Source organism: Gossypium hirsutum, chromosome A11 (genome assembly GCF_007990345.1).
Source record: "Gossypium hirsutum isolate 1008001.06 chromosome A11, Gossypium_hirsutum_v2.1, whole genome shotgun sequence".
NCBI lineage: Eukaryota > Viridiplantae > Streptophyta > Magnoliopsida > Malvales > Malvaceae > Gossypium > Gossypium hirsutum.
The window spans coordinates 71,649,296-71,721,384 of record NC_053434.1 but is presented as its reverse complement, the minus strand read 5'-3'; positions in this window follow the sequence as shown (position 1 = coordinate 71,721,384).

Genomic DNA, 72,089 nt, shown 5'->3' with positions numbered 1-72,089 from the left:
GAGCGATCTTGCTGTAAAAATTTAAATTAATACGCTCGTAAAATCCCAGCGATGAGGTATGTTTCGTGTGTGCTTTGAATTAGTTGATCCCTTACAAATCTGTATTCGCTCAGTCGATAAATGAGCTACCGGCCTTTGGCTAAGTTGATCTTTTGTGTATGGACATAAGGGTTGGTAATGTGAAGTAAGTATGATATTGAAAATTTGTGCATATGAAATTATCCGTTTAGCTATATGAATGCTATACTTTTGTTGTGCTGGAATCCCTTGCTCAAAACTTACTAAGCATAAATTGCTTACTCCGTTTCTTTGTTTCTCTGTTTTATAGATTTTGGCTCGTCAGCTATCGGACTCGGGATTTTTGGAAGTCGAAGTCTCCCACACTATAAAAGCCCCCTTTTGGTACAATTTTGGTTGAACTTTGAAATGGCATGTATAGGACTACCCTTTTGTTGTTGGTCATGTACCCTTCGGTTTTGTGTAAATTTGGATAGCCATGCGAAAATGGCTTAAATATACTTTGATCATAGCATTATAATCGTTTTGTATGTTGTCCGTCGAGAGGTATGGAAATGTTGGTAACGGTTAGCCATGGGAATGGTTATTCTTGATCACTTTTGGAATATGTATGACAAACTCTAGTTGATCCATGGAGGATCATGAAATAGGTAAAGTTTACCTTAAAAAAACAGATGCTGGCAGCAGCAGTGATGTGGATGTGAAAAATCACTAAAAATAGTAGGAATGGAATTAAATAGTGAATAAATTATGTAAACGAACCTTGATGAATCTATTTTCATAGAAAAGTAACGAAACGATCATATGGACAGTATGTTAAGAGATATTCAGGTTCTCGTGAGACAGGGCCAGAACGGTTTCTGGATTCCCTGTTCCGAATTTGGAAATTCATTATAAATTAACCAGAGATAATTAGAAGTCATGCCATATATTCATAGATTCCTTTTTGAGCCTAGTTTCTACAGAAACAAATGACATCAGTATTGAAGCCCTGTACTGCGAGATATCCAAGTCGTAATGCGCAAAGGTCAGTGTAGTCGATCCCTGTAACATGGGAGACTTTGACTAATAAACTGTACTAATTGGACCGACCAAAAATTCTAGAAAAAATTTTTTAGATGCATATATGAGTCTAGCTTCAGGGAAAAATCACGAAGCTGATTTTCGAGTTGTGAAACTCAAGATATGATTTTTAAGGTGACAGTGACGCAGTTAGCCAGCTTGCCTGGAAAATTTAAAATGGATTATGCAAAGAAGTGATTTAAGTCTACAAACCCCTCGTGTCCGACTCCGGCGACGGACTCGGGTACGGGGTGTTACAATTTTATTGGTATCAGAGCTACGGTTTAGTCGATTCTAGGACTACCGTAATACGTTTGGGTCTAGCTATACATGCCATTTTGTGATTATTTGATAGTGTGGTGATTTTTGACGATTGAAAATGTGTTTATTTATAGTAATGGATCCTGATCCCGACCGAGCGGTAGCTGATGATCTTGAGAGTGTGGCGCCTGCTCCCGCACAAGGGACAGCTCCGGCGGACTCTCAACCGATTGCTAGTAATCCGAATGACGAAGCTAGACAAGCTTTCTATAGCGTAATGAATGATTGGTTCAACCAATACATTCGAACTAATACGGCTGTTCCACAACCTCCATTCCCGACTAATGCCACCCCCGCACCTACAATACCTCCGGCAACTGACCAAATAAGGTCAAATAAGCCCCAGTTGACAGAATCCGAAAACACGGGGCTACTGAATTTAAAGCTACGGACAGCGATGATGCCGAGCAAGCTGAATTTTGGTTGGACAACACTATCCGGGTACTCGACGAGCTATCTTGCACACCCGATGAGTGCCTAAAGTGTACTGTGACAGCCCAAAATTGACCCTAGTCGGGAAGTGGTTTCGGGACCACAAAACCGAGTCATACTAATAATTAGCCATCATATTTGATGCTTATTATATGTATATATGCATGTGTGAAAATTTCATGCTTGAATTTTGTTAATTGTAAGTGAATTTTATTAAATAGGACTTATGTGAGAAAATTTAGAAATGTGCTAGGCAAATGTGAAGTGGCCTATTAATGCATGTTATGAAAATGATGGGTTTGCATGTCAAATTACCCAAAATTTGAGCTAGTGGCTGGCCATGCTATGGGTGGAAACATGTTGGGAACATGTTGGCTTAGTGTGTTATGTTAGAAAGAATAAATAAAAGGGTTAGTAATTAAGTAATGAAAAGGGAGGGGTGATGAAAACAAAGTTGTCTCATCCATCCCCCCTCCATTTTGCCGTAACTAGACAAAGAAAAGAAAAAAAAAGAGAAAGGGTGTTCATCCTTTAACACCTTGGCTGAAAATTTGAAGGAGGAAGGAAGAAGAAAGGTTGAAGAGATTCGGCCATGCATGTAACTAGGCTAAGGTATTTTTGATGATGTTAAGTTCGAATGGACGGAAAAATGTCAGAAAAGTTTTGATCAACTGAAAACTTATTTGACCGAAGCTCCAATTCTAGTGCAGCCCAAATCAGGCAAAGAGTTTGTCATTTATAGTGATGCGTCCCTACTTGGGTTAGGTTGCGTATTGATGCAAGAAGGTCGAGTTGTGGCCTATGCGTCGAGACAATTAAAGCCACATGAGAAAAATTATCTGACCCATGATCTCGAACTAGCTGCCATCGTATTCACTTTAAAAATATGGCGACATTACTTATTTGGTGAAAGGTGCCATGTATTTTCGGATCACAAAAGTCTCAAATATTTGATGACTCAAAGAGACTTAAATCTGCGACAAAGACATTGGCTCGAGTTGTTAAAGGATTATGAGCTTGTCATTGACTATCACCCGGGAAAGGCTAATGTGGTTGCGGACGCCTTAAGCCAGAAATCACTGTTTGCTTTACGAGCGATGAATGTACTCTTTTCTGTTCTACCCGACAGTGTGTTAGTAGCTGAATTAAAGGCCGAACCATTATTGATTCATCAAATTTGTGAAGCTCAAAAAGTCGACGATGAATTGGTTGCGAAACGGGCTGAGTGTGTTCCGAACAAGGAATCGGAGTTTCAAATTGATGATGATGATTGTTTGAGGTTCAGAAGTCGTTTGTGTGTTCCAAGGAATTCGAAACTCATTTCGATGATTCTGAACGAAGCCCATTGTAGCCGAATGTCAATTCACCCGGGGAGTATGAAAATGTACAACGATTTGAAACGTCGGTTTTGGTGGCATGGTATGAAACGAGACATCTCCGACTTTGTTTCAAGATGTTTAATATGTCAACAAGTGAAAGCGGAACATCAAGTGCCTTCAGGATTACTTCAGCCGATCATGATACCCGAGTGGAAATGGGATCGAGTCACAATGGACTTTGTGTTCGGACTGCCATTGTCAGCAAGTAAGAAGGATGCGATTTGGGTTGTTGTTGATAGTTGACTAAGTCGGCTCACTTTATCCCCGTGCGTACGGATTTTTCATTGGATAAACTAGCTGAATTGTACGTTTCTCAGATTGTGAGATTACACGGGGTACCTATTTCTATCGTGTCGATAGAGATCCGAGATTCACCTCACGATTTTGGAAGAAATTGCAAGAAGCTTTGGGTGCCAAGCTGCATTTTAGCACTACTTTTCACCCTCAAACCGATGGTCAAACCGAGCGGATAATTCAGATACTTGAGGATATGTTGAGATGTTGCATCCTCGAGTTCAGTAGTTCATGGGAACAGTATTTACCTTTGATTGAATTCGCTTACAACAATAGTTTTCAATCAAGTATTAAGATGGCACCTTACGAGGCTTTGTACGGTCGTAAATGCCGTACACCATTGTTTTGGACTGAGCTCGGTAAAAGTAAAATTTTCGGAGTTGATTTTATTAAAGATGCCGAACAGAAAGTAAAGGTAATCCGTGAAAGTCTGAAGGCAGCCACAGATCGTCAGAAATCGTATGCGGATTTGAAACGAAAAGACATTGAATATCAGGTGGGAGATAAAGTGTTTCTTAAAGTTTCGTCTTGGAAAAAGGTACTCAGATTTGGCCGTAAGGGCAAGTTGAGTCCGAGATTCATTGGGCCGTACGAAATCTCCAAACGAGTTGGTCCAGTTGCGTATAGATTGATTTTGCCCCCTGAACTTGAAAAGATTCACGACGTCTTTCATGTTTCGATGCTTCGACGTTATAGATCTGATCCGTCACACGTGATTAATCCATCAGAAGTTGAAATTCAATCTGACTTGAGTTATGAAGAAGAACCGATTCGTATCCTAGCTCGTGAAGTGAAAGAGTTGCGAAACAAAAGGGTTCTGTTAGTAAAGGTGTTATGGCTCAAACAGGGAGTCGAAGAAGCTACTTGGGAAACCGAGAATGCCATGAAAGAACGATACCCAAACTTATTTATCGGTAAGATTTTCGGGGACGAAAATTTCTTAAGTGGGGGAGAGTTGTGACAGCCCAAAATTGACCCTAGTCGAGAAGTGGTTTCGGGGCCGCTAAACCGAGTCACCGAAATGTTTGAATGTGATATTTATTGTCTAGAATATGTAATTATGAATGTGTGAAAATTTCAAGCTTCGATTTAGTCGATTGCATGTGAATTCAGTTAGTAGGATTTGTGTGACACTTTTGAAATGTGATAGGCTAATCTATAAGGATCTAATAGTGCATGTAATAAAAAGGGAGGACTTGCATGTAAAATTCCCCCCCTAATTAGTAGTGGCCGGCCATGCTATGAGTGGAAACATGTCACAAACATGTTATGTTAGTGAGGTATGTTAGGAAAAATAAAATAAGGAGTATGGGTAATAAAGAAATGGAAAAAAAAGAAAGAATGTGTGTGAGTGTTCCCCCCCATTGCCGTGAGTTAAAGAAAAGAAAAAAAAATTTGTTCATCCTTTTTCAGTTCTTTTGGCCGAAAATTCTAACGAAGGAGGAATTCATTTCTTTTGGCCGAAAATTCTAAGGAAGGAGGAAGGAGTTCTTGCTCATGTTTGGTTTGGAAGAGGATTAGGAGGAGGTTTGGCCATACTTGTATCTAGATTAAGGTATGTTTGAGGTTGTGCCATGAGATTCATGCATGTTTTTAGTTGCTAGCTTGAGTTCTAATTAGCCCATGGTTCAAATCTTTGCATGTCATGGGGAAGATATTCGGCCTAGGTGGATTTTGTGTTAATGCCATTGCATGCTAAATATGAAGCTTGTTAATGATACATGTGATTGTGGATTGATGACTCTTGGATTTTCTTTTTAGCATTTTTGAGTGAGACATTAAGTTCTTTGTTTAACCATGACCAAAATTGAAATGGTATGGTGTTGTGATGTATTCGGCCATGGTATATCCATAAGTATGATTTATGCTTATTGCATGGTAGGTAAGATTTGTGTTTTGGATTTATGTTCATGTTTTGTTATAATCAACTTTGAGATTCGGCTCTTGCACATATATATATGTTTGCACATGACGTATTGGTATGACATATACAATATCTCAAGGTATATATTTACATATGATGGTGTTTCGGTTATGGAGTACATGTTGGATGCGTATTGAGTTATAATATGTAATGCATTAGTTAGTAAAAGGTATGCCATTTGTGTGTGGTATTGAGTATATAATTGGCCTCAACATAGACATGCATAATCGGCCACATGAATGAGTACATAGGATGATGTGTTGTTCGACCATAGGTAAGCATATTGAAGGCTTTATCTTGACTTAGAAAATTCGGCTAAGGAGAGTATTAACTAATGTGTTGAGTTTGATTCATGATTCTGTACATATGTGACTTTAATGTCTAATGAATATATGTGGGCCAAGTACCTTGAGTTCCTCTTTTCGATGCTCAAATGATTAAATCAATTTATTTGTTAAATTAAGCTCAAGAGCAAAGGGGAACTAAATCCGATAAAGGGAAGGAAAAAGTGGTTGAATAGCCATCGGAATCGTTCGACAACATCCGAGGTAAGTTTTCGAGTAATGGGACTTAAATTATGATTCGATTAGATTATGTCTTAAGTAAATCAAAATCATGGTATTATATGTGGCTATTGAGCCGAAATTGTAAATGTGATAAGTGTCTTGTGTTTGAGCTTTGGTAATGAAAATGAAATATGAATGTGTCATGATTTATTGATATATGTGCATGGTTACTCGAATGATATCCGGGCTAAGTCCCGAAGGCTTTTGTGCTAAGCGACTACATCCGGACTAAGATCCGAAGGCATTTGTGCTAGCGACTATATCCGGGCTAAGTCCCGAAGGCATTTATGCTAGTGACCATATCCGAGTTAAGACCCGAAGGCCTTGTGCGAGTGGTTATATCCGGCTAAACCCCGAAGATGCTTGATTTGGGAACGAGCGATCTTGCTGTAAAAATTTAAATTAATACGCTTGTAAAATCCCAGTGATGAGGTATGTTTCGTGTGTGCTTTGAATTAGTTGATCCCTTACAAATCTGTATTCGCTCAGTCGATAAATGAGCTACCGACCTTTGGCTAAGTTGATCTTTTGTGTATGAACATAAGGGTTGGTAATGTGAAGTAAGTATGATATTGAAAATTTGTGCATATGAAATTATCCGTTTAGCTATATGAATGCTATACTTTTGTTGTGCTGGAATCCCTTGCTCAAAACTTACTAAGCATAAATTGCTTACTCCGTTTCTTTGTTTCTCTGTTTTATAGATTTTGGCTCGTCAGCTATCGGACTCGGGATTTTTGGAAGTCGAAGTCTCCCACACTATAAAAGCCCCCTTTTGGTACAATTTTGGTTGAACTTTGAAATGGCATGTATAGGACTACCCTTTTGTTGTTGGTCATGTACCCTTCGGTTTTGTGTAAATTTGGATAGCCATGCGAAAATGGCTTAAATATACTTTGATCATAGCATTATAATCGTTTTGTATGTTGTCCGTCGAGAGGTATGGAAATGTTGGTAACGGTTAGCCATGGGAAGGGTTATTCTTGATCACTTTTGGAATATGTAAGCAAACTCTAGTTGATCCATGGAGGATCATGAAATAGGTAAAGTTTACCTTAAAAAAACAGATGCTGGCAGCAGCAGTGATGTGGATGTGAAAAATCACTAAAAATAGTAGGAATGGAATTAAATAGTGAATAAATTATATAAACGAACCTTGATGAATCTATTTTCACAGGAAAGTAACGAAACAATCATATGGACAGTATGTGAAGAGATATTCAGGTTCTCGTGAGACAGGGCCAGAACGGTTTCTGGATTCCCTGTTCCGACTTTGGAAATTCATTATAAATTAACCAGAGATAATTAGAAGTCATGCCATATATTCATAGATTCCTTTTTGAGACTAGTTTCTACAAAAACAAACGACATCAGTATTGAAGCCCTGTACAGGGAGATATCCAAGTCGTAATGCGCAAAGGTCAGTGTAGTCGATCCCTGTAACATGGGAGACTTTGACTAATAAACTGTACTAATTGGACCGACCAAAAATTCTAGAAAAAAATTTTTAGATGCATATATGAGTCTAGTTTCAGGGAAAAATCACGAAGCTGATTTTCGTGTTGTGAAACTCAAGATATGATTTTTAAGGTGACAGTGACGCAGTTAGCCAGCTTGCCTGGAAAATTTAAAATGGATTGTGCAAAGAAGTGATTTAAGTCTACAAACCCCTCGTCTCCGACTCCAGCGACGGACTCGGGTACGGGGTGTTACAATTTTATTGGTATCAGAGCTACGGTTTAGTCGATTCTAGGACTACCGTAATACGTTTGGGTCTAGCTATACATGTCATTTTGTGATTATTTGATAGTGTGGTGATTTCTGACGATTGAAAATGTGTTTATTTATAGTAATGGATCCTGATCCCGACCGAGTAGTAGCTGATGATCTTGAGAGTGTGGCGCCTGCTCCCGCACAAGGGACAGCTCCGGCGGACTCTCAACCGAGTGCTAGTAATCCGAATGACGAAGCTAGACAAGCTTTCTATAGCGTAATGAATGATTGGTTCAACCAATACATTCGAACTAATACGGCTGTTCAACAACCTCCATTCTCTACTAATGCCACCCCCGCACCTACAATACCTCCGGCAACTGACCAAATAAGGTCAAATAAGCCCCCAGTTGACAGAATCCGAAAACACGGGGCTACTGAATTTAAAGCTACGGACAGCGATGATGCCGAGCAAGCTGAATTTTAGTTGGACAACACTATCCAGGTACTCGACGAGCTATCTTGCACACCCGATGAGTGCCTAAAGTGTACTGTGATAGCCCAAAATTGACCCTAGTCGGGAAGTGGTTTCGGGACCACAAAACCGAGTCATACTAATAATTAGCCATCATATTTGATGCTTATTATATGTATATATGCATGTGTGAAAATTTCATGCTTGAATTTTGTTAATTGTAAGTGAATTTTATTAAATAGGACTTATGTGAGAAAATTTAGAAATGTGCTAGGCAAATGTGAAGTGGCCTATTAATGCATGTTATGAAAATGATGGGTTTGCATGTCAAATTACCCAAAATTTGAGCTAGTGGCTGGCCATGCTATGGGTGGAAACATGTTGGGAACATGTTGGCTTAGTGTGTTATGTTAGAAAGAATAAATAAAAGGGTTAGTAATTAAGTAATGAAAAGGGAGGGGTGATGAAAACAAAGTTGTCTCATCCATCCCCCCCCTCCATTTTGCCGTAACTAGACAAAGAAAAGAAAAAAAAAAGAGAAAGGGTGTTCATCCTTTAACACCTTGGCTGAAAATTTGAAGGAGGAAGGAAGAAGAAAGGTTGAAGAGATTCGGCCATGCATGTAACTAGGCTAAGGTATTTTTGATGATGTTCCATGAGATGCATGCATGTTTTAGTTGTTAGTTTGAGTTCTACCTAGCCCATGGTCTAAATCTTGCTATGTGATGGAGATGATATTCGGCCATGGGTGTTGTCTTTCTTGGTTGGTGTTTTGATGTTGTGGTGATGAGGCATGAAGATGATTGAGCTTGAGTGTTTAATAAAAAGGTTTGGATGTGAGAGTGTGTGAGGAGTAGAAATGAGGGGTCTTAGCAACTTCATGAAGGTTCGGCCATGGTGCTTCAATATTGCACTTGTGTTTAACCCTAGGATTAATTAGTTATATGGTTAGTATGGGTATGGGTGACCGAATATGAGAGCATGAATAGATGGAGAGTTTGGTGAATTGATATGTGGTAAATGTTAAGTGTTAAATGAAATGGAGATGATAGATTAATGTTGCACATTCGGCTATAGTTAGGCATGTTTATGATCTTATCTTGACTTAGATAATTAGGCATAAAAGGGTGGTAATGAGGTTGAGGTTGTTGAATGGTTAGTTGGGTAACAAATGAAGCATTCGGCCATCACTTGGGAGCTTATGTGATGTTGAGTTTAAAATTAGCAAAGGTGATTACCGAATGTCCAAGTATGCATATGCATGTGTGATTAGATTATTGATAGTATGGTAATTGCATGAGGTTATTAGCCGAATAGCTAAGAACATAAAGTAGCAAGATGAAAATTTTACCATGTCGTTTCGTATGTCATAAAATCATTAAAATGTGGATACCAATATATGTAGCAAAGCGGATAAGTGAGTTAATTTATTTGTTTAAGCTCAAGACTCTAAAGGAGAGGCGTCCAACAAGGGAAAATCGAAGATCATCGAATAGCCGCCGAAATTGATCGACCACATCCGAGGTAAGTTTTAAGCGATTAAACGTTGAGTAAATTCAATTATAATAGGACATGATGAGTTGATTTAATAAGATATGATGTGGCCATGATATGTTCTAAGCTCAAATGGTAAGTTCTTAAGTGTTTGAGCTTGGGAATTCAAGGGTAATTTAAAATAGTCTGCTTAGGACAGCAGCAGTAACGTGACTTTAGAAAATCACCATAAATTTATGGATTTGAATTAGAGACTGAATGAGATATGAAATTAAAGCTTAATGAGTCTAGTTTCTTATAAAAGAAACCGTGTAAGCAAAGGAATTTCCGATAACGAGATATTTAAATTTGTATGAGATGGTGTCAGAATGACTCCGAAATCCCCTGTTCGGTTTTTAGAAAATCATTATAAATTGTACAAAAATGGTTATAAGATAAAATTTATATGCTTAGACTCCTTAATGAGTATAGTTTCAAATGAAATCAAATACAACACATTTTGAATTCTTTAAAATGAGAAATTTGATTCTTAGTGAAGAGTGGTCAGATTAGTCAAACAGTGAAACAGGGGAAACTTTAAGAAAAATCTGGTATTGATTGGAAAAACCTAAAATTCTGGAAATTATATGGATGGAAGATATACGAGTCTATATTCAGGAAAAATTAACGGAAAGTGATTTGGAGTTTTGTAGCTCCAGTTATAAATAATTTAGTGACTATTGCTCAGGAAAAACAGCTTGTGCTGAATTTGAGATTATGTTGTGAACCTTGATAAACTTGTTTTAGTTGCTCATAAGCTATTGATTAAACCCATACTTGAATTCTAAATTGTGATATTGTAAGTTATGAGTATTCGAATATGAAATGATAGTAAGGCCTAATGGCCGATGTGATGAATGTGAAAGTGTATATATGTGATAAGGCCTAATAGCCGACGTGATGAATGTGAAAGTGTATATGTGTGGTAAGGCCTAATGGCCGATGTGATGAATGTGAAAGTGTATATGTGTGATAAGGCCAAATGGTCGATGTGATGAATGTGAAAGTGTATATGTGTGATAAGGTCAAATAGCCGATGTGATGAATGTGAAAGTGTATATGTGTGATAAGGCCTAATAGCCGATGTGATGAATGTGAAAGTGTATGTGTGATAAGGCCTAATAGCCGATGTGATGAATGTGAAAGTGTATATATGTGATAAGGCCTAATAGCCGATGTGATGAATGTGAAAGTGTATATAGGTGATAAGGCCTAATAGCCGATGTGATGAATGTGAAAGTGTATATATGTGATAAGGCCTAATGGCCGATGTGATGAATGTGAAAGTGTATATATGTGATAAGGCCTAATGGCCGATGTGTGAATGTGAAAGTGTATATATGTGACAGGGCCGAGTGGCCAACGTGATGGATGTGAAAGTGCATAAATGTGATAAGTCCCGAAGGGCATTTGTGTCAGCACTATATCCGGGTTAAAACCCCGCAGGCTTTATGCGAGAATATTATCACTGATTAGTGTCCTTAAGCTTCGTGCTTGTACTATATCCGAGCTCTAAAGACCCGATGACTACGTGTGGGGATTATGTCCGGGTAAGACTTCGTAATAAGAATTGCTTATAAATATATTCAATGCGAAAGGTTAAACAGGTATGTACTCCAAGTTTATATGTGAGCTTGATTTGCACTAAATCATAAGGTAGTTATGTGATGCATACGAGAGCAATCTATGAGACTATTCCTATGATTATGTGACATCGGATCAGTGTGAGAGGTGATGTGAAATCATACAATATATCTATGTCACATGAGCTCACTTTTATGTGAAAGTTTATCTGCTTATTGTATATGATGAGATGTGCATATTCGGTAAAGGGATGGTATGCCCGAAGGAAGAGTGAAATAAAAATACGAACAACTATGTTATAATTTGATTGTTATCTGTTGACACTGCTTAAAACTTACTAAGCATTGTAATGCTTACTCCGTTTACTCTGTTTCCTCTGTTTTATAGATCTCATTGTGAAGCTACAGGCTCGGGGATCGTTAGCAACTAGTCACACTATCACTATCCACTGTTTGGTACTGCTACGTTTCGGATTGTCTTATGGCATGTATAAAATAGACTAGTGGCGGAAGAATATTTTGGTTAATGTATATAGCCATGCGAAAATGGCTTATATATATTTGAGCATAATGTTATAATCATTTGGTATGGAATGGTTAATCACTATCATAATTTGTGCTATTTATGCTAAAAGAGCTAGTTGAATCATGGAAACTATGAAATAGGTAAAGTCTACCTTAAAGGCAGATGCTAGCAGCAGCAGTGATGTAGATTTGGAAAATCACTAAAAATAGTAGGATTTGAATTAAATAATTAATAAATTATGTAAACGAACCTTGATGAATCTATTTTCATAGGAAAGTAACGAAACTATCATATGGACAGTATGTTAAGAGATATTCAGGTTCTCGTGAGACAGGGCCAGAACAGTTTCTGGATTCCTTGTTCCGACTTTGGAAATTCATTTTAAATTAACCAGAGATAATTAGGAGTCATTCCATATATGTATAGATTCCTCTCTGAGTCTAGTTTCTATAGAAACAAACGGCATCAGTATTGAAGCTCTGTGCAGGGAGATATCCAAGTCGTAATGCACAAAGGTCAGTGTAGTCGATCCCTGTAACATGGGAGACTTTGACTAATAAACTTTACTAATTGGCCTGACCAAAAATTCTAGAAAAAAATTTTTAGATGCATATATGAGTCTAGTTTCAGGTAAAATTTACGGAACTGGATTTCGAGTTTCAAAACTCAAGATATGATTTTTTAAGCGACTAGTACGCAGACTGGCAGCTTGTCTGGGAAATTTTTTTTTAAGTGGTTTGAAGTCTGTTAACACCTCGTGTTCGACTCCTGCGACGGCCTCGGGTTCGGGGTGTTACATGTACTATCTCCTTGCTACGTGATTCTGCCTACTATTGGTGGAATACGTTGACTTCTGTTGTGCCTAGAGAGCAAGTAACTTGAGAGTTTTTCCAAACCGAGTTTCGGAAAAAGTATATCAGTCAGAGATTCATTGACCAAAAACGGAAGGAATTTCTTGAACTCAAACAAGGTTCCATGTCGGTTACCGACTATGAATGAAAATTTGTGAGGCTTAGCTGATATGCGCGAGAATGCATTTCTTCAGAAGCTGTGATGTGTAAACGTTTCGAGGATGGACTAAATGATGATATAAAGCTGTATGTTGGCATCTTGGAAATCCGAGAATTTGTGGTACTTGTTGAGCGAGCTTGTAAAGCCGAGGAGCTAAGTATGGAGAAAAGAAAAGCTGATATGGGAGTAAAGGAGTTTCGTAAGAGGTCTTCGGGGAAGCCCTTCCCACAGTCATCGAAGAAATTTAGAGATGACTTAGGCTGGTCTAGGGACACTTCGGGTTTCTCTAGACGAGATCGCGATCGACCCCCTGTGAGCACACGAGTCACTTCGGTCGCCAGTGTTGGAAATGATCGTCGGGACAGAACGGAATGTCGATATTGCGGTAAATGGCATTCGGGGAGTTGTAGATTCCATGACCGCTCCTGTTACAAGTGCAGATCAGTTGACCACTTCATTAAAGATTGCCCGAGGTTGTCTGAACAGAATGTAAATCAGAGTGGGAAACCGGGTGCTACCACTGCTCGAGGTAGACCATCTAGAAATACGGGCAATGCTAGTGGTGGTCAGAGAGGATCTAGAGATGCTACGACTAGATCCGAGGCTCACGCTCCTACTAGGGCTTATGCTATACGCGCACGCGAGGATGATTCCTTGCCAGATGTTATTACTGGTACTTTTACTCTCTTTGATACTAATGTGATTGCTTTGATTGACCCTGGTTCTACTCATTCTTATATATGCGAAACCTTAGCATCCAGTAAGACTTTACCTATTGAGTCTACTGAGTTCGTAATTCGGGTGTCAAATCCCTTGGGTCGTTACGTGCTTGTCGACAAATACCGTTCCCATGAACCACTGAACTCGAGGATGCAACATCTCAACATATCCTCAAGTATCTGAATTATCCGCTCAGATTGACCATCGGTTTGGGGATGAAAAGCAGTGCTAAAATGCGGCTTGGTACCCAAAGCTTCTTGCAATTTCCTCCAAAATCGCGAGGTTAATCTCGGATCTCTATCTGACACGATAGAAATAGGTACCCCGTGTAATCTCACAATCTGAGAAACGTACAATTCAACTAGTCTATCCAATGAAAAATCCATACACACGGGGATAAAGTGAGCCGACTTAGTCAGTCTATCGACAACAACCCAAATCGCATCCTTCTTACTTGTTGACAATGGCAGTCCAGACACAAAGTCCATTGTGACTCGATCCCATTCCCACTCGGGTATCATGATCGGCTGAAGTAATCCTGAAGGCACTTGATGTTCCGCTTTCACTTGTTGACATATTAAACATCTCGAAACAAGGTCGGAGATGTCTCGTTTCATACCATGCCACCAAAACCAACGTTTCAAATCGTTGTACATTTTCGTACTCCCCGGGTGACTTGACATTCGGTTACAATGGGCTTCGTTCAGAATCATCGAAATGAGTTCCGAACTCCTTGGAACACACAAACGACTTCTGAACCTCAAACAATCATCATCATCAATTTGAAACTCCGATTCCTTGTTCGGAGCACACTCAGCCCGTTTTGCACCCTATTCATCATCAACTTTCTCGGCTTCATGAATTTGATGAATCAATAATGGTTTGGCTTTTAATTTAGCAACTAACACATTGTCAGGTAGAACAGACAAATGCACATTCATTGCTCGTAAAGCAACCAATGACTTCCGGCTTAAGGCGTCCGCAACCACATACTCATGTACACACAAAATAAGCATAGAATATGGAAATCAATTATTTTTATGACTCGATTTTGTGGTCCCGAAACCACTTCCCGACTAGGGTCAATTTTGGGCTGTCACAGATTCATTGACCAAAAACGGAAGGAATTTCTTGAACTCAAACAAGGTTCCATGTCGGTTACCGACTATGAACGAAAATTTGTGAGGCTTAGCCGATATGCGCGAGAATGCATTTCTTCAGAAGCTGTGATGTGTAAACGTTTCGAGGATGGACTAAATGATGATATAAAGCTGTATGTTGGCATCTTGGAAATCCGAGAATTTGTGGTACTTGTTGAGCGAGCTTGTAAAGCCGAGGAGCTAAGTATGGAGAAAAGAAAAGCTGATATGGGAGCAAAGGAGTTTCGTAAGAGGTCTTCGGGGAAGCCCTTCCCATAGTCATCGAAGAAATTTAGAGATGACTTAGGCCGGTCTAGGGACACTTCGGGTTTCTCTAGACGAGATCGCGATCGACCCCCTGTGAGCACACGAGTCACTTCGGTCGCCAGTGTTGGAAATGATCGTCGGGACAGAACAGAATGTCGATATTGCGGTAAATGGCATTCGAGGAGTTGTAGATTCCATGACCGCTCCTGTTACAAGTGCGGATCAGTTGACCACTTCATTAAAGATTGCCCGAGGTTGTCTGAACAGAATGTAAATCAGAGTGGGAAACCGGGTGCTACCACTACTCGAGGTAGACCATCTAGAAATACGGGCAATGCTAGTGGTGGTCAGAGAAGATCTAGAGATGCTACGACCAGATCCGAGGCTCGCGCTCCTGCTAGGGCTTATGCTATACGCGCACGCGAGGATGCTTCCTCGCCAGATGTTATTACCGGTACTTTTACTCTCTTTGATACTAATGTGATTGCTTTGATTGACCCTGGTTCTACTCATTCTTATATATGCGAAACCTTAGCATCCAGTAAGACTTTACCTATTGAGTCTACTGAGTTCGTAATTCGGGTGTCAAATCCCTTGGGTCGTTACGTGCTTGTCGACAAATTGTGTAAGAAATGTCCCCTAGTAATTCGAGGTTCCTGTTTTCCGGCGGACTTGATGCTTTTGCCGTTTGATGAATTTGATGTTATTCTTGGTTTGGATTGGTTGACCGTGCATGATGCGGTTGTGAATTGCAAAAGCAAGACTATGGATTTGAGGTGCGCAAATAACGAGATGATCCGAGTTGAGTCTACGGACTTGGATGGGTTGCCAGCTGTAATATCCTCAATGTTGGCCCAGAAATATGTAAGAAAAGGGTGCGAAGCATACCTTGCATATGTACTTGATGACAAATAATTAGAAAAGAAACCCGAATCTGTGCCGGTGGTTTGTGAATACCCGGATGTTTTTCCTGAAGAATTACCGGGTTTACCACCTGTTCGGGAGGTAGAGTTTGGTATTGAGCTTGTACCTGGAACTACGCCAATTTCGATATCTCCGTATCGTATGGCACCAACCGAGTTAAAGGAGTTGAAAGCTCAGTTGCAAGAGTTGACTGATAGAGGTTTCGCTCGACCAAGTTTCTCACCTTGGGGTGCACCAGTATTGTTTATGAAGAAGAAGGACGGAACCATGAGGTTGTGCATCGACTATCGTCAGCTGAATAAAGTGACAATAAAGAATAAATATCCGATACCGCGTATTGATGATTTGTTTGATCAACTAAAGGGAGCCTCAGTGTTTTCAAAGATTATCAGTTGCGAATTGGAGATTCGGATATACCCAAACTGCTTTCAGAACGAGATACGGCCAGTACGAGTTCTTAGTGATGCCGTTTGGGCTCACTAATGCCCCTGCGGTATTTATGGACTTGATGCATCGGATCTTCAGACAGTATTTGGATCGGTTCGTAGTTGTGTTTATTGATGACATCTTGGTCTATTCAAGAGATGAGACCGAACATGCTGAGCACCTAAGATTAGTGTTGCAAATTTTACGGGATAAGCAGTTATATGCTAAGTTCAGTAAGTGTGATTCTGGTTAAGAGAGGTTAGCTTCTTGGGCCACGTGGTATCCGCATCGGGTATTCGAGTTGACCCGAACAAAATTTCAGCCATACTTAACTGGAAGCCTCCGAGAAATATTACTGAGGTTCGGAGCTTTTTGGGACTTGCCGGTTACTACCGACAGTTTGTAAAAGGTTTCTCGATGATAGCCACACCGATGACGAAGCTACTTCAAAAAGATGTTAAGTTCGAATGGACGGAAAAATGTCAGAAAAGTTTTGATCAACTGAAAACTTATTTGACCGAAGCTCCAATTCTAGTGCAGCCCAAATCAGGCAAAGAGTTTGTCATTTATAGTGATGCGTCCCTACTTGGGTTAGGTTGCGTATTGATGCAAGAAGGTCGAGTTGTGGCCTATGCGTCGAGACAATTAAAGCCACATGAGAAAAATTATCCGACCCATGATCTCGAACTAGCTGCCATCGTATTCGCTTTAAAAATATGGCGACATTACTTATTTGGTGAAAAGTGCCATGTATTTTCGGATCACAAAAGTCTCAAATATTTGATGACTCAAAGAGACTTAAATCTGCGACAAAGACATTGGCTCGAGTTGTTAAAGGATTATGAGCTTGTCATTGACTATCACCTGGGAAAGGCTAATGTGGTTGCGGACGCCTTAAGCCGGAAATCACAGTTTGCTTTACGAGCGATGAATGTACTCTTGTCTGTTCTACCCGACAATGTGTTAGTAGCTGAATTAAAGGCCGAACCATTATTGATTCATCAAATTTGTGAAGCTCAGAAAGTCGACGATGAATTGGTTGCGAAACGGGCTGAGTGTGTTCCGAACAAGGAATCGGAGTTTCAAATTGATGATGATGATTGTTTGAGGTTCAGAAGTCGTTTGTGTGTTCCAAGGAATTTGAAACTCATTTCGATGATTCTGAACGAAGCCCATTGTAGCCGAATGTCAATTCACCCGGGGAGTATGAAAATGTACAACGATTTGAAACGTCAGTTTTGGTGGCATGGTATGAAACGAGACATCTCCGACTTTGTTTCAAGATGTTTAATATGTCAACAAGTGAAAGCGGAACATCAAGTGCCTTCAGGATTACTTCAGCCGATCATGATACCCGAGTGGAAATGGGATCGAGTCACAATGGACTTTGTGTTCGGACTGCCATTGTCAGCAAGTAAGAAGGATGCGATTTGGGTTGTTGTTGATAGTTGACTAAGTCGGCTCACTTTATCCCCGTGCGTACGGATTTTTCATTAGATAAACTAGCTGAATTGTACGTTTCTCAGATTGTGAGATTACACGGGGTACCTATTTCTATCGTGTCGATAGAGATCCGAGATTCACCTCACGATTTTGGAAGAAATTGCAAGAAGCTTTGGGTACCAAGCTGCATTTTAGCACTGCTTTTCACCCCCAAACCGATGGTCAATCCGAGCGGATAATTCAGATACTTGAGGATATGTTGAGATGTTGCATCCTCGAGTTCAGTAGTTCATGGGAACGGTATTTACCTTTGATTGAATTTGCTTACAACAATAGTTTTCAATCAAGTATTAAGATGGCACCTTACGAGGCTTTGTACGGTCGTAAATGCCGTACACCATTGTTTTGGACCGAGCTCGGTAAAAGTAAAATTTTCGGAGTTGATTTGATTAAAGATGCCGAACAGAAAGTAAAGGTAATCCGTGAAAGTCTGAAGGCAGCCACAGATCGTCAGAAATCGTATACGGATTTGAAACGAAAAGACATTGAATATCAGGTGGGAGATAAAGTGTTTCTTAAAGTTTCGCCTTGGAAAAAGGTACTCAGATTTGGCCGAAGGGCAAGTTGAGTCCGAGATTCATTGGGCCGTACAAAATCTCCAAACGAGTTGGTCCAGTTGCGTATAGATTGATTTTGCCCCCTGAACTTGAAAAGATTCACGACGTCTTTCATGTTTCGATGCTTCGACGTTATAGATCTGATCCGTCACACGTGATTAATCCATCAGAAGTTAAAATTCAATCTGACTTGAGTTATGAAGAAGAACCGATTCGTATCCTAGCTCGTGAAGTGAAAGAGTTGCGAAACAAAAGGGTTCTGTTAGTAAAGGTGTTATGACTCAAACAGGGAGTCGAAGAAGCTACTTGGGAAACCGAGAATGCCATGAAAGAACGATACCCAAACTTATTTACCGGTAAGATTTTCGGGGATGAAAATTTCTTAAGTGGGGGAGAGTTGTGACAGCCCAAAATTGACCCTAGTCGGGAAGTGGTTTCGGGACCGCTAAACCGAGTCACCGAAATGTTTGAATGTGATATTTATTGTCTAGAATATGTAATTATGAATGTGTGAAAATTTCAAGCTTCGATTTAGTCGATTGCATATGAATTCAGTTAGTAGGATTTGTGTGACACTTTTGAAATGTGATAGGCTAATCTATAAGGATCTAATAGTGCATGTAATAAAAAGGGAGGACTTGCATGTCAAATTCCCCCCTAATTAGTAGTGGCCGGCCATGCTATGAGTGGAAACATGTCACAAACATGTTATGTTAGTGAGGTATGTTAGGAAAAATAAAATAAGGAGTATGGGTAATAAAGAAATGGAAAAAAAAGAAAGAATGTGTGTGAGTGTTCCCCCCCCATTGCCGTGAGTTAAAGAAAAGAAAAAAAAATTTGTTCATCCTTTTTCATTTCTTTTGGCCGAAAATTCTAAGGAAGGAGGAAGGAGTTCTTGCTTCATGTTTGGTTTGGAAGAGGATTAGGAGGAGGTTTGGCCATACTTGTATCTAGATTAAGGTATGTTTGAGGTTGTGCCATGAGATTCATGCACGTTTTTAGTTGCTAGCTTGAGTTCTAATTAGCCCGTGGTTCAAATCTTTGCATGTCATGGGGATGATATTCGGCCTAGGTGGATTTTGTGTTAATGCCATTGCATGCTAAATATGAAGCTTGTTAATGATACATGTGATGGTGGATTGATGACTCTTGGATTTTCTTTTTAGCATTTTTGAGTGAGACATTAAGTTCTTTGTTTAACCATGAACAAAATTGAAATGGTATGGTGTTGTGATGTATTCGGCCATGGTATATCCATAAGTATGATTTATGCTTATTGCATGGTAGGTAAGATTTGTGTTTTGGATTTATGTTCATGTTTAGTTATAATCAACTTTGAGATTCGGCTCTTGCACATATATATATGTTTGCACATGACGTATTGGTATGACATATACAATATCTCAAGGTATATATTTACATATGATGGTGTTTCGGTTATGGAGTACATGATGGATGCGCATTGAGTTATAATATGTAATGCATTAGTTAGTAAAAGGTATGCCATTTGTGTGTGGTATTGAGTATATAATTGGCCTCAACATAGACATGCATAATCGGCCACATGAATGAGTACATAGGTTGATGTGTTGTTCGGCCATAGGTAAGCATATTGAAGGCTTTATCTTGACTTAGAAAATTCGGCTAAGGAGAGTATTAACTAAAGTGTTGAGTTTGATTCATGATTCCGTACATATGTGACTTTAATGTCTAATGAATATATGTGGGCCAAGTACCTTGAGTTCCTCTTTTCGATGCTCAAATGATTAAATCAATTTATTTGTTAAATTAAGCTCAAGAGCAAAGGGGAACTAAATCCGATAAAGGGAAGGAAAAAGTGGTCGAATAGCCATTGGAATCGTTCGACAACATCCGAGGTAAGTTTTCGAGTAATGGGACTTAAATTATGATTCGATTAGATTATGTCTTAAGTAAATCAAAATCATGCTCTTATATGTGGCTATTGAGCCGAAATTGTAAATGTGATAAGTGTCTTGTGTTTGAGCTTTGGTAATGAAAATGAAATATGAATGTGTCATGATTTATTGATATATGTGCATGGTTACTCGAATGATATCCGGGCTAAGTCCCGAAGGCTTTTGTGCTAAGCGACTACATCCGGACTAAGATTCGAAGGCATTTGTGCTAGCGACTATATCCGGGCTAAGTCCCGAAGGCATTTATGCTAGTTACCATATCCGGGTTAAGACCCGAAGGCCTTGTGCGAGTGGTTATATCCGGCTAAACCCCAAAGATGCTTGATTTGGGAACGAGCGATCTTGCTGTAAAAATTTAAATTAATACGCTCGTAAAATCCCAGCGATGAGGTATGTTTCGTGTGTGCTTTGAATTAGTTGATCCCTTACAAATCTGTATTCGCTCAGTCGATAAATGAGCTACCGGCCTTTGGCTAAGTTGATCTTTTGTGTATGAACATAAAGGTTGGTAATGTGAAGTAAGTATGATATTGAAAATTTGTGCATATGAAATTATCCGTTTAGCTATATGAATGCTATACTTTTGTTGTGCTGGAATCCCTTGCTCAAAACTTACTAAGCATAAATTGCTTACTCCGTTTCTTTGTTTCTCTGTTTTATAGATTTTGGCTCGTCAGCTATCGGACTCGGGATTTTTGGAAGTCGAAGTCTCCCACACTATCAAAGCCCCCTTTTGGTACAATTTTGGTTGAACTTTGAAATGGCATGTATAGGACTACCCTTTTGTTGTTGGTCATGTACCCTTCGGTTTTGTGTAAATTTGGATAGCCATACGAAAATGGCTTAAATATACTTTGATCATAGCATTATAATCGTTTTGTATGTTGTCCGTCGAGAGGTATGGAAATGTTGGTAACGGTTAGCCATGGGAAGGGTTATTCTTGATCACTTTTGGAATATGTATGACAAACTCTAGTTGATCCATGGAGGATCATGAAATAGGTAAAGTTTACCTTAAAAAAACAGATGCTGGCAGCAGCAGTGATGTGGATGTGAAAAATCACTAAAAATAGTAGGAATGGAATTAAATAGTGAATAAATTATGTAAACGAACCTTGATGAATTTATTTTTATAGGAAAGTAACAAAACGATCATATAGATAGTATGTTAAGAGATATTCAGGTTCTCGTGAGACAGGGCCAGAACGGTTTATGGATTCCCTGTTCCGACTTTGGAAATTTATTATAAATTAACCAGAGATAATTAGAATTCATGCTATATATGCATAGATTCCTTTTTGAGTCTAGTTTCTATAGAAACAAACGACATCAGTATTGAATCCCTGTACAGGGAGATATCCAAGTTGTAATGCGCAAAGGTCAGTGTAGTCGATCCCTGTAACATGGGAGACTTTGACTAATAAACTGTACTAATTGGCCCAACCAAAAATTCTAGAAAAAAAATTTTAGATGTATATATGAGTCTAGTTTCAGGGAAAAATCACGAAGCTGATTTTCGAGTTGTGAAACTCAAGATATGATTTTTAAGGTGACAGTGACGCAGTTAGCCAGCTTGCCTGGAAAATTTAAAATGGATTCTGCAAAGAAGTGATTTAAGTCTGCAAACCCCTCGTGTCCGACTCCGGCCACGGACTCGGGTACGGGGTGTTACACATCCAATCTCAAATAAGCTTAATTCATGCCATTTCAATACCAACATATACAAGGTAGACTTCTAATTATGCCATTCAATTTCACAAATCATCAATTTGGACACTTCTAATTATGCATCATTTTGTCTAAACCCATAAGCATACCAATTCTCAAATATCAACCATTTACCACAATTATTTGTATAGTAATTATCAACACAAGACAAAGCCATTTGCACATACATATACACAACCAAATCAACAAAAATAAGCCAACTATCATGGCTATATACAAAACCAAACCTTAAACATTTACAAGCCAATCCAAATGGTTAAATTCATTACTAACATATACCAAAATGACCATAACTCCCTATACATGCCATATATCCTAAAACATAGATGCAAAAGTACCAAAGTGATAGCTTGATAGTGTGATGAGGTCTCCGACGATTCTTGAATTTGAGCTAGCTTTGATTTCACTATAAAACACAGAAAAAAATAAACAATGAAAGTTGTAAAGCTTAGTAAGCTCGTATGAAATAATAAGCAAAGCTTACCATTTATTTACCAATCAAGAATATGAACATATCATACTACTAAACATTTAATCACAATGTTAACATATATTCAATTACATATTAACCATGAACTCATATCTTTCATAGATTCGATGCTTATATAGTTCCCGTACATACCTCTACTAATACATATATATTTGTCACCATTTCATATCTTTGATATACCTATTGAACCATTCGAAATACTATCGTATACTCAGGAATCTCACACCTTAAGTGCCACATATATAGCCGAAGGTATCTCGATCTCATATCACATATAATACTCACTCTCAAGCTATCAACGGGTTTGCTCACACAAGCTAATGATCATGACAAAACTATACAGTGCTGCTCACAAGCTGACGAGTATCCGCAACACATGCTGGATAACTCAGCCACCAGTAGGACGTATGGTCCAGCACCCAAATCACACAATTCCTAATGAGATGTGATACGAACCACCTCGGGGAGAGTCGAGTCGTATGCGAGTTTGACCGATCGTCTACGAGAAAGTATCGTCGGTTTGTTCAAAAAAGATGTTTCTAAATAAATTATGCGGAAGCTATTCAAGGGGTTCAAATGAAAGGTTTAAAATATGATTATTAAGGTTCAGTTTAAAGTAAATGAAAGAATGGAAAGAAGGAACTCAAAAGCAAGCATGAACCAATATTAAAAAATATCGACCCAAATGCTTATAGGCTTTCAAGGCGAAAATGAAAATGATAGAACCTCGACCCACTACTTAACAAAGTAGGAACCTCGGTATATGGGTGAACGAAACAGGGTTGACGCCACTACTAGGTAGATAAGTCAACAAAGTCTCAAACAAAGTTTAGAGAAGAAAATTCTCACAAGATTAAATTCAATAAAAATTTTGGCAAAAATTTCTTTACAAATGAAAGAAAACAAATATTTATAGACACATAGATGACCATTCAAATCCGGCATCTAGGTGTTCACACAATAATAAAAACGTTCACACTAATGTATTAAAATAGTTCATAAATTCGGTAGATTCATGCACTAGCTGAATGGACACTTTCTTCCCCCTTGGTTTGTGCATGAATGCTTAGTCATAAAGAAAGGCTTCAAGTGACTTGTATGTGCACCAAAAGGTTGCATTCATCTCCTTGGGACGTTCATGCACTTGTATGGAACATGTAAGTTCATAAATGGCAGCATGAACCTAGTATCTTCGTTCTCCCATTTGTGCATGCACTTAATTCAATCAATATGTCGAATTATTGAGTTAATTCCTTCCCTTGGACGTTCTTGAACCCATCCATGCATGTGTAGTAGCCTATAGGTCAATTCAAAGTGTGAACATGTTCAAGGAGCTCTATGGCAACATAGAATTAGTTAGCAGCTACTTCTTGGCCGAATAAGTGCCTTGGAAAGTTAGGAGACAGCCACCATACATGCACTTAAGCCATTCATGCATTCTATCATCCCATGCATTTGATCCATTCATGGACTAGCCTTTAATATCCATACATGCATTCGACATATGCATGAATTTGTAGAAACATTGCATCTAGCCGTACATGCACCAGCATCTAATACTTCTTCATTCATGAGTGTGGAATGCCCAAAAGAGATGTTTCTTCATCCATACATTGTACCGTCCAAAGGAATGTACCTACATGAAATAAACAAGTCATTAAGACATCTCATGAACACTCATAAATTCGGCATGATGTGAACACATTAATGTCATGCATTAATTCGGCTATGTGAACATAATCAATTTATATAATGACAATGACATATTAATAACAAATATTAATATAAGACAAGTTTAATGCTTAAATGAATATGTGCAAATTTTTATTTAATGTATTAAAGACAAAACTGAGTTTAAACTAAAATGAGCTAAGCTTTAGCTCGTGAGCTAAAGTTGAGTTGAGGCTAAACTCCTAAGCTGAAGTTGAGCTAAGGTTTAGCTCGTGAGCTGAATATGAGCTAGGAGTGAGCTCGGTTTAGCTCAGGCAAGTTGGATTGAGCTCGAATAAGCTGGATTTGAGCTGGACGGAGCTCGTGGAGCTGGAAACGAGCTGGGATCAGCTTGCCAACATGTCAATGCTCGGCTTGACAGACTTGTTCGATGAAGTTCGTGGGGCGTGCTAGTATCATTCCCCCCCCTCTTTTAGGCGACTTGTCCTCAAGTCGAGCCGTTTGTCCATGGGAGAACTTTGACTCATGCATGGTTTTCCTCGGTCAAATGGGATGGAAGATGTCACACAAACCTAAAAAATTCTTACCATAGCCAATAAAAAGAAACTCAAAGGAGTCAGATTCGAATGTGTTCGATAGTTCATAAAAAATTCATTCAATCGAACATATGCCAAAAATCTCAATTGGACAAAGCAAGCATACGTAAATTTATCAAAGAGTTTCGTTAGACCATCGTTGCAAACATAAAGACTAAGTTGGATCAAGGGATAATTGGTTGTAAACGATGGTAGGCACTTAAACACATTATTCCTCATCCAAAACATTTCAATATGTTTATTCAAAAATAAGAATTCATGGGAATGTACAGGCAAAGTGTACCATGGCCAATTGGAAACTAAATCACTCTTTCGCTTATTAACAACATGATTTGTGTAATCACTTTCCAACACAAACGGATCACTACTAGGCCAAAGACAACAATCAATCACAACAAGGTACAAACAATTTCCAAACATCAAACCATCAAAAAGATTTTCAACAACATTCGAATAGAGTAAAGGTATTAGAAAATTTCATAAACTTACCTTGTCGATCTTGAAGAGAAGAAAATTTAGGATCGGTTTTACCTTTTTCGAACAAGATAAATCTTCTCTCTTCGGGCAGATAATGTAAAACAAACATTTTACCTCGATCAACTTGGGTTGGTGACGAAGCACCATGACAGCTCGTGCTTTTAAAGGGTTATATTCACAAAAATGTAAAAGGTTAGTTTCAATAGGAGGTATGGACTGAAAAGAAAAAAATAAATCATCGTTGAAATTTGATTCAAGTCCCAAAGCATAAGTCGATCTTACCTTCTCAAAATGGAACGAAAATTTCAGATGTGGCCAAACAAGGTGATTAGTAAACGAATCAAAATTGAAACCCAAATAATTGAACTTCACTTTCTTATCAAAAGTTCGAACATCAAGCAAACATAATTTGAATGCAAATGATGCCAAGTGCTTAATGTTTCCATAAAATGAATTCATGTAGCAAATACCAGGCTTGAACACACGAACTTGATTAGGAATTCCAACAAGCAACATATTAGAAAAAAAATATAATCAACTCACCACACGAATTATATTTCACTAGTTTAAACACACATGTTGATTTGACAAAACCGAGCATACCAAAATGCAAAGGTTCATACTTCAAGAGTATTAATCGGGAATGCAAATCACTACATGGCAATTTCACACAAAAACTCAAAGATTGTTCATGAAGAACACAATTGCACATATCATGTGAAGATCATTTAACATAGATGCCAAACAAAGAATTTTTAGAGAACATGCAACTTTTCAAACAGGCAGATTTATCACAAATCAATTGACCAGGCATATTTAAACATAAAGATTTAACACATGAATTCAAAAAGTTCGCATGGTCAAACACATCAAAATTTTAAGTGACAGACTTTGATCAAACACATTCAAAATTCGCTTAGAGAAAACTAATCCAATGTTGTCAACAAATTTGCCAATGTAGTAATCGTCATAAAAAAAACTGTATATGGCACCTTTTAAAACGAAATCGTTAACAACAGTAAGTGAACAAAAATTAGCCAAATCAAGTGACTTTGATTCGATAAACAAAAAATCCTTACCTTCCTTACCTTCGATCACAAGTGGGTGGTTGTCATTCGTGAACTTACCTTTTTCGAACAACCTAAAACACCTCTCATTTAGAAGGTAGTGTAGATGGAATTGGTCGCACAAACTTCTAGGAACCTGAAAAGTTAATTCACAAGAAGATCGAACAGGTGGGTTAGTAGAAATAATCCTCACTTGCTCACTTGTTTTCTCACTCGATTCTTTTTCTTCTGAATCACTCGTTTCTTTTGTTTCAATTTCTTTTTCATCTTCTTTTTCACTCTCAAATTTCTTTTCGTTCTCTTTTTCAATCTCATTTTCATTTTCATTTTCATTTTGCTTTTCAAAGGCTTTTTCAAAGGCCTTTTCAAGTTCTCTCAAGATTCGCTCATTTTCTCTCTTACTTGCCTCTTGCCTCTTGCCTCTCTTTTCTTTTTATTTCATTTTCTTTTTCTTCTTTTGCTTTTTCTTTTCTTTTCTTTGTTTTCTCTTTACAAGAATGTACAAAAGAACGTTGAGAATGCAAATCTTGTTCGAAAGATGAAGAACTATTTGCATATGATTCACAATCAAAACTTCGTGAAGAATACTCCGAGTAAGATTTCTTTGAAGATCTAGTAGGAGTATGTCTTTCTCTTCGAACGCCATCTTGGAATGAATCAAAATCGTAATCGGCTTCTCGTCTTCTCGAATTTCTTGATGAAAAGGACTTTCGATCGAAGTCACTTCTCGAATTCATTGATGAATATGAGTCATAGTATGAATCTCTTTGCCTCGACGTAGATGGCAAAAAGGAGTCACGATTGGAACTTTTTTTCAGGTAGTAGTCGGGGGTATATCTCCATGGGGTTCTTGGTTCCGTTTTACGACTTGAAGAAACTCGATCACTTTGGTCTTGTTTAGTCGCCATTCTTCGCATTTCTTGCACCAAGTATTGGTATTCCGATTCGGTGTGCTCTTCGCGTGACATGATTTTTGTTGCTAAAAAGAAAATGTTAGATCACAAAACAAAATAAAAAAAAAATTAAGTACCTCACCACAAACCTCACAATTTCACTTGGAAAGAAGAAGAAAAAAAAGGTGTCACTCCCGCTCGTGTTTACACTCATTTGGCTTTTACCTCCACTCGAATGATCTCACTCGCTCATGCCTTTTTCTGATCCTTTCTCCTCTTATAACCTTGTAACAGACTTAGTATGACTTGATCTCTAGTATTGTGGGTCGGTTTCAAATGGTTTTACAAAGGATAACATATGAAGGGTTACGAGTTGGCTAAAAGAAAAGGAAATTGGGTAAAAAAAAGTGTGGGGTGGATGAGATTAGAATAGAAGATGAATCAGGAACGATATCAAACCAAGGGCTTTGACATTCGAACAACAACCGAATTGCATTAAACACTTTTTTTTCAGATTTTTTTTTCTTTTCGATTTTTTTTGAATTTTTTTTTCAAATTTTTTTTGACTTGTATAACTTTATTTTGTACTATATTGACAAACTAAATACAATAAAACACTTTTTGTACACGATTTTTTTTTCTTCGGCTGCGTAGATTTTTTGTTTTTATAGTAACAGCAGCTAACTAATCAAAATGAGAAAACTTCGGTATACGAAAATTATTTTCCTATACACTTTTTTTTTGGATCCTACTTACTTGTGTTCACTTGGACTAGCCCGGGATTAATTTCGTCGCATGATCTTTTCGTTTTAGTAGCTCTGATACCAAATGATACGAACCGCCTCGGGGAGAGTCGATTCGTATGCGAGTTTGACCGATCGTCTACGAGAAAGTATCGTTCGGTTTGTTCAAAAAAGATGTTTCTAAATAAATTATGCGGAAGCTATGCAAGGGGTTCAAATGAAGGGTTTAAAATATGAATATTAACGTTTAGTTTAAAGTAAATGAAAGAATGAAAAGAAAGAACTCAAAAGCAAGCACGAACCAATATTAGAAAATATCGACCCAAATGCTTATAGGCTTTCAAGGCAAAAATGAAAATGATAGAACCTCGACCCACTACTTAACAAAGTAGGAACCTCGGTATATGGGTGAACGAAACAGGGTTGACGCCACTACTAGGTAGATAAGTCAACAAAGTCTCAAACAAAGTTTAGAGAAGAAAATTCTCACAAGATTAAATTCAATAAAAATTTTGGCAAAAAGTTCTTTACAAATGAAAGAAAACAAATATTTATAGGCACATAGATGACCATTCAAATTCGGCATCTAGGTGTTCACACAATAATAAAAAACGTTCACACTAATGTATTAAAATAGTTCATAAATTCGGCAGATTCATGCACTAGCTGAATGGACACTTTCTTCCCCCTTGGTTTGTGCATGAATGCTTAGTCATAAAGAAAGGCTTCAAGTGACTTGTATGTGCACCAAAAGGTTGCATTCATCTCCTTGGGACGTTCATGCACTTGTATGGAACATGTATCTTCATAATTAAACACTTTAATGGCATGTAAGTTCATAAATGGCAGCATGAACCTAGTAAATTCGTTCTCCCCTTTGTGCATGCACTTAATTCAATCAATGTGTTGAATTATTGAGTTAATTCCTTCCCTTGGACGTTCTTGAACCCATCCATGCATGTGTAGTAGCCTATAGGTCAATTCAAAGTGTGAACATGTTCAAGGAGCTCCATGGTCAACATAGAATTAGTTAGCAGCTACTTCTTGGCTGAATAAGTGCCTTGGAAAGTTAGGAGACAGCCACCATACATGCACTTAAGCCATTCATGCATTCTATCATCCCATGCATTTGATCCATTCATGGACTAGCCTTTAATGTCCATACATGCATTCGACACATGCATGAATTTGTAGAAACATTGCATCTAGCCGTACATGCACCAGAATTTAATACTTCTTCATTCATGAGTGTGGAATGCCCAAAAGAGATGTTTCTTCATCCATACATTGTACCGTGCAAAGGAATGTACCTACATGAAATAAACAAGTCATTAAGACATCTCATGAACACTCATAAATTCGGCATGATGTGAACACATTAATGTCATGCATTAATTCGGCTATGTGAACATAATCTATTTATATAATGACAATGACATATTAATAACAAATATTAATATAAGACAAGTTTAATGCTTAAATGAATATGTGCAAATTTTTATTTAATGTATTAAAGATAAAACCGAGTTTAAACTAAAATGAGCTAAGCTTTAGCTCGTGAGCTAAAGTTGAGTTGAGGCTAAACTCCTAAGCTGAAGTTGAGCTAAGGTTTAGCTCGTGAGCTGAATATGAGCTAGGAGTGAGCTCGGTTTAGCTCAGGCAAGTTGGATTGAGCTCAAATAAGCTGGATTTGAGCTGGACGGAGCTCGTGGAGTTGGAAACGAGCTGGGATCAGCTTGCCAACATGTCAACGCTCGGCTTGACAGACTTGTTCGATGAAGTTCGCGGGGCGTGCTCGTATCAAGATGTCACTCGTATCCTAATCTATTACTAAGGTTCAACTGGGATTTCTCATTTTCGAATCGCCATCAAACATATCCAAAATGTCGTATACACAATATATTCAATATTAAATCATTTAAAACACAATTATAATAATGCTTATTAACATACGAACTTATCTCAATTGTAAAAACGATGAAATAAGTCAATTAGTTCGATACTTTGTTTTCCCCCCGATCTAAATCTGAATTTCACTTTACTTGATCTAAATGTAATCAAAATTAACTTATTTAATTATCATTCTATTCAATTTAGTCCAAAATACACATTAAGGCAACTTTACATTTTTGCCCCAAATATTTCAACATTTTTACAATTTAGTCCTTATTCATAAAAATAAAAATTCATGCAATTCAACCTATACCCATGCTAGATGAATTTCAATTAAGTCCCTAGCAGCCCATTTTTTTCATTTATTTCAAATTTAACCACAAAATTTCAACATTTCTCAATTAAATTCCTAAATGACAATTTTGTCAAAAATCACTTTACTAATGTTGTTTATTTAACAACAAGCATACATTTTCTATCATCAAACATTAAAATACACCTATATTCATCAATGGAAAAACCCTAAACCTTTAACATTTTTTCAAATTAGTCCTTGGGCTAGCTAAATTAAGCTGTAACGATCTCAAAAACATAGAAATCATTAAAAACACGACAAAAATGAACTTACATGCACAAGGAGAATAGGAGGAACGCTTCAACCTCTTTAATGGTGTTTCAAATCCTTAATTTCAGTGGTGGAAGCTTAATTGAGAAGATGATACTATGTTTTTATTATTTTACTTAAGTTAATTTATTAATTTACCTATTTAACCTTTGTTATAATTCATTAAAATCACTTAATACAATTCCACTAACTTTATAAATGGGTTAATTACCACATAAGGACCTCTAATTTAAGATTCCATAGCTATTAGACACCTTTAGTTAATAGAACTCAAGTTTTACACTTTATGCAATTTAGTCGTTTTTATCAAATTAAGCATTCAAATGATAAAATTTCTTAACGAAAATTTCACACAATCATACCATCATGCTGTATAAATTAAAATAATAATAAATTAAATATTTTGTTCTCAAATTTTTGGTCCTGAAACCATTATTCTGAATTGACTAAAACCGGGTTGTTACATAAGTACTTAAGTGGAGTTGAAGAACTCAACCAAGAGTGTAACAACATGTTTTCAGTTAAATCGGAACAGTGGTTTTGGGACCATAAATATAAATTCAAAAAAATTATTTTATTATTATTTTATTGCCTACAACATGATAATAATATCGTATATAAATTTTGTGAAGAAATTTTACCGTTTGCATGCTCAATTTGAGAAAAAGGACTAAATCACGTAAAGTGCAAAAGTTAAGTTCTAATAGCTAAAGGTAGAAGATAGCTATAGAACTTTAAAGTGGAAGTCCTTCTATGGTAATTATACCATTAGAGTTTGTAATCACCAAAATTTGCCCGGATTATTAAAACTAAAAGTTAATAGATAAATAATTAAATATTTATTTATTTAATTTAAACAGTCCATAAAAGTTTTTTTTACAAAGCCCAAATACACAGACCCAACAGCCAAATAGCCCGTTACATTTGTAACCTAATCAGGCCCAAACTACCCAGCAAACCCACAAACACCCGTGACCCAATTAAAACTAGCTAGCCCAAATTCAAAAAGCCCAATTGGTCCAGCTTGTTACACCAAGGCAGGAAACCCTAGGGTTTCTGCTTTTCTCCTCGCGCCGCAAGCAGAAGCTTCCAGAAGCAATTTCAACAGATGCGTCTGCTCGTCTCTCACGACGGTTCAGTAACCCTCCATCAGCGCCGTGATCAGTGCACGCGTGTACACCAGCATGGTCACTGCCGGATCCCTCGCTCGATTGACTGCAAGAAAAGGAAACAAACAGCAGATACGCGAAAAAGCAAATAGAAAATGGCAAGGAAATCGTAGCACATCAGTCAAAGATACAATAAGAATCAGATATTTCTTTCCTTATGTAACAAATCCGTAGGCTATAAAAAGCCCTTTGTAACTCTTGTAACAGGATACGCGCACAGATACAGAAATAAAAAAACAAATATAAGCAGTTTCAAAGGTGATAATCGAGTGACTTGTTCTTTTTTTGGCACATATATATGAACTGTTTAGCAAAATACTAGGGGTATTTGAGAAGAAGGACTACCTGTTCTGGATCTTAAGAGACGAGGATTTTTAACCCTTCGATCCTCGTATACAGTGGCCCTTAGGACGGCGTGTGGGCGCGTGAGCGCGTGGGCCGGCGCGTGGCGTACAAAGGCCAGAACCGGAGCTCCCTTCTTCTCTCTTTTTCAGAGAGAATTTTTTAATTTTTTTTTAAATCGGGGTGCAAATGAATTTTAAGCTGAGATGGTAGCTTATATAACTTGAACGAAACGGCGTCGTTCTGTGACCCCAGGATCCGCGTGTTGACCCGATTACTCGGGGAGGATCCGCGCATTTTTTAAAATTGGGTTAATTGCCCAATTGGTCCTCTCGCAATTTTTATACTTTTAATTTCATTTTATTTATTTGTTTATTTGGTATTAATATTTTAATTCTGTTTCAATTCGACCCTCCCAATGATTTACAATCGTATTAGGGGAAACGGTGACGTTTTGGGAATAGGGCTATTTGCCTAATGACTCCCTTTGATTTCGCGAATGTTTCAAATTGGGTTTTAATTCAGTTTTAGCTTTGTGAATTTGCCCTATAATTTTGTTAAACATCAAATTTAGTCCTATATTTATTATATTATTCTATATATATATTGTATTATTTGTTTATTTTAATTTTACTTTTATATTATATATTATAAAATTGTTTTATTATGAGTATTATTTTTAATTATATATTGTTATTAATTATTATATATATTATTTTCCTTAAATTATTATTTTACATCTTTTTATATATTATTATATTTTCACATATATTATATTTATTAATTACTTATACATATATATATTGTTTTATATGTTACTTTATATCTATTATTTTTCTTATACGTTAATATTACATTTTATTATATAATCTTTATTATGTTTTATTTTCATATTATTTATTGTTTTTATATATATATGTTATGTATATCATGTATCGCAAATTATATTATTATATATATATTATTTTAAAAAAATGTAAAGCATTATTATTAAATCATATTTTTAACCCACACTATATACATATTTTTATTAATTATTTATTTATTTACTATATATTATTTCTTTTTAAAACTAATGTTGTTATATTATGAAATCTTTTACATACTTCTAAACCAATATATTATCATATAATTATTATTCTTTTTATTATATTATCTATTAAATATTATTTTAAAATGGTTATGAAATGTCTTGTTTTTTAATTGTATGTGTATTTTGTTAGCAATCAATTACTCCTTTTTATATATTAGTTTCTTTTCACATGTTTTATATTGTATGTATCACGTATGTGTTAAGTTTATTTTTATTATAATATGCACTATATTTCTTTTATTTGTATATCATACATTATTTGATTTATGTTTTTTTATATCATGCATCATTTAAATATTATTTCGTGTGTTTATATACTTTGTTTATTCATTTTCAATACATGTTATACATATATCTTTGTTTGCATTTTTTTTGCTTCGTATGTATTATTCTTTATATCATAGTATTCATTTTTTTATCTACCTAGTACAATAATATATTATTATGATTTATAATGTAATACGATTTTCCACGCATCATCTTTAAAAAGACAAGGCTCTAAAATTTTCAAAAAATATAAAGGCAATACTTGGTGTTTGGAAAATTCGAAAAAGTAGTGCCCTAACTTATTGGGTTGCAACTTTTCTCGTTAAGTTCGAATAGTCAAGTACCCTTCGAAAGTTTTTAAAGGATTTCGAAATATAAATGACTGTCTTGGAATTGCAAAGTGATATGTCCTAACTTACTGGATGCAACATTTTGCTGTTTTGAGATAGAGATTTCAAAGGGCTAACTTATAGTCGATACTTTGATACAAGGAAACCCAAATTTTCAAATATTTTAAAGAGGATTATATCTTAAAATTTTTAAATTTCTGACATTAAAGACATTTAATAATCAATTAGGTGCCAATTTTTGGGCATTACGAGGGTGCTAATCCTTCCTCATACGTAACCGACTCCCGAACCCATTCTTTTATTTTGTGGACCAAAACTAATGATTTTAAAACAAAATGTTTTAAAGGTGATCCAATCACACCTAAAAAGATTGGTGGCGACTCCCTTTTTCGTTTTTTAAAATAGATTCGCATTTTCCAAAACAGAATTTGAAAATGGTTTCGACAGCTTGGCGACTCCGCTGGGGAAGTTTAAGAGAGTCAAGCCGTGTAATTGATTATCTCTTGTCTTAATGTCGGAAATTAAAATTTTTAAAATTTAATCCTCTTTGCATTACATGTGTTTGTATTATTGCATGTGTTGCTATATTCTAATACGCATTGCATTTGCATGACCGTTGTGGTCACACCCTTAAGTGGGAGTGAAAAGCTACGCCTTCGTGAGGTTTTCGCCTCCGTGCAGGATAGTGGATCACTTTCGGGATACATCCGTACCTATGGTTTCATGAGATTTTCATCTTCGTGTAGCCATAGGGAAATGTGTTCCCCTGAACTGAACTCGATTCAAATGAGCCTATAATGGGTGAGGATTGAGGAATCTGTTGGTTCAGGTACCTCAAACTTTAGAACCAACCTCATATAGAAAAAACCGTAAGAGCCCAACTTAGTTAGAGTTAAACTTTAGATATTACCCTTATAAATTATTGTTGAGATTTATTGATATCATGTGATACTGACTATTTCTTTTCTTTTGTTTGCCTGACATTTTGCATTTACAAAGGTATCAATTCACGGTCAGTGTCTAAATTAGAGAGTTTTATTATGGAGGACGGACTACTTGATAGAGTGGAGGGCAACGCCAACGTCCATAGATGGTCTGAGCAAACTCAGTTAGAAAAGGGAGATAGTATAGCTGTGGGATATATATCGGAGCTATCAGGATATACTCGCATCAGTGTTATGCAGAATAATCTCCAAGAGCTTAAGGAGATTTGGGATCAATGGGGCAGCGAGACTAAACAGTTATTCTATGGTAATTACAGAGACTTACCTTACTTGCTCGATGTTCAAATAGATGAGCATTTCTTCCGAGCCCTGGCTCAGTTTTGGAATCCAACGTACAGTTGCTTTACTTTCGGGGAAGTAGACTTGGTGCCTACCGTAGAGGAGTACACTGCCTTGTTACGATGTCCCAAGTTCTAGGCGGATAGAATCTATTCTCGAGCTGTTAATGTCCCTACCTTTTGGAAGAAATTGATGGCTATTACAGGGATGAGTAAGCAGTGGATTATAGCCAGGATTAAAGAGAAAGGTGAGTGCAAGTGCATTTCATGGGACGCTTTGAAGGGCCTGATTTTGACGCATCCCGATGAAACAAAAAGGGTAGATGTATTTGCCTTAAGTTTGTACAGATTGATGGTGTTCCCTAGGGCTTTGGGATATGTGGATGAGGCAACCACAGATCTTTTCCATAGACTCAATAAGAGGGTCACTTCTATCCCTCCAATTTTGGTAGAGACATTCAGGTCCTTAGGCACATGTAGAAAAGCTGGTGCAGGCAGGTTTGTTGGTTGTGCACAATTGCTTCTAGCTTGGTTCTATAGTCATTTTCAGTTGATAGATAAGGTTGTTTGTCGGGTTTTCTTCGAGGATTACTCACCGCTGAAGGATATAGTTGCTTCAACTAGGAAAGTTGATGTTCCAGAGGAGAATTGGATGGGACTACTGCAAAATCTTCAGCCGAAAGATGTTGAGTGGAGAGCTCCGTGGATGATTCCTGGTGAGATTCTTTACCATTGCGGCAGTTTCGATTGGGTCCCTTTATTGGGAATTTGGGGTGCCATTGGTTATGCCCCCTTGCTCGTGTTAAGGCAATTCGGTTTGAGGCAGTTCGTGCCAGCAACTCATGGGCTAATTTAAAGTGAGTTCACATATAGAGGAGCAGATTACAAGAAAAAGGAGTAGTTATTGGCCCTGCTACGACTCCAGAATATGTTGAATGGAGAGGTAGAAGGATTAATGATAATATTCTTGAGCCAAATATGGAAGGAGCTCGACCAATGGAGGAATATCTGCAAGTGATGCCCTCGGAGTTAGAAATTATGAAGCAAGAATTTGAGAGGAAAAATTTGGAGCTCGAGAAAAGGATAGCAAAGCTTGAAGAAGAAAAGATGTACTTGAGTTTAGATATTGATGTCCAGAAGATGGAGGTTGAAAAAGAAAGAAAGGAAAAGAGGAAGATTGAAGAGGATAGAGATGACTTGAAGGAACACTACAAAAAGGCACAGGTATCCTTGAGAAGAGCGAAAATAGGAGGGTCTTCAGATCAGTTGCAGAAAGAGGTCCAAGAAGGAATTACAGGAAGGTAAACTTTAGATCGAGCAACTCGAGATGCAAGGAAATTATTTGAAGGGAGAGCTTCATCTGTCTAGAGGGCAGATTAGAGAAAGGGATCATGTCATGGAAGAAGCCATAGCTCAGATTCGAGATGTTGCCGAATATGTGCAAGACTTGGCTGTACGAGCTGATGTATTGAGTATGATGTGTGGGACGTCGTTAGACATAGGAATAGAGCTAGCCCTTTTATTAAGTAGAGTTAAAATTTTGGGCATTAGGGCGAAAGCGTACTTGTAATCCATTTATATGTAAAGATATTCTTTTTCTAAATAAAGTTTTCTAAATGGGATTGAATCGAGATTGATGCCTTTGTTGCATTCATACATTTTGTATTACATCATATCATATGCATTAAAGGTTATAGAAAGACCCTAATTAGTTAAAGTTTCTTTATAAAGGTAGAAAAGAAAAACTAGAAATTACACATCCTTACGGCACTCGCACTAAAACTAAGAACAAGGATCAAAGGTTTGAGCAGTTGCAAGAGGATATGCAAGACCAGTTGCAAGAACAGTTGGCTAAAATGCAGAATGAGATGAGGGAGCAAATGATGAAAGCTCAGAGGAATATAATGGCCGAAATGGCTCAGTTACTGAGGGCCACTGAGAAAGGAAAAGCTCCTATGGCCATCACTGAAGAGGAAAATGAGGGTCCTCCTCCAGGTTTTACACCGCCGCATGTATCATTGCAAACTGAGGCACCTCCTAGAAGGCCATCTACTACTGTGAGGCCTCAGCATGGGCCGATTGATGCTGGTGTCCATGTGAATTTCTCGATTGGTTCAGGACTTAATATGGGTGACAATCTTACTAATCCTCCTGTTCCCGATCTAGATATGGTGGAAAAAGAGGATTTGAAGGTCAAAGCTGCAAGGCAATTGGATGAACACTGCAGATGGTTAGAAGAAAAGTTCAAGGCTTTGGAAGGCACTGGCAATAATCATGGGGTTGATGCCAAGGACTTAAGTCTAGTCCCAAACCTAGTGTTACCTCACAAATTCAAAATGCCAGAATTTGAAAAGTACAATGGTACTACTTGCCCAGAGGCTCACATCACAATGTTTTGCAGAAGGATGACGGGGTATGTAAATAATGACCAGCTGTTGGTTCATTGTTTTCAAGATAGTTTAATAGGTGCGGCAGCCAGATGGTACAATCAGTTGAGCTAGGCTAGAATAAGTTCATAGAGGGATCTTGCACAAGCCTTCATGCAACAATACAATCATGTAACAGACATGACCCCTGACAGGATTACCTTACAAAACATGGAGAAGAAGCCTAATGAGAATTTTAGGCAATATGCACAAAGGTGGAGAGAGGTAGCGATGCAGGTCCAACCACCACTGTTGGAGAAGGAGACCACTATGTTATTTATTAATACTCTGAAAGCCCCATTTATTACTCATATGATTGGAAGCACTACTAAAAGTTTTACGGACATAGTTATGGCAGGAGAGATGATAGAGAATGCCATAAGAGGGGGAAGAATTGAGGGGGAAGTGGCCAAAAGATCAGCCCCAAGAAGAAAAGACAACGAGGTAAACAATACAAGTGATTTCAATTCAAAAGCAGTCACAGTTAGCCAACCCAAAGTAGCCATAGTTGGGCAACAAGGCTCTCAAAAGCAGGAATCCAACCCTAGGCATGAGAGGATGCAATTTACACCCATACCTGTGACGTATAGAGAGCTCTATCAAAATCTATATGATGCACATGCTATAGCCCCTTTTCACTTAAAACCATTACAACCTCCGTATCCTAAATGGTATGATGCAAATGCCAGATGTGAGTATCATGCTGGAATATCGGGGCACTCAATCGAGAATTGTACTGGATTCAAGAAAGCCATAGAGAGGTTGATCAAGAATGGGGTTCTAAAATTTGAGAATACCTCAAGTATGGAGAATCCTTTACCAAACCATGACAATCAGGGAATAAATGCCATTGGTAAAGTCGGTGAAATAAGGGAAAAGGAAAATGTTGGGGAGATAAGGATGCCTATGAGGGTAATCTAGGAGGAGATGATGAAGAGAGGTATGTTGACTTCTAAAAATGCGTGGGACTACGGTGAGTTCCGTGCCAAGGCCTTGGTGCAAGGCTTTATAGACAACAAAGAGCTACAGGTTTATAAAGGTAGCTCTAGTGAAAAGCAAGTATGTGTGCTGGAAAATGAACAGCAAAGAACCAGTAGACCAAGGATTATTATCTCCCTGCCAGGGAATAATGAAATGGGGACACCAGCAGCGCCTAAGGTTATTATCCATACACCTACTCCTTTCTCTTACAAGGATAGCAAGAAAGTACCATGGAGTTATGACTGTAGCGTGACGGTGCCCGGAGAAGGAAACATAGCCAATGCATCTAAAGATGTACGAGATGAAGGTTCCCATACGCGGAGTGGGAGGCGTTATGATATGGGGGACGTCAGAGTAGAGCCCACAAAACCCAAGAATGTTGAAATTAAGAAAAAGAGTGAAGTACCTGTTAACGAGCCCGTAGGTGAGGAGGAGGCTAAGGAATTTCTAAAGTTCCTTAAGCATAATGAGTACAGTGTGGTCGAGCAGTTGCGTAAACAACCAGTACGCATATCGATTTTAGCCTTACTGCTAAGCTCTGAAATGCATCGAGAAGCGTTGTTAAAAGTACTCAACGAGACATATGTCACTCATGATATATCTGTCAATAAGTTGGACCGGTTGATAAATAACATTAATGCCGATAATTTCATCTACTTTAATGATGATGAAATTCCACCTGGGGGCATAGGGTCAACTAAGGCTTTACACATCACCACTCGTTGTAAAGGATACACGCTTCCAAGTGTACTCGTTGATAATGGGTCCGCTTTGGACGTCCTTCCATTATCTACATTGAATAGATTTCCCATTGACAGTTCGCACATGAAGACATGTCATAATGTGGTAAGAGCCTTTGACGGAACTGAAAGGAAAGTAATAGGGCGGATTGACATCCCTCTAGAAATTGGACAAAATACATACGAAGTTGACTTCCTGGTAATGGATATCAAGCCCTCCTATAATTTTTTGTTGGGGAGGCCATGGATACACTCAGCAGGAGCGGTGCCTTCTTCACTGCACCAAAAATTAAAGTTGGTGACAGACGGACGCTTGATAACCATCAATGCAGAAGAGGACATCATAGCATCTGTTACCAGTAAAGCCCCTTATATGGAGACAAATGAGGAGGCTATCGAGTGTTCTTTTCGTTCCTTGGAAATTGTTAATGCCACCTTCATTTCGGAGGGAAGCGAGGTGCCGCTTCCCAAAATATCTAGAGCAACAAGGATGGCCTCGCAAATAATGATGGGGAAAAGAACATTGCCAGGAAAGGACTAGAGTTGCAAGGAGGGATTCAAGTCCCAAAATTGATAGAAAAGAAGGATCTTTTTGGTTTGGGTTTTAAGTCCAGACTATAAACAAAAGAGACAGGAGATGGAAAAGCGTCAAGCGAGAAGGAAGGCGCATTTGAACGGAGGAGAGGTGGACTGGGAACTGATGATATTCCCACCTATATCCAAAACCTTTAAGTCTGGAGGGTTGCTGGTAGAAGAGAGCCATCAGATCAATGTTGTACATAGTGAGTGGTTTGGACAGGAAAACCTCGAGGGTATTCGCCCTTACGAACCGGAAGCTCTTTAAACAATTGGACTGCGGAGGATTCACCTGTAGTCTTTAGAAATTTTTCAGAGTAATTCTCGAAACATGTTTATTGCTCTAGAGCCTAGGAGTAGTAAGATTACATTTGTGAGAATAGGCTTATGTTCATCTATTATTATTCAAATAAAGCATAACTTTTACCAATTTAAAAGAGTATTGTCTCATTTTTTTATCAACCGATATTCCTTTAAATTCTAACAACTTCTATTCTTTTATTCATAGCACATAAACAATCATTCTAAAATTCATTCATTCTTTGTATATTCTTTCATACCCCTCACAGGTCTCTAGATATCAATGATATGAGCGCTAATACTGCCGTTCCTGATTTCTCTTGTGAGCAAGACATGTGTTTAGAGGAGTCTCAGGATTTTAAAGATGTTCAAGATTGTGGCGTATCTCTCGATCTATTAAGAATGGTAAAACAGGAGGGGAAACAAATCATGCCACATGAAAAAGAGGCAATAGAAAATATAGCCTTAGAGGAAGGGAAGGAGGTGAAAATTGGAACACTGATTGCTAATAACACAAGGCGTAGCTTGATTGAGTTGCTTCAGGAATTCAAAGATATCTTTGCATGGTCTTATCAGGACATGCCCGGATTGAGTACTGACATTGTAGTACATCGTCTTCCAATAAGACAAGAATGTAGACCGATACAACAGAAGTTGCGAAGAATGCGGCCAGACATTGTCCTGAAAATAAAAGATGAGGTCAAGAAGCAGTTTGATGCAGGATTTCTGTAAGAAGTGAAGTACTCTGAATGGGTAGCTAATATTGTACCAGTCCCTAAGAAAGACGGGAAGGTACGAATGTGCGTTGATTACAGAGATCTAAACAAAGCAAGCCCAAAGGATAATTTTCCTCTGCCACACATCGACACTTTAGTAGACAACACGGCAGGATATTCGTTGTTCTCCTTCATAGACGGTTTCTCAGGATACAATCAGATAAAGATGCATCCAGAGGATATGGATAAAACTACTTTCATAACATTGTGGGGCACCTTTTGTTATAAAGTAATGCCATTTGGGTTGAAGAATGCAGGGGCAACATACCAACGAGCCATGGTAAACTTATTTCACGACATGATGCATAAGGATATTGAGGTATACGTCGATGATATGATTGCCAAGTCGCAAACAGAAAAAGAACACATTGAGGTCTTGAGAGGATTGTTCTTAAGATTAAGGAAATTTCAGTTGAAGCTCAATCCAGCAAAGTGCACCTTTGGAGCCAGATCGGGGAAGTTGTTAGGCTTCGTAGTCAGTGAAAAGGGAATTGAAGTTGACTCAGACAAGGTCAGAGCCATACGAGAGTTCCTCCACCACGTACTCAAAAAGAAGTTCAAGGATTCCTAGGAAGGTCGAATTACATTGCCCGGTTCATTTCACAATTGACTGAAAAATGTGATCCTATCTTTCGTCTCCTCAGAAAGCACAATCAAGGTGTTTGGGATGAAGAATGCCAGAATGCTTTTGAAAAAGTCAAACAGTATTTGTTGAATGCTCCAGTGTTATCTCCGCCTAGTCCAGATGAACCATTAATACTATACTTGTCAGTGTTCAGCAATTCTATGGGATGTGTGCTTGGTCAGCATGACGAGTCAAGGAAAAAGGAAAAGGCAATTTATTATCTGAGCAAGAAATTCACTGACTGTGAAATGAGATATTCGTCAATCGAAAAGCTATGCTGTTCGTTGATTTGGACCACACGGAGATTGAGGCAGTACATGCTATACCATACAACTTGGCTCATCTCAAAATTAGATCCATTAAAATACATGATGGAATCAACGGCTTTAAATGGAAGAATGGCTAGATGGCAAATTTTGCTTTCAGAGTTTGATATAGTCTATGTAAGTCAAAAGGCTATCAAAGGGAGTGCTGTGGCAGACTTCTTGGCCAGTAGAGCTTTGGAGGATTATGAGCCATTGAACTTTGATTTTCCAAATGAAGAGTTAATGTGTATAGCAGCAACTGAAGATTCTCCATGGAAGTTAAATTTTGATGGGGCTTCTAATGCAGTCAAAAATGGAATTGGGGCAGTCTTGGTATCCCCGAATGGTCACCATTACCCGTTCACATGCAAGTTGGATTTTGACTGTACAAATAAAATGGCTGAATACGAAGCATGCATCATGGGGCTCCAAGCGGCCATAGAAAGAGGCATAAAAACCCTAGAAGTATATGGAGATTCTGCGTTGGTAATCTATTAGCTAAGAGGTGAATGGGAGACAAGAGACCCTAAGTTGATCAATTATCGAATGGTAGTTTTGGGGTTACTGAGAGAGTTCGATGACATCACCTTCAACTATCTCCCACGAGATGAAAATCAGATGGCAGATGTTTTAGCAACCTTGGCTTCAATGATTAAGGCAAACAAGGAGGAAGAGATGAGACCAATTCAAATGAGTATCTATGAATTTCCAGCTAGTTGTTGTAACCTTGAAGAGGAAGAAAAGGATGATAATCCTTGGTATCTGGATATATTGCGATATGTAAGAGATCGTAAATATCCAGCACAGGCATCCGAAAATGACAAACGAACCCTGAGAAGATTAGCTTGTGACTATGTTTTGGACGGGGATGTTCTCTATAAGAGAAGGAAAGACCAAGTACTTTTGAGATGTGTCGATGCTGTGGAAGCCAAGCTAATTCTAGAAGAGGTCCATGAAGGTGTATGTGGTACGCATGCAAATGGATTCACGATGGCAAGACAAATCATGAGGTTTGGCTATTACTGGGTCACTATGGAAGGAGACTGCATCAATTATGCCAAAAAATGCCATAAGTGTCAGATTTATGGGGACAAAATTCATGTACCACCCTCACCTTTACATGTCATGACGTCTCCATGGCCATTTTCCATGTGGGGCATGGATGTCATTGGGCCAATATCGCCAAAAGCTTCGAATGGACATCGGTTTATTTTCGTAGTTATTGACTACTTTATAAAATGGGTAGAGGCTGCTTCGTACGCAAATGTTACTAAGACAGCTGTAAGTCGATTTTTGAAGAGGGAAATCATTTGTCGGTATGGAATGCCTGAGAGAATCATATCCGACAATGCATTAAATTTGAACAACAAAACGATAGCAGAGGTTTGCGACCAGTTCAAAATCAAGCATCACAACTCTTCACCCTATCGTCCAAAGATGAATGGGGCAGTGGAGGCTGCTAATAAGAACATTAAAAAAGTAGTGGGAAAGATGACTGAGACTTATAGGGACTGGCATGAAAAGCTACCGTTTGCACTCTTGGCTTATCGGACATCTGTTAGAACTTCTACTGGGGCAACTCCGTTCTCGTTGGTTTACGGGATGGAAGCAGTTTTACCTATTGAAGTGGAAATACCTTCTCTCCGAATTTTAACAGAGATAAAGTTGGATGAAGCTGAATGGGTTCAGTCTCGATATGACCAGCTAAATTTGATTGAGGAAAAGAGGCTGAAGGCTATCCGACATGGTCAGATGTACCAGAAGCGTATGATGCGAGCTTATGATAAAAAGGTTTGTCCAAGGGAATTCCATAAGGGGGACTTGTGCTAAAGAAAATCCTTCCCATTCAGAAGGACTTTAGAGGAAAATGGATGCCAAATTGGGAGGGGCCGTACGTCGTGAAGAAGGCTTTTTCTGGTGGTGCATTGATTTTGACAGAAATGGATGGAAAGAGCCTACCCAATCCGGTGAACTCAGACTCAGTCAAAAAGTACTTTGTCTAAAAGAGAAAAGAATCTAAGGTGAAAACCCGCAAAGGGCGCCTTGAATTTTGAAAAAAAAAAGGAGAGGCCAGGGTGAAAACCCACAAAGGGCACCTTAAGACCAAAGGGATTTTGAGTTGTAAACCCGAAAGGGCAGCTCAAATTTTGAAGGGCACACAGCAACCTTATTTGACTTAACAGAGAGTGAGCCACAGTGTACATTGGGGCATCAAAAAAGTACTTTGGATCTTTTAAACACATGTCGAACAAAAAAGAGGGCTTCGGGGAGCTAATGTATAGATGCTCAAGTGGCGATATTTAGAGCATCTGATTTTTATCCTGTTTGCTATCTTTAGATTCTATTTCTTCTTAAAGATATGCTATCAGACTTATTTCTTTTGTACAGTTAACAATTCGAATCCAATTATTCTCAAAGATTTACTCATCTCCCAATATTTTTAAAGTATGTTGCATTGAAATAATGCTAGATGAACTAAAAAAATTTTCACAAGCGAAGTTTTGCACATTACTTTGGAATTTCTAGATAATGCAAGAAACTAAAACAGGATGATTGTTCGAGAAATTCACGTAAGTAAGGGATGAAGGAACTCGAGGGATTTTTTTCTTCCAATCCAAAAAGAAATGGATGATTCAATTCTTACAGACATCCTCAGTAGATCATAGCATTGGATGAAGGCCTACAAAATAAAATTTTGAAAAAGACAAATGAAGGAATAAATGATGACACCTGAGGTAGGGGTCATATTCCCAGCACTTTGCATCATAACATGTTCGACTCATTTCAATCATAGCATACTTAGGCATAGACACATACTCATCTTACAGCTCATGTCCTCTAGGAGACAATGAAGATCAAAGATTTCAAAATGGCATCCCTGTGCTTATGGGGAACAAATTGAAGATAGCAGATCTAACCTTCAGATGTTTATACTGAAGCAGATCCAAGATGATTTGGCATCCTTGTGCTTACAAGGAACAAATCGAGGACATAACAGATATGACTCTCAAACGTTCTCAAATAGACTCAAGATGATTTGGCATCCTTGTGCTTACAAGGAACAAATCGAGGACGTTGCAGATATGACTCTCAAACGTTCTCAAACAGACTCAAGATGATTTGGCATCCTTGTGCTTACAAGGAACAAATCGAGGACGTTCCAGATATGACTCTCAAATGTTCTCAAACAGATTCAAGATGGTTTGGCATCCTTGTGCTTACAAGGAACAAATCGAGGACGTTGCAGATATGACTCTCAAATGTCCTCAAACAGACTCAAGATGGTTTGGCATCCTTGTGCTTACAATGAACAAATCGAGGACGTTGCAGATATGACTCTCAAACGTTCTCAAACAGACTCAAGATGATTTGGCATCCTTGTGCTTACAAGGAACAAATCGAGGACGTTCCAGATATGACTCTCAAATGTTCTCAAACAGATTCAAGATGGTTTGGCATCCTTGTGCTTACAAGGAACAAATCGAGGACGTTGCAGATATGACTCTCAAATGTCCTCAAACAGACTCAAGATGGTTTGGCATCCTTGTGCTTACAATGAACAAATCGAGGACGTTGCAGATATGACTCTCAAATGTCCTCAAACAGACTCAAGATAGTTTGGCATCCTTGTGCTTACAAGGAACAAATCGAGGACATAGCAGATATGACTCTCAAACGTTCTCAAACAGACTCAAGATGATTTGGCATCCTTGTGCTTACAAGGAACAAATCGAGGACGTTGCAGATATGACCCTAAAACGTTCTCAGACAGACTCAAGATGATTTGGCATCCTTGTGCTTACAAGGAACAAATCGAGGACGTTGCAGATATGACTCTCAAATGTTCTCAAACAGATTTAAGATGGTTTGGCATCCTTGTGCTTACAAGGAACAAATCGAGGACGTTGCAGATATGACTCTCAAATGCCCTCAAACAGACTCAAGATGGTTTGGCATCCTTGTGCTTACAAGGAATAAATCGAGGACGTTGCAGATATGACTCTCAAATGTCCTCAAAAAGACTCAAGATGGTTTGGCATCCTTGTGCTTACAAGGAACAAATCGAGGACATTGCAGATATGACTCTCAAATGTTCTCAAGCAGACTCAAGATAATTTGACATCCTTACAAATCGAAGAAGCAGACTCAGTGTCTCTGTGTTCGGCAGAAAATAGATCAAAGATATCAGCATAGCATTCTTGAGGTCGTAGGGAGAAGGTAGAAGACCATTCGAGGAAGAGATCGCAAAGATCGGGCTAGGCCGGGCAAATTTGGTCGTTTATGGTCTTTCCTCAATTCCTATTACATAGCAATGAGCAAAGAGGGGCAGCTATAATCACCAAAATTTGCCCGGATTATTAAAACTAAAAGTTAATAGATAAATAATTAAATATTTATTTATTTAATTTAAACAGTCCATAAAAGTTTTTTTTACAAAGCCCAAATACACAGACTCAACAGCCAAATAGCCCGTTACATTTGTAACCTAATCAGGCCCAAACTACCCAGCAGACCCACAAACACCCGTGACCCAATTAAAACTAGCTAGCCCAAATTCAAAAAGCCCAATTGGTCCAGCTTGTTAAACCAAGGTAGGAAACCCTAGGGTTTCTGCCTTTCTCCTCGCGCCGCAAGCAGAAGCTTCCAGAAGCAATTTCAACAGATGCGTCTGCTCGTCTCTCACGACGGTTCAGTAACCCTCCATCAGTACCGTGATCAGTGCACGCGTCTACACCAGCATGGTCACTGCCGGATCCCTCGCTCGATTGACTGCAAGAAAAGGAAACAAATAGCAGATACGCGAAAAAGCAGAATAGAAAATGGCAAGGAAATCGTAGCACATCAGTCAAAGATACAATAAGAATCAGAGATTTCTTTCCTTATGTAACAAATCCGTAGGCTATAAAAAGCCCTTTGTAACTCTTGTAACAGGATACGCGCACAGATACAGAAATAAAAAAATAAATATAAGCAGTTTCAAAGGTGATAATCGAGTGACTTGTTCTTTTTTTGGCACATATATATGAACTGTTTAGTAAAATACTAGGGGTATTTGAGAAGAAGAAGGACTACCTGTTCTGGATCTTAAGAGACGAGGATTTTTAACCCTCCGATCCTCGTATACAGTGGCCCTTAGGACGGCGCGTGGGCGCGTGGGCCGGCGCGTGGCGTACAAAGGCCAGAACTGGAGCTCCCTTCTTCTCTCTTTTTCAGAGAGAATTTTTTAGTTTTTTTTTTTAAAATCGGGGTGCAAATGAATTTTAAGCTGAGATGGTAGCTTATATAACTTGAACGAAAAGGCGTCGTTCTGCGACCCCCAGGATCCGCGTGTTGACCCGATTACCGGGGGAGGATCCGCGCATTTTTTAAAATTGGGTTAATTGCCCAATTGGTCCTCTCGCAATTTGTATACTTTTAATTTCATTTTATTTATTTGTTTATTTGGTATTAATATTTTACTTCTGTTTCAATTCGACCCTCCCAATGATTTACAATCGTATTAGGGGAAACGGTGACGTTTTGGGAATAGGGCTATTTGCCTAATGACTCTCTTTGATTTCGCGAATGTTTCAAATTGGGTTTTAATTCAGTTTTAGCTTTGTGAATTTGCCCTATAATTTTGTTAAACATCAAATTTAGTCCTATATTTATTATATTATTCTATATATATATTGTATTATTTGTTTATTTTAATTTTACTTTTATATTATATATTATAAAATTGTTTTATTATGAGTATTATTTTTAATTATATATTGTTATTACTTATTATATATATTATTTTCCTTAAATTATTATTTTACATCTTTTTATATATTATTATATTTTCACATATATTATATTTATTAATTACTTATACATATATATATTGTTTTATATGTTACTTTATATCTATTATTTTTTCTTATATGTTTATATTACATTTTATTATATAATCTTTATTATGTTTTATTTTCATATTATTTATTGTTTTTATATATATGTTATGTATATCATGTATCGCAAATTATATTATTATATATATTATTTTAACAAAATGTAAAGCATTATTATTAAATCATATTTTTAACCCACATTATATACATATTTTTATTAATTAATTATTTATTTACTATATATTATTTCTTTTTAAAACTAATGTTGTTATATTATGAAATCTTTTACATACTTCTAAACCAATATATTATCATATAATTATTATTCTTTTTATTATATTATCCATTAAATATTATTTTAAAATGGTTATGAAATGTGTTGTTTTTTAATTGTATGTGTATTTTGTTAGCAATCAATTACTCATTTTTATATATTAGTTTCTTTTCACATGTTTTATATTGTATGTATCACGTATGTGTTAAGTTTATTTTTTATTATAATATGCACTATATTTCTTTTATTTGTATATCATACATTATTTGATTTATGTTTTTTTATATCATGCATCATTTAAATATTATTTCGTGTGTTTATATACTTTGTTTATTCATTTTCAATACATGTTATACATATATCTTTGTTTGCATTTTTTTTGCTTCGTATGTATTATTCTTTATATCATAGTATTCATTTTTTTATCTACCTAGTACAATAATATATTATTATGATTTATAATGTAATACGATTTTCCACGCATCATCTTTAAAAAGACAAGGCTCTAAAATTTTCAAAAAATATAAAGGCAATACTTGGTGTTTGGAAATTTCGAAAAGTAGTGCCCTAACTTATTAGGTTGCAACTTTTCTCGTTAAGTTCGAATAGTCAAGTACCCTTCTAAAGTTTTTAAAGGATTTCGAAATATAAATAACTGTCTTGGAATTGCAAAGTGATATGTCCTAACTTACTGGATGTAACATTTTGCTGTTTTGAGATAGAGATTTCTAAGGGCTAACTTATAGTTGATACTTTGATACAAGCAAACCCAAATTTTCAAATATTTTAAAGAGGATTATATCTTAAAATTTTTAAATTTCCGACATTAAAGACATTTGATAATCAATTAGGTACCAATTTTTGGGCATTACGAGGGTGCTAATCCTTCCTCGTACGTAACCGACTCCCGAACCCATTCTTTTATTTCGTGGACCAAAACTAATGATTTTAAAACAAAATGTTTTAAAGGTGATCCAATCACACCTAAAAAGATTGGTGGCGACTCCCGTTTTCATTTTTTAAAATTGATTCCCATTTTCCAAAACAGAATTTGAAAATGGTTTCGACAGAGTTGATAGTGGATTTTAATGGTTTGGCATTATTGAAATTTGGATGAAATTTTTAAGGTAAATTTTAGAAATTTGTAATTGAAGTTATAATTAATTAAAATAAAACAAACCATTATCTTCCATTATAATCATCTACCAAAACTGATGAGAAAAACATAGCTATGGAAGCTTGAGGTTTTGGCTAAGCTATTTACCATGATTAGGTATGTATTTTTGTCCCATTTTTGATGATTTCTATGTTTTTGAGATCATTGTAGCTTAATCCAGCTAGCCTGAGGACTAATTTGCAAAACTGTTAAACTATTTCAGTTCTACCGTTGATGTATGTGTATGAGTTTGGAAATTGATGTTAGAAAATGGATAGTTGTTGTTAAATAAACAACTTTTGTAAAGAAATTTTTGGTGAAATTGTCAAATAGGGATTAAATTGAAAAATAGAAAATATTACATGGTGAAAGTGTAAAATAAATGGAATATAGGGCATGCTAGATACCTAGTTGATATTCGAGCATAGTGGGTCGTGGTGGAATTGCGCAAATTTCCATTTTTATAAGCTAAGGACTAAATTGCAAAGAAATTAAAAGTAGAGGGGTAAAATAGTAATTTTACCAAAATATGTTTTGGGGCTAAATTGAATAAACGATATAATAAATTGAGTTAAATTTATCCGTATAGATCAAGACAGACCTTGTACGACTTTAGATCGGGGAAAAGAAAAAGTCTCGGATTAATCGCCTCCGTATCTACAAATACTCGTCGAGGTAAGTTCGTGTGAATAAATTGTGTTTATATGTTTTCTATTGAATTATTAGGAATTGTGAATTATTATAAATTTACATGATTTTATATCCAATGAAATTAGACGAATACCGAGTCCCGTTTGAACCTTAAGAATATGTAAGATACAAATGACATGTCATTAGGGTTACACGATTTGGCTAAGGTCCTGCATGTGTTGCAGATACTCTACAGCTCATGAGAGCATACCGATTTATAGATCGTGAGAGCATACTGAATTTGTAACACCCCTAACCAATATTTATCATCGAAATAGGGTTAAGAGGCATTACCAGACATATCGAAACATTTCGCAATCATTTCACAGTCAACAGTCATACATTATCATATCATAGTCAAATATCAACATAAAGTCCCTTTAGGTCAACGAGACCTTAAATATGCATTAGGAAAAGGTCGGGACTAAACTGAACACATACAAAATTTTTTTCGAAACTTAACAATTTTCTAAGTTATAAAGGTCACATGCTCATATGAATAGACTGCGTGCCTCACACGACATTAGACACGCCCGTGTGTCTAGGCCGTGGCGAAACAGAGCATACATACTGAGTTGTCCACACGGCCATAAGACACGCCCGTGCTCGAAACTAACTTGGCCACATGGCCTGGCACACGCCCGTGTGTACGCGACCGTGTGGACTACCCAGGCTCATTTCGAAATGGCCCTTGAGCAACATAGCAGAGATACATGCCCGTGTCCCCTGTTCGTGTGGGCAAAAGTAGGCTATTACAAGGCCAATATGCCACTCGTTTGGGTCCTCCCTACAATTCCAAAATCAAGCATCATATGTGCAACATTTTCAGCCAAATTTAACTCCAAACATGTATCAATCAATCCATAAAATCATCAACCAATTTAATGCTCATTCTCTATATCAAAGCATATTAAAAATCACGTGCTAAACATTACCAAATTCCCAACTATGAACATACCAAAATGACCATTTCACTTGGCCATATACATATATATATATATAAAAAATATCACATTATTTGCCTTTTCAAACCGTATTCAAATAACTAATGCATCATCAATGTTATACTCATCATTTTACCTATAGGAATATGAACTATAAATCGAAAATACATCCAATATTTCACCTCAATGCTCAAGCCAAATCATATGACCAATTACACCATACATATAAACCATGAATCATACTTCCCAAAATGAGCTCTATATATAACCAAATATACACAATATTAGCATCATAATTAAGCCAATTTCGCATGGCTATATATATTGTAACGCCCTAATTTTCGGGAATTCTGTGTATGTTTGCGAATTTAAAATTCTTGTGTTCTGTTTGTGTGGGTGTAGGTTTAATTATGTTAGTGGGCCTCTAGAAGGCCCAAGCGTAAGTTAAAAGTCGGTAATTTTAGTTAATTCAAGTTCCATAAGAAAAAGGGGTTCTGGTTAACTGGGCTTTTAAGTATTAACTGGGTAAAATAAAGCTCAAGGAAGCCTGTGGTAAGTTGGCATGTGACACCACTTGGGGGGCTTTAGAGGTGGCGTGTGGATGACCAAGGAGAGCTAAGGTTTGAGTCGCAAGGTAAGCAAATTAGTGATATTAATTTTTATGTACAGAAAAGGTAAGCAGTGGAACTAAAGTGAAAGTCAATTAGGAGAGGATTTAGGAGCTGATTAGAGAGAATAGTGTTGGCCGAATGGTGGACTTTTGAGGAGCAAGAATTGGCCGGCCAAGGGGTGCTTTAGGGGGGCAATTTCGGCTAGGTTAAGTACCAGTATAAGTTCGGCATTAGGGATAAGTTGTGCTGCTTTTCTGACCATCCTTCCTCCTCTTCTCTTCTTTTCTTTTTTCTCTCCATCTGCTTTCTCCTCTTCTTTTCTCCATAGCCGAATCCTTCCACCACTCTACCCTACACAACTTTCTTACCATTGTTTTAAGCCTATAGCCAATTGCCTCAAAAAGCCAAAATCTCAAAGGCCTAATTTCTTTTGTGCCATTTTCTTCTAAGAAAAACCCTCTTATTCTCCCTCATTTTTTTGACCGATTCTCTCATCCTCTAAACCCCATGTTTCTGTCGACAAAGCCACTACAGAACCTCATCTTTTCTTCACTATTACAAAAAGCCGAAAACGCATAGCCATAGGGTCATAGCCGAATTTTAAGATCACTAAAGGCTCGACTTTTGTTATTATTTGAGGGGTAGATCTGCATCAGAATCGAGTAGGAGTTAATTGGAATCATTGACTGAAGGAACAGGTGGTAAGTTTTTTTAACATAATCTTTATTTCGGGTTTTAGAAAAGCCGAAACCCCTAAAGGTTAGGGGGCTATCGATTTGGGCATGTAGCTCTAAGGGATGTTATAACTATTTTATTTTGATAATAGTGGGATCTAAAGGCTGCTGATCGAAGGCTTGGACAAGCAGAACGACTGGCTCTAGACATAATCGCTAACTTCAGCAAAGGTAGGATCGCTAGAGCCTAAGGTGCTTTTGGCCGAATGTGGTAAGGGGTTATTACGTAGTTCGTTTTCGATAAGTTAGATTAACGTGTTAGTAATTCAACTGTAGGTAGTACGTGTGTGGATCTCGTCAGCATATCATCACAATTAGGTGTGTAACTGACACCCTCTTATAGACTAGATCGGCAAAAGTCGAAAAGCCGAAATGCTGAAAAGCTGACATTTTAAGAGCATGCGAGTGTGCGAATGCTCGTGAGATTAGTAGTTTGATGTATATGGTAGATTAAAGTGATAAGACTGTAGAGTGCACGATTCTATGCATTCCAATGTTTTTAGGCTTAATGGGCCAAAATCAGGATAGTGGGCCAACGGGCCCAATACGGTAAGAAAACACGGTAAGTGTTTTTGGTTGTATGTAAATGGCTATGCTATGCATGAAAACCCTAAGAATAGTTAAATTACTTGAATACCCCTATGTATGGAAATTATCATTATACCCCTAGGGTTACTTTTGACTGAAAAGCATGATAATTTAATTCTGTATGATGTATGCCATGATTGTATATCTGTTGCATGGGGACATGGGTTATATTATGGAGGAAGCGTCCAGGTGGCCATGCCACATTTATCTGTTCTGGTGGCTCTGCCACATATATCTGTTCTGGTGTCTCTGCCACAATTATCTGTTCTGGTGACTCTGTCACATCATCTGTTCTGGCAGCAATGCTGCATATTTCTGTGGCGTGTAGTGGTTGGGTGGGTTGAGTAGTCTCCCCACATGGTGAAAGGTTAGTATAGGGGTGCATGTGGTTGGATATGGGTTGGGTTTTGCATAGGCATGTAATATCTGTTCTGTTCTGTTATGGGCCTACTTCTGTTCTAGGCTAAGGCCAACTTATTTTGTTTCTGCGGTTGAGTTGATATAGGCTATGGTTGGGTTAATTTACACACTGAGTTTCCCCAAACTCACCCCTTTATTTTCATCCACGCAGGTAATCCCCAACCATAGTGGGCTTGGAGCTGTGAGGGATTCGGAGTGGCCACACGTTCTGCAAGTTTGACTCTCTTCCGGTGAACTGGACATTTATTTTATGTTTAAGGTTTTGGTTTTTTTAAAATTGTAATAAGGCCGCTTAATTATTTTTATGGTTTTAATATGTTTTGTTAAGGTAGGTAATACTTATATTTAATTGTTGGAATTTGATAGCTTTAGGGCGTGTTTTTCAAAAACAGTAAGCTTGGTACTTAAGCAGTCCGATGGACTCACCTCCTCCTTTTCGGTTTCCTACCTGGTGCTCAGCTTCCATTCACCTTAACCTGCATTGAAATTATCTTTTAAAACACTAAGTAAGTTTTCTAGAACAACGACCTGAAATGTTTTTGAACGCTTTGATGTGGCATGTCGGATCCGGCCATAACGTCTAGGTCGGGTTTGGGGTGTTACATTTAATGGTATCAGAGCCAAGTTGCAACAACTCGGCTGTGGAATAGGTTTACAAAAACAAAGATTTTTGAAAACAAAATATAAAAAAACTCAATTTTCAAAATTTAGATATTTAGAAGGTGGCATTCCGAATCTCCGGCCCAAGCCTGTAAGTATTACTCTGAACTTCTCTGAATAATTTCCTGAATTATCTATCTGCACTGAAACCCTACTAGGATACTCTAGATAAGATGATACTGAAACCTTAGGAAAATTTGATAAGTGACTGAAACTGTAGCTGGACTTCGATTCTGCGAAAACAAACTTTGAATTACTGTCTGATTCATAAAACATCTGTAATAAGCACTGGAATATTAATTTATGCATAAAATTCGTAATCAGATAATACGATATGAGTACAAGAGCCGCTCGTGGAAGAGGTCGTGGACGAGGCCGAGGAAGTGCTCGAGCGAGATCTTCGTCTTCAGACATATGCCGGCGGCGGATGCACCAGTACCACCGGCAACAGAGGTGGAGTCTCATGATCGCATTGCCAGGGATGATGCCCTGTCACAGGCAATGCTTCGTGTTCTGGAAAGGGTTGCTGGGGCAAGTATGGGCAACAAAATTCGGGGATCTATTTCTGAACGACTTCGGGCTAACGGAGCAGTGATCTTTAAGGGTGTGTCTGGTGTAGCCCTGAATGTGGCAGAATATTGGTTGGAGGCCACGGAACGAATTATAGACGACTTGGACTGCTCAGTGGAGCAGAAGCTGAAGGGAGCCGTACCATTGCTACGAGACGAGGCCTATCAGTGGTGGCTCACTGTGAGAGAAGGGACCCCAGTTGATAAGGTAACTTGGGAACTGTTTAAGACGAACTTTAAAGGGAAGTACATTGGGGCAAGTTATGTGGATGCTCGCAGAAAAGAATTCTTGAATCTGGTGCAAGGAGGTAAAATAGTTGCTGAGTACGAGGCCGAGTTTCTGAGGCTGAGCTGGTATGCCGTGGGCATAGTCGCTACAGAATATGAGCGTAGTGTGCGCTTTGAGGATGGTCTTAGGGATGACCTTAGGGTGTTGATTGCTCCACAGAGGAAGCGGGACTTTGCGGTTTTGGTGGAGAAGGCAAAGATAGCTGAAGAGGTTAAGCGGGCTGAAAAGCAGAATTGGGAGAAGGATCGAAATTATTTTCAGAGGGATTCAGGGCCCTCAGGTGGTGCTAATAGGAATGTTAAGAGAGCAAGAGTGGAGGAACCAGTTCGGGCAGTGCTGATGAATGTGGTTAGACCACCAATCTGTGGAGACTGTGGCAAGGTACATTTGGGCGAGTGTAGGAAACGTTTCGATGCTTGTTTCCGATGTGGATCCATGGAGCATAGAGTTAAGGACTATCCTTAGAGAGCTGATCAGGCTCAGGTTGCTATATAGAGGGTTGCTCAACCCATGAGAGGTAGACCACAACCACCGAGAGGACGTGGGCAAGGTAGGAATGGAAATGGTCGAGGTCGAGGGGCACCTGGCAAGGGTGCTGGAAATGCTGAAGCTCGACAGCCAGCGTTGGTGTATGCAGCTCGTCGTCGAGAGGAGGGCGACGCACTTGACGTCATAACTGGTACATTTTTGGTTTCTAGCATGCTGTATACTGCTTTGGTGGATATTGGATCTACTCATTCCTATGTTGCATGTGCCATATCTGGGTAGTTGGGTGTGCACTCTGAGAAGATTGTGAGTGGGGTATCTGTGCTAAGTCCTTTGGGTCACTCGGTTAGGGTAGACAAACTGTATAGGGATGTACCCTTAGAAACTCAAGGTAGGACTTTCCGTGGAGATCTGATGGAGTTACCATTCGGGGAATTTGACCTCATTCTGGGAATGGACTGGCTTGTTAAGCATAAGGCGACTCTGGATTGTGCAGCTAAGCGAATGGTGTTAAGGACTGCGGAAGATGAGAAGGTTATGGTGATAGGGGAACGAAGGGATTATTTGGCCAATGTGGTGTCGGCATTAAGAGCCAAAAAGTGGATTCGGAAAGGTGGTGAGGCTTATTTGGCATTTGTAAGTCAGTTGGAAGAGGAGGGACTGACGGTGAATAAGGTCAGGACCGTAAAAGAGTTCCAAGATGTTTTTTTCGGAGGAGCTTCCAGGATTGCCTTCGAACTGAGAAGTTGAGTTTGGAATCGACCTGTTGCCTGGAACGGGGCCCGTGTCCATCGCACCGTATAGGATGGCACCGAAGGAGTTAGTGGAGTTAAAGGCATAAATTCAGGAGTTGTTGGATAGGGGCTTCATTAGGCCAAGTGTGTCTCCATAGGGAGCACCGGTGCTATTCGTGAAAAAGAAGGATGGTACGATGTAGATGTGCATTGATTATCGCCAGTTGAACAAACTGACGATTAAGAATAAGTATCCACTGCCAAGGATTGACGATCTGTTCGACCAGCTTAGAGGAGCTTCTGTATTTTCCAAGATCGACCTTCAATCTGAATACCATCAGTTAAGGGTCAAGGAGACAGATATCCATAAGACGGCATTCAGGACTCGGTATGGTCATTACGAGTTTCTGGTTATGCCATTTGGACTGACGAACGCTCCTGCAGCGTTTATGGATCTGATGAATCGTGTGTTTCAACCATTTTTGGATCAGTTCATAGTCGTCTTTATTGACGACATCTTGGTATATTCTGAAACGGAAGCAAAGCATGATGAGCATCTCCGTAAAGTGCTGCAAGTGTTAAGGAAGAAGGAACTTTATGCGAAGTTCAGCAAGTGTGAATTTTGGTTGAAAGAAGTAACCTTCTTAGGACATGTGGTCTCTGCTGAGGGGATTAAGGTGGACCCTTGGAAGATTGAAGCGATTTTGGAGTGGAAGCCGCTTAGGTCAATGTCGAAAATACGGAGTTTTCTAGGATTGGCAGTATACTACAGAAGGTTTGTGGAAGGTTTTTCTGTGATGGCAGCACCCCTGACAAAACTCATAAGGAAAGGAGTACCATTTGTATGAACTGAGAAGCAGCAGGAAGCTTTTGAGAAGTTGAAGAAAGTTCTGACTGAAGCACCTATATTAATTCAGCCGGAGTCTGGGAAGGATTTTACTGTGTACAGTGAAGCATCACATGTAGGTTTGGGCTGCGTGTTAATGCAAGAGGGTAAGGTGGTTGCATATGCATCACGACAGCTTAAGCCGCATGAGGGGAACTACCCTACTCATGATTTGGAGTTGGCGGCGGTGATATTTGCACTTAAGATTTGGAGACATTACTTGTACGGAGAAAGGTGTATTATATACACAGACCACAAGAGTCTTAAGTATTTATTGACTCAGAAGGAGCTAAACCTTAGGCAAAGGAGATGGATTTAGTTGCTTAAGGATTATGACTATTCGATCGAGTATCACCCAGGCAAGGCTAATGTGGTAGCCAACGCTATAAGTCATAGAACTGTATATGATTTAAGAGCAATGTTTACTCGTCTGAGTCTGTATGATGATGGAAGTCTGTTGGCTGAGTTGCAAGTGAGACCAACCTGGGTGGAACAGATTAAGGAAAAGCAGTTGAATTATGAGTCTTTGGTCGCTCGTTTTCAATAAGTTAAGGAAGGGGAAACTTCTGAGTTTGGGTTAAATAGCGAAGGAGTTCTGTGTTTCCGAGGAAGAATTTGTGTTCCGAAGGACTCTGACTTGAGGCAAGCAATATTGAAGGAAGCTCATGGGGGACTGTGTGCCATGCATCCTGGAGGGAATATGTTGTATCACGACTTGCGAGAAGTGTACTGGTGGCCTGGACTTAAACGAGAAGTAACGAAGTTTGTAGGAAAATGTCTGACATGCTAGCAAGTGAAAGCTGAGCATCAATTACCTTCTAGACTGTTACAGCCAGTGAAGATACAACTTTGGAAGTGGGAGAGGGTAACCATGGACTTTGTGAGTGGGCTTCCCTTGACACCATCGAAGAAAGACTCAGTGTGGGTGATTGTGGATAGGTTGACCAAATCAGCCCATTTCATACCTGTACGTACTGACTTTTCACTTCAAGGGTTAGCCAAGTTGTATGTGGCAGAGATTGTGTGACTTCATGGAGTCCTAGTTTCGATTATCTCTGATCGGGATCCCAGATTCACATCTCGATTTTGGAAAAAAGGTGCATGAGGCATTGGGGACGTGATTGAACTTTAGCATGGCTTTCCATCCCCAAACAGATGGTCAGTTGGAAAGGGTTATTCAAATTCTGGAGGACATGTTGAGGGGATGCGTAATGGACTTTCGAGGTAGTTGGGAGGATTACTTGCCGTTGACGGAATTTACATACAATAACAGTTACCAGGCGAGTACTCGAATGGCACCGTATGAAGCACTGTATGGACGAAGGTGTCGTACCCCTAGTTGTTGGACTGAGCTAGGAGAGTGACAAGTTCTTGGACCAGAGTTGGTAGCTGATACTGAGGATAAGGTCAAAATAATTAGGGATCGGTTAAAAGAAGCTTCTGATGGGCAAAAGTCGTATGCAGATTTGAAGCGTAAGAAGATTGAGTACTCAGTAGGTGATATGGTTTTCTTGAAGGTTTCTCATTGGAAGAAGATATTAAGGTTTGGTAAGAAGGGCAAGCTGAGTCCGCGGTTGATTGGGCCTTATTGGATTTTGAAGCGAGTAGGCCCAGTAGCTTATCAATTGGAATTGCCTCTAGAGTTAGACAGGATTCACGATGTTTTTCACGTCTCCATGTTAAGGCGTTATCATTCTGACCCTGCTCATGTTGTGCCGGTTGTAGATATTGAAGTTCAGACTAATTTGACCTTTGAGGAGAAGCCTGTGCAAATATTGGCTCGAGATGTTAAGGTTCTCAGAAGGAAATTTGTCCCGTTAGTGAAAGTGCTTTGGCGTAATCATGGCAGAGAGGAAGCTACTTGGGAGCCGGAAGAGGCGATGCAACAGTAATACCCTCATCTGTTTGGATCAGGTAAATTTCGAGGACGAAATTTCTTTAAGGAGGGTAGAGTTGTAACGCCCCAATTTTTTGGAATTCTGTGTATGTTAGCAAATTTAAAATTCTTGTGTTCTATTTGCGTGGGTGTAGGTTTAATTATGTTAGTGGGCCTCTAGAAGGCCCAAGCGTAAGTTAAAACTCGGTAATTTTAGTTAATTCTAGTTCCATAAGAAAAACGGGTTCTAGTTAACTGGGGTTTTAAGTATTAACTGGGTAAAATAAAGCTCAAGGAAGCCTGTGGTAAGTTGGCATGTGACGCCACTTGGGGGGCTTTAGAGGTGGCATGTGGATGACCAAGGAGAGCTAAGATTCGAGTCACAAGGTAAGCAAATTAGTGATATTAATTTTTATGTACAGAAAAGGTAAGCAGTGGAACTGAAGTTAAAGTCAGTCAGGAGAGGATTTAGGAGCTGATTAGGGAGAACAGTGTTGGCTGAATGGTGGACTGTTGAGGAGCAAGAATTGGCCGGCCAAGGGGTGCTTTAGGGGGGCACTTTCGGCTAGGTTAAGTGCCAGTATAAGTTCGGCATTAGGGGTAAGTTGTGCCATTTTTCTGACCATCCTTCCTCCTCTTCTCTTCTTTTCTTTTTCCTCTCCATCTGCTTTCTCCTCTTCTTTTCTCCATAGCCAAATCCTTCCACCACTCTACCCTACACAACTTTCTTACCATTGTTTTAAGCCTATAGCCGATTGCCTCAAAAAGCCGAAATCCCGAAGGCCTGATTTCTTTTGTGCCGTTTTCTTCTAGGAAAAACCCTCTTATTCTCCCTCATTTTCTTGACCGATTCTCTTGTCCTCTGAACCCCAAGTTTCTGTTGATAAAGCCACTACAAAACCTCATCTTTTCTTCACTGTTACAAAAAGCCGAAAACGCATAGCCATAGGGTCATAGCCGAATTCTAAGATCACTAAAGCTCGACTTTTGTTATCATTTGAGGGGTAGATCTGCATCAGAATCGAGTAGAAGTTAATTGGAATCATTGACTGAAGGAACCGGTGGTAAGTTTTTTTAACTTAATCCTTATTTCGGGTTTTAGATAAGCCGAAACCCCTAAAGGTTAGGGGCTGTCGATCTGGGCATGTAGCTCTAAGGGATGTTATAACTGTTTTATTTTGATAATAGTGGGATCTTAAGGATGCTGATCGAAGGCTTGGACAAGCGGAATGACTGGATCTAGACATAATCGCTAACTTCGGCAAAGGTAGGATCGCTAGTGCCTAAGGTGCTTTTGGCCGAATGTGGTAAGGGGTTATTACGTAGTTCGTTTTCAATAAGTTAGATTAACGTGTTAGTAATTAAACTATAGGTAGTACGTGTGTGGATCTCGTCATCATATCATCGCAATTAGGTGTGTAACTGACACCCTCTTATAGATTAGATCGGCAAAAGTCGAAAAGCCGAAATGCTGAAAAGCCGGCATTTTAAGAGCATGCGAGTGTACGAATGCTCGTGAGATTAGTAGTTTGATGTATATGGTAGATTAAAATGATAAGACTGTAGAGTGCACGATTCTATGCATTCCGATGTTTTTGGGCTTAATGGGCCAAAATCGGGATAGTGGGCCAACGGGCCCAATACGGTAAGAAAACGCGGTAAGTGTTTCTTGTTGTATGTAAATGGCTATGCTATGGATGAAAACCCTAAGAATAGTTAAATTACTTGAATACCCCTATGTATGGAAATTACCATTATACCCCTAGGGTTACTTTTGACTGAAAAGCATGATAATTTAATTTTGTATGATGTATGCCATGATTGTATATCTGCTGCATGGGGACATGGGTTATATTATGGAGGAAGCGTCCTGGTGGCTATGCCATATTTATCTGATCTGGTGGCTCTGGCACATATATCTGTTCTGGTGGCTCTGCCACAATTTTCTGTTCTGGTGACTCTGTCACATTATCTGTCCTGGCAGCAATGCTACATATTTATGTGGCGTGTAGCAGTTGGGTGGGTCGAGAAGTGTCCCCACATGGTTTATGGTTGGTATGGGGGTGCATGTGGTTGGATATGGGATGGGTTTTGCATATACATGTAATGTCTGTTCTGTTCTGTTATGGGCCTACTTCTGTTCTGGGCTAAGGCCAACTTATTCTGTTTCTGTGGTTGAGTTGATATAGGCTATGGTTGGGTTAATTTACACACAGAGTTTCCCCAAACTCACCCCTTTATTTTCATCCACGCAGGTAATCCCCAACCATAGTGGGCTTGGAGCTGTGAGGGATTCGGAGTGGCCACACGTTCTGCAAGTTTGACTCTCTTCCGGTGAACTGGACATTTATTTTATGTTTAAGGTTTTGGTTTTTTTAAAATTGTAATAAGGCCGCTTAATTATTTTTGATGGTTTTAATATGTTTTGTTAAGGTAGGTAATACTTATATTTAACTGTTGGAATTGGATAGCTTTAGGGCTTGTTTTTCAAAAACAATAATTGATTTCAAAATAACATGACAACAAGTAAAGCTTCTGCAGTGAAAATATTTTCCAAGATTAATCACTTTTCCTAAAAAGGACTTAATCAAATTGGTTTCCTAGAAATATACATGACGTTAAGGTGTGGCAATGGCGATGTGCATGTCTAGGATTGGATCCGAAGGGAGCTTGGTACTTAAGCAGTCTGATGGACTCACCTCCTCCTTTCCGGTTTCCTACCTGGTGTCAGCTTCCATTCACCTTAACCTGCATTAAAATTATCTTTTAAAACACTAAGTAAGTTTTCTAGAACAACGACCTGAAATGTTTTTGAACGCTTTGATGTGGCATGTCGGATCCGGCCATAACGTCTAGGCCGGGTTTGGGGTGTTATATATACTCAAATCAAAATGAACCATCTCAAAACCAACTTATACATGCCACATAACCAAAAATCAAAGCTTTTATTTACCGAAGTGATAACCGGATAGTGTGATGACGTCTCCTACAACTTCTAACCTGGGCAAGTCTCTAAAACTCTATAGACATAGGAAAAACACACAGAGTAAGCTTTGAAAGCTTAGTAAAGCCATAAGCAAATAAATCATTTCAATAATATCTTTAAACCAATATCACTAAACCGAATTTATCAAATATCAATCACTTATACATTTATTTTACTCATAAATTCATATAACCACATTAAATAACTCCACTTATCTTATTTATCAATGAACATATAACCATGCTTTCAAATTCGAAAAACAACCGTTAGTTCAATCATATAATTCAAGCTCGCATATATTCATTACATCGCCAACCAAACCATGGTCATTTATTTTCTTTATAAACACTTCCAAACTCTGGCATCATAATTTCCTTATCACAAAAACCAAATTCGCATACATGAAGCATATAGTCAACCAAGATTAACTTTATTTTACTAATCATATATTACATATAAAGCATACGCCAACTCAACCATTTTAATTTCCTTATCTGATCAAGTTTTCGAACCAAGCAATCATACATCAAAGCCATGTTTCATGTTTCATAAATTTCATGTCCGAAACATAGGACCACAATTTCATATAACGAGCGTATATAACACATCATTAATTTATATACATTCATATTATTTGTTGTCATATATTTCACATATGGTCATATGATACATACTCACCTTTCATTTCTGAATTTCATAAAAAAATCACACGTACCTGAATCAGATACAATTTCATATAGTTATTCATTTCTCAGAATGCCCGTTGAACCGTTCGGAATCAATAAGGTTACTAGGATAGCTCAAAAGCTCGTACAATGCCAATGTCCCAGACGTGGTCTTACATAAAATCAGATATCGATGCCACTGTCCCAGACAGGGTCTTACACGAAATCATATAGATGCCAATGTCCCAAACATGGTCTTACATGTGAATCATGAATCAATGCCAATGTCCCAGACATGGTCTTACACGATAACACATATCAGAATCCTATGTCATGACATATGTATCCTAACTATTCCTAAGGTTCATACGGGGCTTTCAGACATTGTAGCTCAATCATTTCATGCTCGTAACAAATCATTCCATGTTAAATACTATTCGGCTAGATATTTACACATTTATACAATTCAATTTGGCTATGTATAAAATAAATACATTCAATTTAACACCATTTATTCACTTATGAACTTACCTCGTACTAACACGAGCGGAGTAGAACGACTATTTGATAATTTTTTACTTTCCCCAATCCGAATCCGATTTCCTCATTTCATGATCTAATTCAATACAAATTTGGCTTGTTTAATAACATATTCATCCATTTCATCCAAAAATACATAATTTGGACATTTTCATTTTAGCCCTTAACATTTCACATTTTCACAATTTAATCCCTATTTAAAAACAACACAAAATACTCAAAATTTCAATAAGCCCATGTTAGGCCGAATTCACCTTGGGTCCTTAGCAGCGTATTAATTTAATTTATTTCACATTTTAACCCCTTAATTTACAAATTTCTCAATTTAGTCCTTAATACACATATTTATCAAAAATCACTTAATAAAACTTGTTAATCTATCATCAAAAATTCATATTTCATCATCAAGCATTCAATAGCTCAAGTACTCATCAATGGCATTTCACAAAATCTATACAAATTCAAAAATTAAGGCATGGGCTAGTTAGAACACAAAGCAACGATATCAAAAACGTAAAAATTATCAAAAACTGAGCAAAGAACATACCTTAATCAAGAATTTAAAAGGCCGAACCCTAAAACACTAAAATGGCTTCTTCTTCTTCACCATTCGATTGAAACAAATGTTTTTGCATATTTCCATTATGTTTTCTTTATTTTAATACACTTTATTCACAATTTACAACATTAACCATTTAATTTAAAACAAATTTCAACAATACCAACTCCCATAAATGTCCACTAACACTTAAATGGTATAATTACCATTAAAGTACTCAAACAATTAAAATCTATAGTTATTTAATGTATTTAACTTATAGAATTCAACTTTTACGCTTTATGCGATTATGTCATTTTATAAAATCGAGTACACAAACGATAAAATTTTCACACGAAATTTTCACACATATCACATATCATGATGTAAACACAGAAAGTAATATTAAAATATTTTTGACTCAAATTTTTGGTCCCAAAACCACTGTTCCGTCTAGGGTCTAAACTGGGCTGTTACAGAATTACAGCTTGTGAGAGCATACCAATCTATAGCTCGAGTGAGCATATCGAATTACAGCTCATACAAGCATATCTGTATATGAACTGACAGATTACAGTTATATGAGCTAGCGCACTATGAGTAAGCTATCCTGGGTATCCAATGACAGTCTAAATGGCTCAATGGGCTATGTTCTGATACGAGATAATAAGAGTTCAATACAAACTATTACAGGTATACACATGAAATACATGAAATACATGAAAATGATGTTACATGATATATAGATATATGAAATGGATGATACATGTATATGAAACTTGATTAATTGTTGAGCTCATCCATGATTATTGGTTCATATATGTATTTACATGGCTAATATGGTTGGTGTATATATGCTTAGGCATTTGGCAAAAATGTGTTGGGATATGCTTTGTTACTTACCTATTACTTGATCAAATGGTAAGTTAAATTCTAATTTATACGAACTTACTAAGCTTGAATGCTTACTCTGTGTTATTTTTCATGTTTTATAGTGAGTCAGAAGCTCGTTCAGGTTGGAAGCTTGTTAGAGCTATATCATACTATCCATCGGCTTTTTTGGTACTTTCGGATGTTTAATTTCAGTTATAATGGTATGTATAAGTATTTTGGTTAATGTTGGCCTATATGTTTGGTTGTGTATATGGCCATTTGGTTTGGCTTGTGTTTTGATTCTTGATGATGTTATGAGCTTAGTTTTGGCGTTTAAATATTAGGCTTAATATGGTTGATAATTTTCTTATTATGTTTGAATGATGAAAAGGGAAATAATAGTTGGATGTGCATATTATATATGTCTTAAAACTTGTTGTGATTTGGTATTTTGATATAGAAGACATATATGTATGTTAAGGATAGTAATTGAGTGGTTATTTTGTACCATTTATTATGCTTTGGTAAGGTAACTATATGGCATGTATTGATGCAAACGTGCTTATAAGTTAGTTGAGTATTTTGGTCAAATAGAGTACATGATTATACATGTTTATATATTGTCATTTGAGGTGCCCAAAGGCATATTGGTTGTATTGGTCATACCATTTATTTAAGGCTAGAATATGTATGGTTATGGTGCCTTATTATGGTTTGTGTATATGTGCATTTGTAGTTGTAGGTTCATGCCAAATTGGGTGAGAAAAATGGCTTGTAAAGTGGCCTATTTTTGTCAACATGTGCAGAGACACGGGCTTGTGTATCAGCCGTGTGTGACAATGGCCTGGTGATACAATCGTGTGTCCCCTGTAGCTTTTAAAGGGTTGCAAGTCAGGTTGTTACATGGCCTGGAACATGGGCGTGTGAGGTTATTCCGAAGGGTACACAGCCTAGAACACGAGCGTGTGGCTTGGCCGTGTGACCAAGTCTGTGAGTTACACGGGCACTGACACAGGCTGGGACATAGCCATGTGTCCCTACTTTGAATGCCCACATGGCCTGAACATAGGCGTGTCTCTTGGCCGTGTGACCCTTGTATTGTTGAAAATTTTCCTTGTTTCCTAAAAAATTCTTTAGTTTTCTGATTTAGTCCCGACTTGTTCCTAATGTGTTTTTAGGGCCTTGAGGGCTCGTATTAGGACAATATGTATGTTTTGACTTGGTTTCAATATGTTTATTGATATGATATGAAATGTTTGAAATTTATGTCTGTTTGATTTGTAAACTTCGATAATGCTCCGTAACCTTATTCCGGCGACAGATACGGGTTAGGAGTGTTATATTTGTTGTTATCAGAGTTAGGTTTAGTCGATTCTTGGACTGAACGTAGCATGTATGAGTCTAGCTATACATGCCATTATATAACCTGTGATAGTGTGATATCTCCTAACCATTTTCGAACATGTTTTCATATAGCAATGAAATCTAACCGAGCTAATTTCAATAAAGTAGAGAGCAACGCTCAAGCCTCCGTTCATGGAGTAGCATTAAGAAGTACAAGGCTCGTATCTAAGGGCTGAGGAGGAGAGGCTAAAGAAGCTTTCCTCCAAATGATGAATGAATGGTTTATTGAGTTTGTACAGACGAACTCGGCTGCTCAGCAACCTCCACCCCCTCCTACTCCTGAATCAGTTCCTGTTACTCTTCAAAGTATGGAACCAGGCCCAGTTAGTAAGTCGCTTGTTGAGAAGATACTTAAGTACGGGAATGAAGAATTCTAAGCTACTGCTGAAGATGATCTCGAGAGAGCATAATCCTGGTTAGAGAATGTGATTAGGGTTTTCAACGAACTCTCTTATTCACCAACTGAATGTGTTAAGTGTGTAGTATCTTTATTAAAAGATTCAGCTTACTAGTGGTAGAACACGTTAATTTCTATTGTGCCAAGAGAGAAGATCACCTAAGAATTTTTCCAAACCGAATTCTGAAAGAAATATATTAGTCAAAGGTTTCTGGATCAGAAATGTAAAGAATTTCTTAAGCTCAAAAAGGGTCATATGACTATGTCAGAGTACGAGCGAGAATTTATTAAATTGAGCAAATATACCCCGGATGTATTTAGACTGCTATGTGTAAAAGATTTGAAGAAGGATTAAATTAGGACATTAAGCTTCTAGTTCGAATTCTTGAGATAAAAGAATTCATTGTATTGGTTGATCAAGCACATAAAGCCGATGAGCTGAGTAAAGAGAAAAGATATGCTGATTTTGAAGCATGAGACTTGAGAAAGAGATCGATTGGGAAGTCATATATTGATTTCACACTGAGGCTTTTAAAGCTCACCCACATTTCTTGTGTGTTTTAGATAATCCTCATGGTTAGGACTCAGATTTGATCACTAGAGAGGCTCTTGGAAAAAGGTTTTATAGTTATGGATTTTTAAGATGATTTGGGACTTTTATAGACTTTATGATTTTTATGGATTTTATTATGGACTTTAATTTGGGTTTGATTTAATAACTTTTTGGGAATTTGTTTTAAATTGTGGACTGTGACATGGGGAATTTCTATTTTGATATTTTGGGAAAAATATTGCATGGATTGTTTATCTCGAATTTTTAAATGATTATTAAACATTTTAAGAAAATTATTAGTTGTTACAATTGTGTTTCAAAAACTAGGTTTATAATACAAGTATTTTTTAAATAAAAAGGAACAAATGAATTTGTTATTTTAAAAGAACATAACATTTTCAAAATAACATGTTTCGAGGACAAATGATTTTTTCTTATGGAAACGTTTTGGTCATCTTCATGGCCCATATACTTACTCAGATTAGGCCGTAACATCAAGGCCCAATTTGAGGGGTTACATGTCATCTATGAAGACAACCACAAGTTGATCCAAGTTTGAATCAAAAACACGGTTCATCAAGTCCATGAACACAGCAGGGACATTAGTTAAACTAAATGGCATGACTAGAAACTCATAATGCCCATATTGAGTCTTGAAAGCAGCTTTCACGATGTCAGACTCCTTCACTTTCAACTGATAATACCTTATTCTCAAGTCTTTCTTCAAAAACACTGTTGCTTCTCTGAACTAATCAAATAAGTTATCAATTCGAGGAAAAATATACTTATTCTTTTTGGTCAACTTATTCAACTATTTATAGTCTATACATAACTGCAGCATACCATCATTTTTTTTAGAAAAAAAATTGGTGCACCCCATGGAGATACACTCGGCTGAATAAAATCTTAATCAAGTAACTCTTGCAATTGAAACTTTAACTCTTTAAGCTCTTTGGGTGCCATGCGATAGGGCGCAATAGACACCAGTGTAGTAGCAGAAAAGAGCTCAATACCAAACTCTACTTCATGGTCTGGTGGTAAACTGGGTAACTCTTCCAGAAACATATCAGGAAAATCCTTAACGATACGAATATCCTAAACTATCAATTCCTTACTAACTTAGTTCATCACATAAGCCAAATAGGCTTCACAACCTTTCCCCATCATCTTTTTAGCCTTAATAGCCGAAACCACATTACTCAAAAATTTAGGTCTCTACGACAACTACAATTTCCACCTGTCAATTCCTTAATAACTGAAACCAAATTAGTCAAAAAATTACAGAGTGTTCCTTGGAGCCAAATTTGGAACATCCACCTGTCAATTGTCTGTACTCTTGAAGATGTCTACGCTCACAATGCACACAAAGCAGTCATCCAGAACCACCCGATATCCACCAGTACTAACCACAACACTACTCTACTTCTTAGAGTGACTTGGTCAAAACTAGCATCTAGCACCCCTACCAGAACTCTAAGTATCACGTCCTCTCTTTGGTGGTCTCCCAGATGCACTACTGGTATTTGAAGTTATTTTTCCCAATTTAGTCACCATTCAGAGAGGCGACTCAGCCAGAGTCTCCTCAACAGCTTTGGTTTTCTCAACCAACTCATCAAACAACTCAGTATTTTGAGTCACCAAGTAAACTTGAATCTAGCGATTAAGCCCGAAATGAAACCATTTGCAATGGTCCCTCTCAATCAGAACCATCTCTAGAGCATACTGATTGAGTCATGACTCGTAGTCATCCATAGACAAACTACCCTAAACCAGGTCTAGAAACTCACGTTTACAGGCTTCTATGTACTGCTCACACATAAACTTTCATTTGAACGCATCCAAGAAATAATTCCAAGTCAATAGATCTACAGTGGTGCCTCTGTTCATTGTATTCCACCAATAATAAGCTTCAACATTGAGTAAGGACACGGTACAATCCAATTTCTCCTCGTTAGTACAGGGCATCTTCTCGAGGATCCTTTCAACACTTTCAAGTTAGTATTCTTCTACGTTCAGATAGGCTTCTTTCACTCTGGTAAACTCTTTATCACCCAATGCCCGCAGACATTCGAGTGGTAGTCCTCCATTAACAGGTGTAGGAGCAGGATTAGCACCAAAATCCTTTGAAATGCTCTAATCATGACTTCCACCAAAGGGCCAACACCCTTATCAGGTACATTCACTCTACACAATGGAATAGTAGGTGCAGAGAATGTACCATCCTCTTAAGCGTTTGCATTCTGCAATACCCCAAACTCAGCCTAGATGTTACAATCGAATCTGGCGATTCACATTGAAGTGTTTTTCATAAAACAAGTCATCATTGAAGTAAAACCCTCTTTTCTATTAGTCTTCCTTTTATCACCTTCCCATGTTTCTAAGATGTGTCGTTCATTTTCAAAACGTGAAGCATTATCAAAAAGTTGTTTACTTTTAGAATGTTATTAATTTTCAAAATGTCTTCTTTCGTGGAAGCTTTTAAAAATAGTTTGCGTATTCACATTTACTTTGTAAAATATTGTTTCTTTTGAAAACTCGAGTTTTCCTATCTCTAGCAGTTTTAAGTCAAAGCAGATAAAAACCCAAATTTAAGTTAAAATCTATAGAGCCCTTATTACAGTAAAACACCCAAAATAAATTACTTATAAAAATAAACCATATATGACAGTAAATGCGGTTGTGTAGCCACATTTGAGTCCCTCGCAGCACCAATCTGCCTAAAACTGGGGATTACCCATACAGATAAATAGATGGGTGAGTTTACAAAAACTCAATGTGTAATCCCATTTAAGCAACAGTCAGAAAACAAGTACAGTCTGGGCCTAAGCCTTTTTTAGTAACAGTGACAATATCAGTTTGGGCTAAAGCCCCATCTCAATACAGATGCAGTCATATGCTTGGGCCTTAGCCCATTATAGTAACAATAATCAGTGCGAAAATAGTAATTAGTGCAGTAATAGTAATCAGTCCAGTAACAGTATACAAGTCCTACCCATCTAGCCTCTACACTCTATCTCCGTCCAACCTTACACTCCATGTGGGGATATAATCAACCCACCCATCCCTACACTCCGGAATTAGCACCGGTTATGGTACTATACAGTAATAAGTAGCTGGGCTACCAATAATTTAGGCTTGAAGCCTTTCAGTACACTTCCTTCGATCGGTATAAACCCATCCCCATGCAATGCATCATACAATCATGTCATGTCATATCATGGAATCATACATGTGTCCATTACAGTTTAAATAACATGCTAAAATATGGTCATACATACACATATATGCATACACCACTTAAGGGCAAAACAGTCATCTTACCCTATAAAGGCAAAATAGTTATTTTACCACATAAAGGCAAAACAATCATTTTACCACATAAGGGCAAAACAGTTATTTTACCACATAAAGGCAAAACTGTCACTTTACCACATAAAGGCAAAATAGTCATTTAATTAATTTGGGGTCTAGACATAGTTACCGACCCAATAGTTGATCCACAGTCGTCTCAAGTGACCTGTGCAACCTTATTAGTCAAACAATACAAATGGGCCCATGTGGGTCCACACGCTTGTGTGGCCCCTACAGCCTAGAAATGGCCTTGGTTGTGTGGATTACACAACCTGGCCCAATGTTCTCCACACATCTGTGTAGTTTACCAGTGTATGGCCTACGTGCTCGTAGGGCCCACATGACTCATGTAACACCCCGTACCCGAGTCCGTCGCCGGAGTCGGTCACGAGGGGTTTGCAGACTTAAATCACTTCTTTGCACAACCCATTTTAAATTTTCCAGGCAAGCTGGCTAACTGCGTCATTGTCACCTTAAAAATCATATCTTGAGTTTCACAACTCGAAAATAAGCTTCGTGATTTTTCCATAAAACTAGACTCATATATGCATCTACAAATTTTTTTCTAGAATTTTTGGTCGGGCCAATTAGTACAGTTTATTAGTCAAAGTCTCCCATGTTACAGGGATCTACTACACTGACCTTTGCGCATTACGACTTGAATATCTCCCTGTACAGGGCTTCAATACTGATGTCTTTTCTTTCTATAGAAACTAGACTCAAAAAGGAATCTATGCATATATGGAATGACTTCTAATTATCTCTGGTTAATTTATAATGAATTTCCAAAGTCGGAACAGGGAATTAAGAAACCGTTCTGGCCCTGTCTCACGAGGACCTGAATATCTTGTAACATACTGTTCATATAATCATTTAGTTACTTTCCTATGAAAATAGATTCATCAAGGTTCATTTACATAATTTATTCACTATTTAATTCCATTCCTACTATTTTTAGTGATTTTCACATCCACATCACTGCTGCTGCCAGCATCTGTTTTTTTAAGGTAAACTTTACCTATTTCATGATCCTCCATGGATCAACTAGAGTTTGTCATACATATTCCAAAAGTGATCAAGAATAACCCTTCCCATGGCTAACCGTTACCAACATTTCCATACCTCTCGACGGACAACATACAAAACGATTATAATGCTATGATCAAAGTATATTTAAGCCATTTTCGCATGGCTATCCAAATTTACACAAAACCGAAGGGTACATGACCAACAACAAAAGGGTAGTCCTATACATGCCATTTCAAAGTTCAACCAAAATTGTACCAAAAGGGGGCTTTGATAGTGTGGGAGACTTCGACTTCCAAAAATCCCGAGTCCGATAGCTGACGAGCCAAAATCTATAAAACAGAGAAACAAAGAAACGAAGTAAGCAATTTATGCTTAGTAAGTTTTGAGCAAGGGATTCCAGCACAACAAAAGTATAGCATTCATATAGCTAAACGGATAATTTCATATGCACAAATTTTCAATATCATACTTACTTCACATTACCAACCCTTATGTTCATACACAAAAGATCAACTTAGCCAAAGGCCGGTAGCTCATTTATCGACTGAGCGAATACAGATTTGTAAGGGTTCAACTAATTCAAAGCACACACGAAACATACCTCATCGGTGGGATTTTACGAGCGTATTAATTTAAATTTTTACAGCAAGATCGCTCGTTCCCAAATCAAGCATCTTCGGGGTTTAGCCGGATATAACCACTCGCACAAGGCCTTCGAGTCTTAACCCGGATATGGTCACTAGCATAAATGCCTTCAGGACTTAGCCCGGATATAGTCGCTAGCACAAATGCCTTCGGATCTTAGTCCGGATGTAGTCGCTTAGCACAAAAGCCTTCGGGACTTAGCCCTGATATCATTCGAGTAACCATGCACATATATCAATAAATCATGACACATTCATATTTCATTTTCATTACCAAAGCTCAAACACAAGACACTTATCACATTTACAATTTCGGCTCAATAGCCACATATAAGAGCATGATTTTGATTTACTTAAGACATAATCGAATCGAATCATAATTTAAGTCCCATTACTCGAAAACTTACCTCGGATGTTGTCGAACGATTCCGATGGCTATTCGACCACTTTTTCCTTCCCTTTATCCGATTTAGTTCCCCTTTGCTCTTGAGCTTAATTTAACAAATAAATTGATTTAATCATTTGAGCATCGAAAAGAGGAACTCAAGGTACTTGGCCCACATCTATTCATTAGACATTAAAGTCACATAT